At 35.9% G+C, this 68960-nt stretch overlaps 2 protein-coding genes across 2 annotated transcripts; one reads left to right on the top strand and one right to left on the bottom strand.

Moving 5' to 3' along the window:
• Positions 1 to 9409: 9409 nt before the first annotated feature.
• MS3_00010012 (uncharacterized protein) lies at positions 9410 to 27107 on the bottom strand (the record flags this gene model as incomplete). Its single annotated transcript, XM_051218342.1, has 20 exons — positions 9410 to 9426; positions 11413 to 11466; positions 11512 to 11568; positions 12251 to 12319; positions 12718 to 12774; positions 13040 to 13108; positions 13232 to 13273; positions 13701 to 13757; positions 14643 to 14681; positions 15977 to 16039; positions 16770 to 16835; positions 17595 to 17651; positions 18484 to 18552; positions 20027 to 20080; positions 21484 to 21525; positions 22788 to 22844; positions 23598 to 23657; positions 23959 to 24018; positions 25419 to 25466; positions 27059 to 27107. The coding sequence occupies 20 exons, from the start codon at positions 27105 to 27107 to the stop codon at positions 9410 to 9412; spliced, it is 1086 nt and encodes a 361-aa protein (XP_051072927.1).
• Positions 27108 to 37391: 10284 nt separating this feature from the next.
• MS3_00004441 (uncharacterized protein) lies at positions 37392 to 52344 on the top strand. Its single transcript, XM_051212360.1, has 3 exons — positions 37392 to 37442; positions 48269 to 48319; positions 50697 to 52344. Exons 1-3 carry the CDS (start codon positions 37440 to 37442, stop codon positions 51465 to 51467), a joined length of 825 nt encoding a protein of 274 aa, XP_051072926.1. The 5' UTR covers positions 37392 to 37439; the 3' UTR covers positions 51468 to 52344.
• The last annotated feature ends 16616 nt before the right edge of the window (positions 52345 to 68960 follow it).

Genomic DNA, 68960 nt, shown 5'->3' with positions numbered 1-68960 from the left:
AATAACCTATTTTGAATCACTGATTAAACGACAATAAATGACTTCTATCTCATTATGAGCTTACTATCACTGTTAAGGTGTTATAAGGTTTTCAACAAGGAAGTTTCGTTGTTTATATCTGTTATAGATTGAATGAATGCATAAAGTTCGAGATCAACTGATTTAACAAGAACTGAAGCTTTAGTGTTCAGTTTTACAGGCAACTCAGTTAGCCTAGTTTGATCACATTACTTACACTAATGATACTTCAATAAACTCAGCTAATACAATTTCCTGATTAGCCACATCTTTTAAAACAATAACTGCATGCTAACACTAAATACACAAAACAGTACTCACTACAATTGATGGGGAAGCTTTGGAAGATGTAAAAACATTTACATATCTGGGGAGCATCATTATTAAACACGGTGGATCTAATGCATATGTGAAGGTGTGAATCAAGAAAGCGAGAGCAGCACATCTATAACTGAAGAACATCTGGATCTCACAACAACTGCCAATCAGCACGAAAGTCTGAATTTTCAATACAAATGTCGAAATAGTTCAGCTGTTTGGACAGAAACTTGGAGAAATACGACAGCCATCATCTAGAAGGTACAAATGCTTATTAACAGTTGCTTACACAAAATACTTCGGATCCGTCGCACAAACAATAACAGCAACAACCTACTGTGGGGGAGATCAAAGCAGATCCCAACAAAGGAAGAAATCTGGAAGAACTTATGGATGCGGTTCGGACACACACTGAGGCAGGCATCCAAATGCGTCACAAAGCCAACCCTCAATTGGAACCCTCGGAGCTAAGTAAAGAGAGGAAGAACAAAGAACACATGAGTGAAACTCCAGAATGACTGTGCTTATACTCCCTCCATGAAGTGTTTACCTTTAATAATCTTACAGAACAGAGGTATTGACTAGTGACTCAGGAACCCAAAATTTAAGTTGGCCGAATTTCAAAATATACACCGGTGGATACCGGATCAATGGTCTGGAGGTTAGGCGTTGACGCTTGTGGCCGAAGTCACTGCATCAAATCCTCTTTAGTGGAGTTGTGTGTGCCGAAGCGTCCTTTACTAAGAAGAAACAGCTGAGCAGACCTGACTAGTTTTCAATGGTCATTTGATCAAGATCGTTGTGTAATTTAAGTTATGAAACTGAGCTTTAGTACACAATAATTATATATATAATGACCGAAGTAAAGAAATGATCTGAGAATAATCATTTTACATATATTAGTTGCAATCCAATTGTATTATGGTACTATTCATTCGGAAATCGATAATCTACTGTCTCATCTTCCAAGGGTGTCTAGTGGATAAATATCTAGTAGTGAAGTGTTTGCATTTACTATGTTGTTGAAACTCATCACAAATGAGCATTTTGTAGTTAAATTCATGAGTCATTTGAAGCTAGATCTAGATGGAAACCTAGAACCACTGGATGTTTGTTTAAAGTTTACACGTTCCAAGCGAGACTGGTAGGTCTCGGGTTCGAATCTGGATGCACACTACCGGAGAATCTCACAATAAGACGAAACGGCCATCCAATGATTCTGGGATTTTCATAGTGGCCTAGGTAAAATTGACTCACGAATTCAAATACAACAAAAGTAATATCTCCACAAAACACCTTTCTGATAATAAGCATTTCGCAGAAGTCTAACTTAGTGGTTTATTTGAATGTGGTCAAAAGTTTGTTCTATCTTGACTGAATAAGCCACGTTTGAGTACTTAAACCGTAAGACTCATCTACTAATTGGATATGGATTATATTACAGTTATCGTCCTATAAGGAAATCAATCGATCATTAAAATGTATTAGGATAATCTGATTAGTGATTGGTTTGTTTCCATGCCACCATAAGAAGTTATAAAATGATGCTATTTAAAGTGACATTTATAATGTTGAAATGTTTTTTATTATATTCAAAGCCTTAGAATAAAACTAGAGAGGGCCAGATCTTAATTTTACTGAAGTACAAGTGATGTATAATACTAGTAGCATTGTGGTGGACCAAACAGATATGAACGCGAAACGTATAAAACAAGTTATTAAAAATCAACAATAATTAGGGACGTTACTTAAATTGCCCAAACGTTGCGTGTTCTGATTAGGTCCAGTAATGTAAATCCACAATTATAAATGCTTGATGACTCTGAGTAGGTTGGCGAACTCTCTAGCGATGTGATGTATTCCGATTACAGTCTATAAATGTAGATAGTATTTGATTTAGACTTCGGTTAACTCAATCACAAATGAAAATAGAACGAGGAATGCGTGAGTAGTAATGTATTTGTTAACCAGCAAGAATATGTCACGCTATGTAGTAGCTCAACGGAAAGTGTCTTCAAGGTCATTGACTAAAACGACATGTACAGTCATTTAATGATAAATGTACTTACAATGAAAAATTGACAAACAAATACAAATAATATTAAAAAGTATTTACAAAATAAGCTTGTCAGTCATATCTCCACGGCATAAAATAAATCCATAAAATCAATAGCTCTATAAGTTTTCTATGTTTATAGCTGACCTTATAGTTGTAACAGGCTCGTCTGGCTTAAGGTACTTGATCACGTATCCATATCAGATCAAGAGTGAGTAGGTTGTACTCAACTTCTCGTACAACTGCCAACCAGTTGAGATCAGTCACTTCTCGGTATATTAATAACCTATCAAATATATCTTCTAATCTCCTCGCTTTTGATTTTTGATTTCACTGGTTGGGCACGATATAATTATAGGTGCTACTGGTTAAACTTGTGTCAAACTACAAATACCTGTTGCATTTTCAAACATTTTATCATACGATGAATTTCTCATAATATCAGCATATCATTTTCCGAGAGAAAAAACCTACTTCGTTAGTTATTTATGATGACTTTACAAACTGTCACATGAACAAGCTACGGTCCAGAATTAAATCTTGTAAGCAGTTATCGCGCAATTCCGATATCGAACACAGCACACCAAATATGATCATTGTCATAGATTTGCGAACTATTCAACTTAACAATTTAATCACTTCTAAACAAAACATTAAAATGCGAATAAGGCAATGGATAACCTCAAAAATTAAATAATTTGCATCTTCTTCAAGTTTAAATAAACACTGAACAGCAATGTTGATTTAGTTGTTTCGATATCATCAAGTTTATCTCGATAAATTCACTATAGGGCAGATGAACATAATAATTTAGTTGGAATAAAGTAGCTGATACTAGTCCATGGAAATGGAAAATATTTTTATTCCACATCGTGAAATTAAAAGTACTCAGAAGTCGAAAGTCAAGAAATATGATGAAATTTTCATGTGATTGGATTGATCACGAATACAGTGATCTTGAGCGTTGTTAGGGGGATGAAGGTGGTTATCATTTCCGGATTGCCCACACCGTAGAACCGTTCTTCTGGAGGTATCCAAAAGAGAAATCGAGTTGAGGGTGGTCTTAGAGACCTAGGAGTGTGACCAAGCTTCACAAGTGACAACTGCTTGAGGTCGATCACACACGACGTTTTGTGAGTAATTTTCGTGTTAGCACCGTACTTGTTGAAACCTTACTGCCGGAGACTGAAATCCGTGCAATAATGCGAGGTGTGCATTTTTAAGGTCGACATTTTCTAACCACACTCCTTCTTGTGTGAAGGTAGCATCGCTGTTATGCTGGTGGTCTGAAAGAAACATCTTACTGCTGTAACATCCCTGTATAACCAGCAGTACGACTTCGCCTTCGGGACTTGGGTTTGCTGCTTTTAGTCATAGCGTTCTTCAACCGACCTTTCTGGCATTGTAGGACCTTGAGGAATGATTGTTCTAGCCAGTATATCTTGACTGGTTAACATGATAGGCAAGACCGACCACCACGTCAAGCTAGCAGCAACGGTATAACGGTATAATCATAAAATTGTTTTTTTAGAATAACTTAATAAGAAAACCAATAATAATTTGGTTATTTTGTAAACAAGAATACTCTTCTCAAGGTAACGTTTAGGTATTTGACTATATTATAAAATATATCATCAAAGAAATAAACTTACTTACTCTACTTATTTTCTCTGGTTAGCGTTTTTTGGCGAGTTAGTTTTCTATGGGATGCGGTCGCTAACCCTGTGCCCAACCTTGCTCCATTTTCCGTGCTTGGGACCGGCAGCAGAGTCAAAAAAGGGCTTAGGTAGAGTTTTTAAAAAATAATACTGGGCACCCTTAAATGCAGGCAACAGAAATTTGTACTACCTCTAAAATGGTTAAGAGTAATATGGTGGCACCTGTACTATTGTATTTATTTTTAAAACATATTCCTTTTGTTAGACTTTTTAAGGTGTTTAAGTGATGAAGCTGGCTCCGACAACCGTAGCTCTGAAAATGACTACACATTGTACACTAATCGGCGAGGATGATTGGGTTAATACAAATGAGTTAAGATTGTTTAAAGGGAAGTGGTACATCAAAAATATGATGTTAACAGTTAAATTGTTGTGAAGTGTTCCACTATTGAATAAATATACACTCTTATAATTATAAATCTCTAAATAAGGGTTGTCATTTTTATAAATACACAAAGGTGGCAGAACTACAATATCGTGAACGTTTTACCATCATATTTGGTAAATAATTTTAGTGAAAGAGTAGGTAAACTATTTATTCATTGGTGGCACAGAGTGATGTTTCACAGCACTTTTGAATTATGTATTACTTTACTTAATTACATACTTACGCCTATTACTCCCAATGGAGGGTAGGCCGACGACCAACACTCTCTAACCCACTCTGTCCTCAGCCTTCCTTTCCACTTCTATCCAATTGCTGTTCATTATTCTTATGTCGGTCTCGGTTTTTCGGCGTAATGTGTTCTTTGTTCTTCCTCTCTTTACTTAGCTCCGAGGGTTCCAATTGAGGGTTGGCTTTGTGACGCATTTGGATGCCTGCCTCAGTGTGTGTCCGAACCGCATCCATAAGTTCTTCCAGATTTCTTCCTTTGTTGGGATCTGCTTTGATCTCCCCCACAGTAGGTTGTTGCTGTTATTGTTTGTGCGACGGATCCGAAGTATTTTGTGTAAGCAACTGTTAATAAGCATTTGTACCTTCTAGATGATGGCTGTCGTATTTCTCCAAGTTTCTGTCCAAACAGCTGAACTATTTCGACATTTGTATTGAAAATTCAGACTTTCGTGCTGATTGGCAGTTGTTGTGAGATCCAGATGTTCTTCAGTTATAGATGTGCTGCTCTCGCTTTCTTGATTCACACCTTCACATATGCATTAGATCCACCGTGTTTAATAATGATGCTCCCCAGATATGTAAATGTTTTTACATCTTCCAAAGCTTCCCCATCAATTGTAGTGAGTACTGTTTTGTGTATTTAGTGTTAGCATGCAGTTATTGTTTTAAAAGATGTGGCTAATCAGGAAATTGTATTAGCTGAGTTTATTGAAGTATCATTAGTGTAAGTAATGTGATCAAACTAGGCTAACTGAGTTGCCTGTAAAACTGAACACTAAAGCTTCAGTTCTTGTTAAATCAGTTGATCTCGAACTTTATGCATTCATTCAATCTATAACAGATATAAACAACGAAACTTCCTTGTTGAAAACCTTATAACACCTTAACAGTGATAGTAAGCTCATAATGAGATAGAAGTCATTTATTGTCGTTTAATCAGTGATTCAAAATAGGTTATTTTTGATAAGTTGATGAAACTATATATTGTTGTATACATTTCAGCTCTTCACTTGACAGTCGATCATACACACAATGAGAGTAGTATATTTGAGTCGAACAATCTGAAAACAGTTTTTGGTTGATGTTTTTATAAATTTTTGAACTTGGTGAATTTCACTGAGTGTTTATTCCGATCACTGCTGCCATTTTAACATGGTGGTGGGGTTTGCTTATCGTGATAAACCAGTCCAGATATACTGGCTAGAACAATCGTTCCTCAAGGTCCTACAATGCCAGAAAGGTCGGTTGAAGAACGCTATGACTAAAAGCAGCAAACCCAAGTCCCGAAGGCGAAGTCGTACTGCTGGTTATACAGGGATGTTACAGCAGTAAGATGTTTCTTTCAGACCACCAGCATAACAGCGATGCTACCTTCACACAAGAAGGAGTGTGGTTAGAAAATGTCGACCTTAAAAATGCACACCTCGCATTATTGCACGGATTTCAGTCTCCGGCAGTAAGGTTTCAACAAGTACGGTGCTAACACGAAAATTACTCACAAAACGTCGTGTGTGATCGACCTCAAGCAGTTGTCACTTGTGAAGCTTGGTCACACTCCTAGGTCTCTAAGACCACCCTCAACTCGATTTCTCTTTTGGATACCTCCAGAAGAACGGTTCTACGGTGTGGGCAATCCGGAAATGATAACCACCTTCATCCCCCTAACAACGCTCAAGATCACTGTATTCGTGATCAATCCAATCACATGAAAATTTCATCATATTTCTTGACTTTCGACTTCTGAGTACTTTTAATTTCACGATGTGGAATAAAAATATTTTCCATTTCCATGGACTAGTATCAGCTACTTTATTCCAACTAAATTATTATGTTCATCTGCCCTATAGTGAATTTATCGAGATAAACTTGATGATATCGAAACAACTAAATCAATATTGCTGTTCAGTGTTTATTTAAACTTGAAGAAGATGCAAATTATTTAATTTTTGAGGTTATCCATTGCCTTATTCGCATTTTAATGTTTTGTTTAGAAGTGATTAAATTGTTAAGTTGAATAGTTCGCAAATCTATGACAATGATCATATTTGGTGTGCTGTGTTCGATATCGGAATTGCGCGATAACTGCTTACAAGATTTAATTCTGGACCGTAGCTTGTTCATGTGACAGTTTGTAAAGTCATCATAAATAACTAACGAAGTAGGTTTTTCTCTCGGAAAATGATATGCTGATATTATGAGAAATTCATCGTATGATAAAATGTTTGAAAATGCAACAGGTATTTGTAGTTTGACACAAGTTTAACCAGTAGCACCTATAATTATATCGTGCCCAACCAGTGAAATCAAAAATCAAAAGCGAGGAGATTAGAAGATATATTTGATAGGTTATTAATATACCGAGAAGTGACTGATCTCAACTGGTTGGCAGTTGTACGAGAAGTTGAGTACAACCTACTCACTCTTGATCTGATATGGATACGTGATCAAGTACTTTAAGCCAGATGAGCCTATTACAACTATAAGGTCAGCTATAAACATAGAAAACTTATAGAGCTATTGATTTTATGGATTTATTTTATGCTACTAGTTTTATACATCACTTGTACTTCAGTAAAATTAAAATCTGGCCCTCTCTAGTTTTATTCTAAGGCTTTGAATATAATAAAAACATTTCAACATTATAAATGTCACTTTAAATAGCATCATTTTATAACTTCTTATGGTGGCATGGAAACAAACCAATCACTAATCAGATTATCCTAATACATTTTAATGATCGATTGATTTCCTTATAGGACGATAACTGTAATATAATCCATATCCAATTAGTAGATGAGTCTTACGGTTTAAGTACTCAAACGTGGCTTATTCAGTCAAGATAGAACAAACTTTTGACCACATTCAAATAAACCACTAAGTTAGACTTCTGCGAAATGCTTATTATCAGAAAGGTGTTTTGTGGAGATATTACTTTTGTTGTATTTGAATTCGTGAGTCAATTTTACCTAGGCCACTATGAAAATCCCAGAATCATTGGATGGCCGTTTCGTCTTATTGTGAGATTCTCCGGTAGTGTGCATCCAGATTCGAACCCGAGACCTACCAGTCTCGCTTGGAACGTGTAAACTTTAAACAAACATCCAGTGGTTCTAGGTTTCCATCTAGATCTAGCTTCAAATGACTCATGAATTTAACTACAAAATGCTCATTTGTGATGAGTTTCAACAACATAGTAAATGCAAACACTTCACTACTAGATATTTATCCACTAGACACCCTTGGAAGATGAGACAGTAGATTATCGATTTCCGAATGAATAGTACCATAATACAATTGGATTGCAACTAATATATGTAAAATGATTATTCTCAGATCATTTCTTTACTTCGGTCATTATATATATAATTATTGTGTACTAAAGCTCAGTTTCATAACTTAAATTACACAACGATCTTGATCAAATGACCATTGAAAACTAGTCAGGTCTGCTCAGCTGTTTCTTCTTAGTAAAGGACGCTTCGGCACACACAACTCCACTAAAGAGGATTTGATGCAGTGACTTCGGCCACAAGCGTCAACGCCTAACCTCCAGACCATTGATCCGGTATCCACCGGTGTATATTTTGAAATTCGGCCAACTTAAATTTTGGGTTCCTGAGTCACTAGTCAATACCTCTGTTCTGTAAGATTATTAAAGGTAAACACTTCATGGAGGGAGTATAAGCACAGTCATTCTGGAGTTTCACTCATGTATGCTTGCATCAAAGCGATACAAAATCCATGGTGATCACCAACTTTTTCGATAGTAATAGATAACTTTATCGTATTTTGAAATAAGACAGTGATAGCTGAAAATATATCCTGATTTTCTAATCAGTACTCGAGTTAATGGTGTGATGGTATACCCCGAACATTTTCATAGTATAGTGCATACTAAATTATTATCTAATAGTTGAATTCATGAGTCGATTAAATCTAGATAACCATGGAGAACCCTTAAGTATTGGGCAACCGTCTCGTCCTAGCATTGGCCTCCTCAGCAGTGCGAATCCACGATCCCGCCTTGCAAGATTTAAACTCATGACGTTCGGTGTGGCGCGCGAGCGCTTAACCTACAAACCACTGAGCTGGCATACAACGGTGTTAATGTCTAACGTTGGTCAATTCACGAAATTGCGCCACCGTTCATTGTTGTCTTCAGTGAGTTCCCATCTCAAAACAGATCCGGCTAAATTAATTGTTTTGTTCGAAAATTTATTATCATTAGAAAGTAATTTATTGATTATCGCCCAACACAACACAATTATAAGCGATTGTATAACTTCAGAATAAAACTGATGAATAGAAATCTATTGCACAATGAAGTAGCTGTCAGGACTCAGCAGCTTAGTGGATAACGCGATGATGATTAGAGCGAACGATACTGGGATCGAATCTCAGGGTGAAAACCAATCCTGAGATGCAGGTACATCAAGCTGATATGTCCCAATTAGTAAGAAACGCGCTTTAAACAGGATTTCACAGCTAGCCATTGTCCATCTTTGCTAATAATTTGAACTGTTGCAAAATCTGTCAATACAATGCACAACGTTATTTTAACGAAAAGACACTAGATTAAAATGAACATTGATACTGTTTTTCAGTTTTTAAATGAATGAAAACGTTAACAGAATTTTTAATAAAACAGTTTGAGAACAATATTTTGTTTGGTTGAAGTTTCGTTCATTCTTCTGGTTTTTCTAGAAATAAAACAACAAACATATCGACAACGCATATCACACTTGAATTCATGTGTAAACACGTAACCTCTTATGTTATTCAGAACCATCTTAAACAATCAAATTCAAACAACACAATCAACAATTATTTGTCTACAACAACGAATAAACTAGGCAAAGTAATTTAGTAGTTCATTCAAGGGAGAACAATTTGAGCTTCATTAAGGAGCAGCTAATGATATAGATGTTTGTAAACACCTCTAAACAACTATAAATATATCACGGACACCTACAATGAAAGTTAATCAGAAATTCAGTTTAGATCAGATGATTTTTGTGGAATCTACTGAGTTGATAGATACCAGAAACCTTATCCTGAGAGGTCCAGAGAGCGATAAGAAATGATCGAGACACCGTATGATGACAAAATTTTGATGTTGATGGGGAAGACTTGAGAGGTTGGACTGGTTTTAGACTTCAATGTGGATGTATTAACTGAATGCATACTCTTCAGGTTTTTAAATATAAGCAAACTTAATGGTATACAACAAGAGTCCTATTTCTTGACTCTGAGAAATCATTCGTTGTGAAAATGCTGACCATAGCAGCAAACAAATCTTGCGAATACTCTTTTTTTATAGTGAATGTTTGCTTGGGGCGGAGATTGTAGTCAGGTGTAACCAGAATTGTCATGTGATATTCATTAGAGATGGACACCAATCAACGTTCTTAACTAATTTATTTATAAATATTCCATTATGAGTGACGATTTCATCATCTCACTTATCATGAGTGAATATTCGCACAAGTGACGCACTAGTTGACCTACTAAATGTTGACAAAGCCGAGTGAAGACGCTGCACAGGAGACTGGGTAACGGAAGCTATAAGTTGTGATTGATTAGGTTGTTTGGAACATGTACTACCTGTGCCGATTCACCACTTGCTTCGACTGGCTGCTCCTAGTCCAACAGACAGCTTACTCGGATGTTAGCGTTAGTCCATGAAGTCACAGACTGTTGTTCCGATTTCATCAGCAGGTGCAGAACATATGATTTGAACCAATGCGTTAATAACAATCACTATTTGGAGTTGTCAAGGAGTTGACACGGCCCAGAATCTTCCACTCTTTATCTTCCTCTAGATATTGAACTTCAGTAATCCTCCATGCAAACGCTTTTACTCTACCATTTCAAACCATATCAACAACGTGTAATTTTCATGACTATCATCGCTAATATACTATTTCAATGTTCCTTGTTACTTTCATCTTTATATGCTAATATGGTTTGACGATTTGCACCAATACATACCGACACCAGGGTCTAAGCTAGTGATAGTTGAATGATTGACGATTGCAACAGAACATTCATTGTCGTACATTTTCAGGAAGAATTGTCAAGGAGTCTTGACATTTTCGCTCTACAATCATTTGTAATTGTAAGATATGATTTGATAGTTTATTAAGTGAAATGTTGTCATCTGATTTAAGTTGGTGCATTCCCTACTATATTTATTCCATCAATCAAGTAATTTAATGCATTTTTTATCAATCCATTTGCTACTTTGAGTAGTTTATATGCATGATAAATACTCATAGGTAATATTGCATACTATAACAAAGCCGATACAGCATCCAATAATATAAATGAAGTTGAATGATGGCTAGCAGTGGAATCCAGTTGGACGCATGTTTCGTCCTATTTGGCAAATGTACGCCGGATGTACCTGTATCTCAGAGTTGATGTTCACTCTGGGACTCGAACCTAGTACCATACTATGAGATCCAGATACATCCCACTGATGAGTTTTAAATAGAATGAAACACGCAAGTGAAAATCGGAAAACATTTTCTAAGGTAATCACTTACATTTTTAGGTCTTTAAACTGAATTTACTGAAGAAAAAATCAGAATTATTGAAAATGGTTTGTAAATAGGACAATATTATCATACAATTACAAGTTCATTTCTACATTACGTACCAAAATCCCTAGAGAGAGAACTTACTTTCTTCCTGCATTATACTTTCGTAGATTTGCATTCTTTCTTCTAATGAAAGTACTTATTAAGTTAGTCGGTTATTATCAAACAATAAAAGTCACTTACATTCAAGGACATCTATTCTTTGAATTTCCATATTTGTCAATGTTTTAAGATGGTTATCTGTAAATCAAGATAAAAATGAACTAAATTTTGTTGAAATGAACAGTGTACACTATTTGTTAAAGAGATTCAGGAAAAAGCGAAAAACCGCTCTGAAAACAGAGAGAAGCATCTTATCCAATCAGCATTCAACTGAAGGTTTTCCAGAAACATTTAGAATGTGTAAAGTCACACGCCGAGTTTTTGATAGGATGAATACCTACACAGCTACTATGTTTAAGCAATCTTTTAGAATTTTTTGGAAAATCAAGGCCATCTGAAATATTATAAAAAATCTAGATTTTCTGTTCATGAACTGGCCTTTGAATTTATGCATTTCGGAAAGCAGATAGGATGAAACGCGCGTCAAACTGGATTCCACTGCTAGCCATTATCCATCTTTGCTTATAATCTGATAAAACTATTTTACTCAAACATCTTAGAATCACATACTGATTTCATTATCTCGTTGAACATTAAACTGCTTCGTACAGAAAACTAGGCCAAAGGAGGAGGGGAAGACCGAACTCAATACTTCATCGATAAACCGAGTCTGACAGCGTATTGGTCGACTGTCTATTCTCCAATCGGAGTAACAGGCTTATGTAAGTAATTAAGTAACATTCAGATAATTGACCACTATAGAAACTATCGACTTCAAATTATAAATACATTTCATTGGTATTATTTGTACAAAACTTACATGAAGCATCGAAGTACCTAATGGTGGCATCACGGTTCTTGTCTTCTTCAGCTTTAACATCCGGATTTGCTATAAATTATAATCACAGTGAAACATAGCTAGTTAAGGTGCTAGTTATAATACTCTGTGAAACTATGATTTTTAGACAACTGTTTCAGAGTGTTCATCTATCTACTAGGGCCAAATGAGCGTTATAAAGCAGTTTGAATTCTAAGAATTAGGATTCACAGTTTACAGTTATGGTTAGGAATTAGATTTTGTGTTTCCATTAGGAACGGTCATCAGCTATAGTGAGATGATGATTTGTAGCTTAGGTGGATGGTTATGATGGAGTTTTGTTCTATGAGCTTGATGGCATGTTTGTAGAATCCGACACCTGTTATTTTATACGTGATTGGTTCGTCCATAAATTATAATCTCGTCAATGATAAAATTATTTACTTCACAATTCAGTAAATAATACTTACCAAAAAGTAATTTATTAAGAGCATCATCTAAGTTGTTCTTAGACTCCTTCATTCGCTCTAATATGATATTTTGAGATATACAAAAAGTGTACAAAAATGAATTTGTTAGGGTTATGGAGTTAGTTTAGTTTCAATTGATATAAATACTATGAGACTATCGTTTAAAACTTGAAAACACTGAACGGTCGTTTCATCCTAGTATGGAACTCGTCAGTTGTGCAGATATTTGATCCCACACACCGGAATCAAATACTAAGACAAAACGGCTGTTCACTGTTTCCAGTAATGTAATAGTGGATCATCTAGTGAAATTACTATTCACCTTTATAGTCCTTGACTATCTGCCTAAGATCTTCAACTTTACGTTCCAAATTATGTCGTTGGTTTGAATCTAATAAACAAAGAATAACTGGTAACACTGTGTATGATAAGTTTGACATTATTATACAAACACAAAATAGTTTATTTAACGTATGTATTTGTATGAAGTATTTTAGCTTAATTATCAACGTACCTAATGTTTTTTTGGCTTCAGCTTCAGTTGACTTTAAATCCCCTAAAATGATGATAATAGCAGATGGATACTAATTATACTCGTATGTAATATGTTGAATAGTTATCATCAATTCAGATTAAACTAATCTTACTATATATATAAACGATTAGATCAATCGAATATATTTTGGAAACCCACACGATATGTATGAATACCAAGGTGAGACTTGATAGTTCATTATTACATTATATGTGTTATTTACTTCTTTCATATACAAGATAATTATTTCAAGTAATATTTTGTGGGTTCAAGCCTCACGAGGCTGGATCGTGGATAGGCACTGCTGGGGAGTTCCGTTCTAGGACGAAACAACCTTCGAGTGCTTCCAGGTTTTCCATGGTGGTCTAGCTTCAATCCACTCATGAATTCATTTATTACACTATCATAGTATTTAAAAGTGAATATATATGAGGACATATTAACTAACAAGAGTAGTCTTCGAAGAGTTCTGTCATTTCACTAATGTTTTTCTGCATTTCTTTAACTGAAATAAAATTAATGAAAGATTATTATTTCACATTGGTGATTCAATGAATAAGTGGAAAAACGTGACCATGTGATGGCGAGAAAAAATTGGTAGCTCATGGTCAACCTTCACATGGAATCCTCAAGGTCAAAGGACAAGCGAAGGACCAAAGAGCACATTACATCGAGAAACCGAGACAGACATGAGAAGAATAAACAACAATTGGATAGAAGAGGAGAGGAAGGCCGAGGACAGTGTGGGTTGAAGAATGCTAGTCGACGGCCTATGCTCCGTTGGGAGTAACAGACGTAAGTGAGTAAATACTCGTGTTTGAAAATATTATTCATTTCAAATGATGGAACTGATTTATAAAGTGTAAACCTCCGCCAGTTTCTGAAATGCGATCTAACCAAACAAAATTCTAACAGACTTAACATTGAGACAGGATGAAGAACACGTTTAGGCTGTAGATAGAACAATATATTTAATCTGAATAAAATGGATAAGTTACAAAAGAATAAAAATGCCTGCAAGGCCGAGTCATGCTATCCGATGAGTTAAATTTCGAATGAATGTTACGGCGTCCACCATTATTGACGTACTTTTAGTGCTACATGTTGAAAGTCTGTTTTCCCAGTTATCTCATGTTCAGCTTTGAAGATTGTGGTTAGGATTCAATACCACCAAAAATACTAGCAAAGATTTCTGCACACAAATCATACAGCATATATCTTACATCATACTATATATCCGAGTCGGATAGTTCAGTGGTAACGTCTCTAACTGTAGAGCTGAGTGACACGGGATCGAATTCGTCAGGGAACATCAGTTATTAAATTATACAATACGTTCTCATGAATGAATATGTATCGGAAATTAATTAATATGCCACATAAATCTCACGTTGTGGGTTCAATTTCGGTAAATCCTTTTTAACAGCGTCTATTTTTGTATTAAAGAAAACGACGTATTATCAGTAAATATAAATGAAAGATCGATATTGAGGTCAGTAATGCTAAATTTTCATTCGCTTAAATGACGTGTATTTACGAAAATTATAAGCTGTCATTAGGTGGTTAGAATGACTTAGAATTCTGGAAGAACAATTATCTACTTACTTACATACTTACTCCTGTTACTCCTCGTGCACGAAAATATGCCGCCCATCAGAACTGTTTTCACGTTGATATTAGATCACAGTTGTTTTGAATTCCATATGTTCTTCAACTGGTAGAATGCTATCCTTCCTCTATCAATCTTCGCCTTGCTTCATTTTGACCCATAGACTATTATGATACGATTTTTTATGCTTGAGTTATGCTCACTCTATTAATTACAATCTCCCACATTCACAATCACTTTTCGTTAGATCTTGGTACAATTGTGTGTTTTTTATTTTATGGCACGATATGGTCTTTTTGGTTTGTATATAAACACAGTATATTTGAATTAGAGGATTCATATTGTGGAGGTTGAGATTTGTGTTCTGGACTTAACAGGGAGGGCTAGGCAGAATGCAAGACTCTAGACTTCTCGTACTGGTTTTATGCATCATTAGTCTAGTCGATAAATCAATGTTCCGTAATTGACTGCATCGTTACGTGATACATTCATAGGGCACAGTGCCATAAGATACAACAGTATTATATCATAATATATTGGATTAGTTGGATTGATCTTTGCATTCGGTCTAACTATTTACTTGAACGATGTTAAAGGAAACGTCTTTAGTAATCAAATCACTTAGAGAAAAATATTCAAATGACGACAATGGACGGTTTGATTTAAGACAAATAGTAATCTATATTTATATTCACCGAAATTGATGTGTTTAACTTGTTTATTGTGGTTAGCGTCTTTTTTACGAAAATTCGTTGGAAGTGGATAGAACCTACATTACGGATATCATCAAACTGCATCACAAGGCAAGCCCTAACTTGGAATCTTGAAGAGAAACGGAAAAGAAGAAGGCTAAATATAACATTAGGTTGGAGAATAGTAGCATATATGAAAAGGATGAATAACACATGGAAAGGATTGTCCAGGATAGAGTTGAATGGAGAGTGCAGATGGGCTGCCTATTCTCCTCCACGAGGGGTAATGGGCGTAAGACTTTGCCGTTTAAGAAATAAACCACTGACTAGGAAATATTATTTCATGTTAATTCGCTACATTGTTAGTAATTAATGTATTCACTGAAAGATATATGTATAATTGTAACTGACTGTGAAACTCACCGCAGACATTTCTAAAGGCAAGTCCTGTTTCAATCACTTCCTTAAATGTGTTTTTAACGCGTACTTAAGTTGGAAAAAAAAGATCAAGATAAGACAACTATAAAGATCGTAACACAGAATACTGTTTTATTTAAAGACGTTGTTTAAGTTTTACTTCGCGTAATACTGATATAACTGTCTCTATCATAAGATATTTCTCCTCATGATTATTACATAACATATATTAATAGTGCTATCCAGCACATACTTATATTCACTAAACAATTATCATGTTCTAATGCATGTTATTGATGATGGTTGTAGTAGTCCTCCAGGTTTCAGCTCCGTACAGTAGGACCATCCTGATATTTGTATTGACGATTCTGCCTTTGATATTGGTTGATGGCTGTTTTGAGTTCTATATGTTCTTCAACTGTAGGAATGCTGTCATTGCTTTGCCAATGCTTACATTCACGTCTGAATCAGATCTTTTTCGTTCATTGATGATACTACCCAGCTACGTGAAGGATTACACTTCTTCGAAAGTTTAGCCATCAAGTGTGATTAGGTTGGTGTTCTCTGTGTTGAATTTGAGAATGATGTAATAACAGTCTTTGGAATACTCATATTTTTAAGATAATGATCCAGTAGCTCTTATAGCCACTTACCAAATAGTACCATTTACCATCAAGAATGAGATCACTTAATCAACAATCGTATATCTCAGCTTACAGAATTCACTATACAAACTAGATTATAAGTCAGTATTCTTTTATTTTAAAGGTTAACTTATTGGAGACTCTATTAAACCTACATTTAGACTCTTTATATTGTTTTTCAATTTGTTGCAGAGTTGATTTTCTTTCATCAAGTGATTTCCCTTTAATAGAATAAAAATGAAATCCAATGATTAATGCAAATAATCTAATGTTTTCATCATGATGATTCACATTTCAATACATAAGTGATTTGTGTTTTATTTTGTACACATCCACGATCTCATACCGCGGGATTTGAAACCAAGACCTGTCAGTCTGGCGCGGGAACTCCTAAACTCTAGATTATTGAGCTGGTATCCAACGGTGTTAATGTTTAACTTTAATTTATCCACGAAATTGAGTCACAACTTATGGTTTGCAATAATCTTTTAGACTAACAAGATGTATTTTAGTTAATACAATCGACAATTTCTCCGCACGAAATGACTATTCAGCCGAGGGCACTAACTGGTAATTAATAATGCAGTTTTCGATATTATGTGCTTATTAGTAGTAGTAGTAGTAGGCGTTTTCACAAATACTTCAAGATTTCTGATTACGTTATTAAATGAATACAGGTACATTCAACAGATGAGTCACAAATAAAACGAAACGAGCGTCGAACCGAATTGCACTATTTGCCACTATCCATCTTTGCTTATGAAGGTTGTAAATTAGGGCAATGCGCACAGTATGCACACATACGAATGAAGGATTGAAGTCTTGAATAACAATGTGAATATAATAGTGAATTTACTGAATGATTTCACACAGTATTGAAGTAAGCTTCAACAGTTATTGGCCAAAATTGACTTTCACAAATCCTTACTTAAATATTGATTGATAAAACTTTATTCTCAATATGGATATGAAGTACTCACTGTTATTTTCTGTCAAAGAAGAGCTTTTGGAAGAAGGTTTCATGTTCAAGTATGTATCTGCATGAAGTAAAAAACAATAGCAGTCAATGTGAATTTGAAAGTAGTATGTGGAGACTTTAATTCCTCATGAATTTGAAATTTTAATAGTCAAACCCATTCAAAATGTTATTTGCACTGTGTTATTTTGTTGAGGCAGATTCACGAAACTCTTCGTAGAACGCCAAAAAGAAAGGCTCTGAAAACATTGAGAATCATCTTACCTAATGAGCGTCCACGGGAAGTTTTTGCAGAATTCTAGCAAATCATCAACAAATTGACAGGTCATATACGCATTTGTGATTGAATGATTACCTATGCTGCTGCTATGTTCATGAGCCCTCCAGAACTTTTCAGAAATCCAAGGACATCTGAAACTAGATAAAAGCCTCGAATCTTTCCTGTATCAACGGATCTTTGAATTACAAAGTTTCCTGTCTTTACTGTATTTCAATTTTCCTGTGTCGGTTCTGGCTGTCAGTGTATCAAAAATGACAGTTTTTGTTTGACTCCTGTTCTATTGTGAACTTGATGTCATGGAAGACATTGTAGATCATCTTTTAGGTGGAAGCATCGACGATTTTCAATTATCAGTGCATGAAATTCTATTGAAGAATATGTAATCATATATCGTGTTTGAGAAGTCCACTGCATGAAGATTATCAAGTGAGGCTAATACAAACTTATTTCTTGTAGATCAGCACTAATATTCAGTGGAATATATGTAATTATATTACATATGTAGTAAGTATACTCATTCATAGATATAATGGATTGATATAGTTTCTTTATTGGTCAAGTGTATTTCATTACTGATTATGTGATGTTAAAAGGTTTTATATCTAAAACCTACTAGTTGCCAGATCAAAGTTTAATCTCGCATTCCACTTCTTCTCTATTGCAGATTCTAATAATTTATGGGCTACAATAGATGAATGAGAAAAGAGAAAAATTTACCGAATGTAGTACTCTTATTAATTTGTATTATATATAAGCCAACTCCAATTCATTCCATTGAGAACTGGTCAGTCAGTCAGCTACAACGTAGGATCAGGCACATATGTGCATCGATCTAAGTTGTCACACCTCACTCATTAGCAAAACAAGATGAACAGTAAATTCATCGAAGTAGTTAATTCAATAGTAGTAATATATAAAAGATTGTGTATAAGGATATAGTACAGAAACAAAGATATAGTTGATAGAAAGAAAGATATAAAGTGATCTTCATCACATAGATTATGGGAGGAAAAAGAATGTATACACGTCACGCGGACCCTAACCAAGTAGTCCGCATCTACCAACATGGCTCATAGTAGAAGTTAGTGACCTCAAGCACTGATGCCACATTTTGTTTTGGTCGCCACGAACTTTCTTCCAAACACCTCCAACACAAGTCACTCAGTATTGCTCGTCGTGGTGATCGCTGTCCAGGCATACGTAATACGTGACTCAACTATCTCAGTCGAAGAAAATTCACAACCTCATCAACCGATTTTATCATCATTCCCTAATACCCTCCGTCCAACCTGATTATTACTTACCTGATGATCCCAGCAGATGCGAGCAATATTTCTAAGTCATCTGTGGTCAAATACTAGTAGCTTCCGAGTACCTTCCACTCTTGACAGCCATGTTTCGCTGCCGTATATTAAAACAAATCGGACTGTCGCGCAGTACACTCGTCCTTTTATTGATAGGCGGATGTCTCGCATTCGCCATAGGTGACATAAGTTGGCAAAAGCCAAACGAGCTTCCAGTATCCGTGAAGAGATTTCGTCAGACACCATCTCACCAGGGCTGGCCGGACTCCCCATCCTTAGTTCAGTTGTTGATGCAATGCAGTCCAGAAACAACAACACCTTTCAATGACAGACACTTCCTCTAAGTCAAGAAAAACTATCATTTTCGGACGCCGATAAGCAAGTGTGTTCTAGAACCTGACAAATGGTGAATATGTGGTGAATACAGCTACCACAAGGTTTGAAGTCACAGCTATTCCTTTATCTCTCCAAGCAACATATGAGTTAGCCCCGTTTCCATAAAATATTAAGTACGACCTCGGTTGTTCCTTGGGATCTGCTTTCGGCTTAAAATAAGTGCTTGCTAAAAATGAACACGTTTTAATGCCGTAAATTAGAACAGAACGAACTGACGTGCAGTATAACGATACATAATATAGGCAAAAAATATATAAATATGGCTAGTTGTTTATGTCCAATACAACCTCATTATAAAAACTACTAAACGGCTTACATAGATATCAATTTACTTCTGCGATATGCTTAGTTCTTAGAACAGTGACAAGTTACTGTGACAGGTTTCATATAGAACTTATGCACATCATGTATAGTAACCGTCAAATGATAACATAAGTAGATGTGTTTTCAACTTACAATATTCATCAAGATCTGGATTGCTCTTTATATCAGATAGTCGTTCATAATTTTCTGATGAAAAAATGGTAACACAGACTTTTAAGTTAATGAAATGTTCATCATTTTTTACTTTTTCAATGAAGTATAATTAACATCGGAATATTCCATAAATGCAACAAAATGCGATGTGTAATGTGATCCGGTGAGACCTATGCAGTTTTGTGTATGGGTTTATGTGGATTATCGAAACTTCCCCTGATTTTGATTCTTTTCCCAGTTCATGTTCTCTCATGATATCTTCATAAACGTTGTTTCCAATACGTCTTTTGATGTTGAGGTCCGTCATCGAGTCATGCAGTTTTGTGTATGGGTTTATGTAGGAATATTTTGCCACCTATAGTCAATTTGTTGAGTGCACGTGGATTGTCGAAACTCTCCCTGTTTTATTTCTTTTTCCCAGTTCATGTTTACCCATGATTTCTTCATAAACGTTGTTTCTATTCCGTCTTTTGATGTTAAGGTCCGTCATCGAGTCATTTCGTGGGCACTTTACTATGATCGATTGCAGCCTATCATAGAACTGATCATTATCATCGTCATTGCTATCATTGATGGGCGCATAACATTGATTGAAATATCCCCATTTTTTGGTTTTGAAGGTGCTTTTTATGATCATTGATCAATGAGATCCCTTTTGTTTACGTGATTTTTGTGCTTCTTTGAACAGCATAAGAGGAAATGCTTGCCTACGTGGGAAATTTCCTTCTTTGTGAATACAATTCAGAAACATCTCCTCCGAATCTGGTATTTCCTGTCCAGCATGAGTCAAACGAATTCCACATCTTAATTCCTTGGCTGTTTAACTGGTTCTCCCAGTATGACACATTGTCCGGACGTTCAGTGTTTCAATAATAATTGTTGAGCTGATTATTGGAGGAAGAATCGCCTGTGTGACTTCCGAAGAATCTCGCCTTTCATCATGAAGCATCATATTCCTTCCTTCATTCGGAGGGTGGATTTTAAACGGTCTAATCTTTTTTAACCTAGTTAATCTTTTTCGAGCAAGATAATTTTCAACGAGATGGAGTTGCTGACCTCATAACCAACCCTCACCCTTTTACACACTCTTTGGACCGGCAGTGACCATAGAATAGCTACAAACGGAGTTAATCCAAGTGTATTCATAAAATAGTATTGAATGTGGAGTCGTGTGAAAGCAACACCAATCGACGATATTCCACAGTATATTTTGATATGATAAAGTTTTATAAACTGGGCACACATATACCACAGTGAATACAAAATCGTTAAAATTTGTTTCGTTATACTTATCTCGAAATTATTTATTGGGTAACATCGTTAGTAAATCCCAACTGAGTTCATATGAGTGACAGAACTTTTCAAAATGAAATCCAATTTGTCACAGTTATTCATTAGTTATAAATGTGAAATACATACAAAATGAATTGACTTACCTGAGTAGGTCTGCAGTGAATTAGCATCATTGGGATTGATATCTGTATTTAGTAAAAATGTGGTTGTATTTTGTTACTGTGGCAAAACCAGAGCGTTTCTAAATTGCTTACGTAAAACGATAACCTCACTTGAAGCATAGGCCACTGACCAGTGATGTTTAAGCAACACCGTCTTGGTACCTTCTTTACTGTTAACGCTTATTACTATTCATCGTCTTTACATATATGTCCATGCTTGCTTGTTCACAGACACAGTCGACCATTGGTTAAACTATCCCGTCAAAAGAATAAGAGCATATGTATTAAAAACTTTATAGATAACACTATCTAACTGATATTGGTTGCCATAATTTGCAAGTTTCACTGACTTCGTTTCAAAATATACAGTGAAAACTTCGACTTCAATAAGAAGTGACAGTTATTTTGAGCTTCAGATATCCAACAGTCGTTGGAGTGTTGCCCTTCCATTGCCAATTTTCGCATCCACATCGACATCAGAACCTCCTTGCTGCGTGTGTACCTACAGACTATAATCTCATCCAGAGCGTTGTCATCATTTCTAATTCGCATGATATTTACCGCCTTTCACCTCGAAATGTGAAGGGGATTCTCCTCTGTAATTCCATCTATCCAGTCCTCCTGTGACATTGTAGATTCAGTTCCATATTAAGAACAACCAGTTGTTGATCCACAAAGAAACAAGCATCTTCATTACATCAACCTGCTGAACGATTTATTCATGCGAATGTCATAGATCTAGTTCAATGTGTTTCTTTGGTAATATGGATACATCTGTAGCCAATACTTGGAAAACACATACATCTGCAAATTGCACACCAGTTTTGTGCAATTCTCGCAAAACATATTGCCTCATGACATATCATCATGCCTGATGTTTTCCATTTTGAACACTTCAGACTGTAGTTTGTCTTCTCCTGTCCACACTGTGTCCAATCAGATTCACTCATACCAGACAATGCCTGATTGTATGTTCTCATCTACACTGTTAAGCAAATATCATTCAGATTCTCATACCTTGACTGAATATTCCATTCGCGTTTAGTAACCGCTTCTGTGGTTGTTAGAACGAATATCACTATCATGACATCATAAGATATCCGTGTTTCATCATGATCTGTCATAGTCATTCAATAGAGAGTCTCTTCCACACTCATGACACAATTTCAACGGATTCATTGATTGTCTCTGATAAGAGTTATTTCACCGACGTTGTTAGACAATTATCATCAGGTATATTTTACAATATATTTGCAACAAATAAATAAACATACACATCAACCTACTTTTGAACAGATCTAAAATCCATTTAGCTCCATACAATTTTTCTAGCCTCATTACTTCTATGAAACGCAAAAACAGTACAAGAATATCAGCGAAATGTGAAGACAGGAGCTGTTCTGTAAACACCTAATTCGTCTGATCAGTGAATAGCTTTACTGACAAATGTCTAGAAGATTTAGAATCACAGTTACCATGTGTGGGTAACGTTAATGATATCTGTCGCCAACAGATATAAATTGAAGTTAGTTTTCTGGCATATGAATCCCCAGTTGTATTTAATCGTTATCATGTTGAATGAAAGTATGAAAGCTGAAAAGAAACCTTCGTTCATCGCTCAAATATATGATCATGTCTAAATATTAAACACAGAATTAAGTGATGTAGAGCAATAGTATACTGTTTATATTATCAAGCGACAGAATGTTATCAGTATGGGGTTTCAGATATTATTATGTTTTTGATTGAAATCATTAATCGATTGATGTTAAAACACCATTGCAAACCTGGAAGCACTGGAAGCCCTTTTCCTATTATTGTGAGACTCCTCTTTATTGCGCATCCATGATTCTGCTTGCAGGACTTGAACCTAAGGCCGTATGTCTCGCACGTGGACGCCTAATCTCTAGAACACTGAGTAGGCATCCAACGGTGTTAATGTGTAACCTCAATCAATCGGATGAATCGGCTGTTCAGTGCTTCCAGCTGTTCAATGGTGGTCTAAAATCAATCGCTTCATGATCTTGATCAATAACAGAACTTCAGTTGTTTCTGAAAAGATTATTAAAAGCGATGAAATAGGATATTCAACTCACCTTCATGGAATGCTTTTACATCATCTTGAAGCTCGTATGCAAGCTGTTCCTCTGTTTGAACTTATTAACAAAAAATATATCAGAAGGGGCTTTTTGTGGATATTATAGTAATTTTAATAATTGGGATCATGAGTCAATTGAAACAAGATTGCACTGTGCTGAGGAGACTTACAATAGAAAGAAATGGCGGTCCAGTGCCTCCGTGTTTTCCATGATGGTCTGGCCTCAATTGACTCACGATCTCAACTAATATAATAAAACTACGTTGATTTTATGTTATTAGCTTATGTATGCATACTGATATATTGACTTTAATCATCCCCTCTCAATACGACATATCTACTCGTTTTGAATCACTTACTTTTTTGTTGTTGAAGATGTTTGATACTTTCAGTGTACACTTTTAGTTTGAAGTATACATCTATGGGGTATGAAGAACATGTTATGAAATAGATATTGTTCAATTCAAAGGTTTATCTTCACACGTATGTGTACATTTAATCACTGTAACAAGCAACTAAGAGGATTAAATAAATGTCTTTTGCTTTTGTCACTTAGGTGAAAGTAAAGAGTGATTATTTGATACTCTAGAAAGACTAGTAGGTAGTGTGATAGTTAACCAAAGTATGAAGTATGTATATATATTCTCTGCTTGACTACGAAGAAGAAATTGACAGCATGGACACGACAATATTATGGGGGCTTCTTCGGGATATACGACGTGCCCGAGAAGATAGTCAGCGCCCTACAGGATGATTATGATGAACTGAACTGCAAAATTGTGCACGAAGGACTTCTCACAGACTCGTTTGCAGTAAAAACCAGTGTCATTCAAGATTGTTTACTCTTACAATTTTTTCTTTCTACCGGTGATCGACTGAATTCTGAAGATATCGACATCTGAGAGGAAAGCACGGGATACAGTGGACAGATGGGATGCAGCTGTACGATATAGTCTTGACGGATTATTTTGTTCTTCTATCGTACGCGTAACAATAAACGCAGGAGAGAACGACCAGTGTAGCAGCAGTATGTCTCAACAGTTGCTAACACAAAGAATTCGGATCCATCGGTCAAACAATAACGGCCACGAACTACTGTGGGGGCGAACAAACCAGATCCAAAACAAGGAAGAAATCAGGAAGAAGGTGTGGATGCTGTTCGGACACAAACTGAAGAAGGCACCCAACTGCGTCACATGGCCAACCCTAAATTAGAATCCTCAGATCCAAGGAAGGGGAGGAAGAGTAAAGAGCACATTACGTTGAGAAACCGAGAGAGAAATGAGAAGAATGAACTACAGTTTGATAGAGGCGTAAAGGAAGGCTGAGTACGGAGTGGGTTGGATATCGCTGGTCGGTGGTCTATGCTCCATTGGGGGTAACTAGCGTATGTAGGTGAGTAAGTAAGCAATATTCACTGCTCCTTGAGCTTTCCTGGTAAGAGTTTAATGCATTTACTTGTCAGCCTATTCTTATCCTTAATGTTTTCTATGTCAAAACGTCGATGAATAGTTGCGAGGTTGCTCTCTACGAATAAACGATGAAAAGAATTTAAGGAATTTGCTCTGACATTATGGATCGGTTGGTTTATGTTGGCTTAACAGTAGTTTGAAAGTTGTTAGGTAGTTGATGTTTTTTTCTAAAACTCGTCTAATTCTATCCTTCTTTTTGTATTGTCATTCAACTAACAAATACATTTCAACTTTCCATTGATGTAAAACTGCTACTCGAGTATGTTCAAATATCATTGAATAATCAATAAATCATACGTTATGAGTATGCAGTTACAAGAAAAATCCCAGAATACTCATTATCTCACCTTCGAGTTCTCCACTTGCATTATCTGCTGTCACCAGATATTGTACAGCTTGAAAGTAAGAAATAAATCGATATTTATTTTACAACATAACATTATTGATATAAATAGAAAGAAGAACAAGTAAAGTTAGTGCGGAGCAAAGAAAATTCTGATATCTATGGTTTTCCGGTTCAGTTGTAGACAATTTTCAGATATTTGAACAATGCAGTTGCCACTTACTCGTCGTGGTCGTTATTTCAATAAGTAGTTACAATAAGTAGTCATGGTGCTTTATTATGATTCATGTTTGTAGATAGTCTGACGAGGGTCAGATGAGTTATATATTCTCATGTCCTTATCATGACGGATTGTTGTTTCCTGTTTGATTGTGTTGAGTTGTTGTCGGATTTTGTTGTAAAAATATAGTTACATTCTAGTCAAGTTAATCATGTGTTCTTGATCAGAGTTGTGTTGAAGTCCTGTTGAATAATAGACACTGAGAAACAATTTAGTGTAGAGATTTGTCTAAGGCAAATTATCGTCCCATTTGTGTATACAAAGTAAATTGAGCATTATAACAGATTCATTTTTAGTGAGTCATAAAAAATGATTGGGTAGGTTTCCATTCAACTTTCATCTGAAAGTGCAGGCCTCTATCAGTTCAACATTGTAATTACCATGCATGCGGGATCGTAAACGAGCACTGCTGTGGAGTCCCACAACAGGACGAAACGTTCGTTTAGTGAATCCAGGTTTTTAATGATGGTTTAACGTGAATCGATTCATGATCTCAATCAAAAACTTATTAACCTCCACAACCCTATACTGATAAATTCATTCATTTTGATTTCACCACACATGTTCGTATGGACCCGAAAGTAGTTGGGTAATATTCACAGGAACTCAGTATGTTCTATGAGAATATGTGTCTCATAAACTATTTTGAACTAATTATCAATGTTGGAAATGTCAATATTGTGAAATAAAATAGATGTATTCAACAAAAAGCAAAGTTGAAATTCACATAATGTCAATATACATTGATTTTAATCAAAACATTGCCTAATATAAGCAAAGATGAGTAGTGGTTAGCAATAGAATCTAGTTTGACGCACGTTTTGTCCTATTTTGATACTGGTCAAATAGAGTTGATGTTTTTTGTGGAATTTGTACCCAGCACCGTTCATTTCAAACGTTGTCGCGTTATCGTCTTAGTTATAGGTTATATATTATATAAGCATATCATCATTATTGATTATAGTGTAAATAAGTTATTATAGATTTCAATGTTTAAGAACATGAGTCAGTTGAAGCTAGACTATCATGGAAGAACTGGAAGCACTGGATGGCCGTTTCGTCCAATTGTGGGACTCCTCAGTAATGCGCATTCACGACCTCGCCCCCCCCCGCGAGATTCGAACTCAGTACGTACTGGTTTCGCTTTTAACCAGTATATCACTGAGCCGGCATCCAACGGTGTTAATGTACAGTGCTTCCAAGTTTTCCATGATGATCTAGCTTCAAATGACTCATGATCTCAACCATTGAAATAAATATGTGATCCAAAATACCCATCTGATATTACAAATTTATTCGAAAGAGGAAATATTGTCCATATTATACAATCGAATTCATAATAAAAGTAAATGTCGTTTACTTACCAAGATAATATATAAAAATCACTATAGCTTGCATGAAACAGTCTTTCATTTGTTTCATAAAATAATCTTTTCACAATGATGAATGCTTTGTCAGTAATATATCCATATTTATATATGAAGCAAACATGTATCATGAAAAGATGAGAAACGAAATCTGTGTGAACTGTGGAATGGATACTATTCTTATGTTTCTGAAGTAGTTTAGCAGTAAATATTATTTGTGAGAAGAAAAAAAATAAAAACTAGTTACTAAGCAGTAACATATTCAGGTGTATGTTTAAAATAAACCAAGTGAATGGAGGGAGGAGTAGGTTTTGTTAAGGACACTAAGTATATTACTTGTTAAACAATGTAATATGTAATTTGTTAAATATACATAGTACATACTTATTATCAAGAAGGTGTACTTTTGAAGAGAAAAAAGGAGGACATCACATCCTCAGGAAACTTGTGATACAGATGAGAAAACATTTTCTGAAGATACTACATTATTAAGTTTATTGTTCCTCACTTGTTCAGGTCAACCAATATATTATCTTATGAAGAGTTATTTGGTGAGTTGTGAATACTAAACTTTGCAAGTCTTTCATCAATTGTTCATTGTATCCTTCATGACCATTCCACTTCTCTACTTCTTTCGATTTCTCTTTCATTTTTCCTTGGTTCAATCTTCTCAACTTTCCTTTGACAAACTTTCCGCTTCTGATCGTTGTTATATGAAGCAAATATCTGAGAATATAAGTAGCACGTATCACACTCGTTCCTCATTTTATTAAGCTGTTCTCACAGTCGTTCCGATCACCGTGTCGCTGTCTTTGTGTTTAATAGAAGTAATGAGGCTAGAAAAATTGTATGGAGCTAAATGGATTTTAGATCTGTTCAAAAGTAGGTTGATGTGTATATTTATTTACTTAGTGAAAATATGTTGTAAAATATACCTGATGATAATTTTCTAACAATGTTGGTGAAATAACTCTTATCAGAGACAATCAATGAAACCGTTGAAATTGTGTCGTGAGTGAGGTAAGTCAATTCATTTTGTATGAATTTCACATTTATAACTAATGAAACAGATATTTGCATGAGAAATCTCACAGAAATTGAATGAACGAAATCAGTGGAGCCGGTCCAAAGTTATGGTGGGAAGTGTGTTGACGAAATTGGTTGTCTCGGACATTTCTATATGATTTTGACGTGCGGACTTTCCATAGGATGTTTCCGGGTCACATTTTCTTTCATAACTTTTGAACGGATTGATATTTTTGTCAATGGGGCGTGCTTTGTGTTACTTATCGAATTGAGTGCTATTCAACGATGTATAATATAGACATGTACGTGGAGATTTGTACTTGACGATTTACACCTGTTCTTACTCGCCATGTTATATAGGAATACCACCTCTAACTCTCAGTCTGCGAAGTCGGACAAATGGAATTCTCGAAAGTGCAATGAAAATGATCTTGGTGGTGGTGTTGTGATGGTATTCTGAAGGCAGACAATGGGTTTTAAACGTTGTTCAAACTTAAGGCTTCAGGCTGTGCCATTTCTTTTAATATCGTTGATGTTTCTGTTATACTGTATATGCTAAACTTTATAAAGTCAGCTACAATTTGGTATACGTGACTGTCTTTGTAGGCAAGCTGCGCTTTTCTGGAGCCCTGGATGATAGATTAACTTTAGATCGAATTCCTATAGGTATTCTTTTGTATGCATTTTTTGATTTTCCTGGATTTTTATCTCCTATGGCCATTGGAGGACATTATGATTTCTTCGTATTATTAAATATCTGTTTAAAATGTACGGCTTTTAATTATGTATGAAGTTCATGACCACTATTATTTCTTGTCACACAACACAATAATTCCTTTCATTGTGGTCAAACATTTGACTTTCGTACTCAAGGCATGATCTATTCCATCCGGTCCACTCTTAGAGAAATTACCTAAATTCCTGTTTCACTTCTTTTATATTTAAGAATTGATCTACGTGGTCAGGAATGTTCCTTATGACTAGACATTTTTTGGGCTAGTATGTACATTGCTGTGGTGTTCCGACCGTTTAAATTTCATACTTATATGTTAAATACGAAACTAAGTTAGTTATGTCTGCCTTGTTTTATATGAAACGTCAGAAGTATCCCTCCGGTACTAGAGAACTGTGTATTCTAGCAAGAGATGTTTGCATCTGACCAAGCTTAACGGCAGCCATCTTTCTGGGGTCACCGCAAAGAACGTCAGACGTGAACAAATGGCTTAAATGTTTCGTTCAATTATGTCGGAGGTGGTTTATAACATTAGAATCTTTGAGTCTACAGGTGAGGATGTAATGTTTATTTTCTTGTTCGATTCATCAGACAAAAATAAAACATAAAGAGACGAAAGCTGTCAATAGAAGTCTTACGGACGTTTGGTGTTCTGTCCAGTTGTCCAGAACATGTTTCGTTGATCTGATTCTGCCCCTCTAAATTATAATATGAAGCGATTATCTCTTGTCATGCCACTTCTAACTGTGCTTTTCAAATGTTCATTAACCTTGATATGTCTGATGCGTGAAAATCAGCTTTTTTTCTTATTATATATTTATCAGTTCACAAAACCTATTTCAGTTCTAGTTTGGAAGGAATAGGAGGATGGGTAACCTAATTTAGCCTTGAAAACAACGACCTCTCAATCGACTCAAACTTCTAAAAACGTTGACAGATGAAGCTGTGATCACATATTGTGGTCATGAATTCTATTTTTTGACGCCTCGGTAAGTGTTACGTTCAAATTTTTGCTCTCTTCTCTACCGATATATTTGCAACTTATCAACCCAAATTAACGATGGAACCAAGCTCAAATTTAGTTACCAAAGTTTATTGGCAATTTACAAATAGTCGACCAAGATTCCGTTCTAACAATGATCACAAAACAAACCTTCAATACTGTAGGTTTACGGAGCAAAAACTCTCAAATACCAAACCAAAGAAAACCAGAAATCAAAATGCATTGAAACAATAATATAAACAAACAATTTCAGAAGTTGAGTAAAACAAATACATCCAAAAAACAGTGAAATTGTTAATATTTGACATAAACATTTTAACCAGCCAAGTGTCTTCAGTTCTCCTGTAAGAATGAGAAAGTTGTTAGTCAGCTGACAAGTAATCTATTCTAATCATTTGAAAGTTTGCTGCGTATCCCTGTGAATTCCTTGTTAGGGAAGATAAGAAACATGGGGGTATATCAGATACGAAGTTGTCATTGAGTAATTTAACAACTGTCATAAAGCCATCTCTGATTCTTCCATATGACGATGGAACTAGATTAGTTCAGCCAGTCTGTCTACGAGACCTTGACGATTCCACGAAGCAGAATAGCTGCAGTTATTTAAAACCTCTTTCAACTCTGTAATGTCTGTTATTCGACGGAGGCTAACAGCTTGCATGCAACACTGGAGTTAAGGTCATCTACAAGGTATTCATATATATTGGTAATTAATTTGATAATATCTGAGCTTAAACGTGGTTGTATTCAATAGTATTGCAGTACTACAATCTCCCTTTATGCTCGGATTTTACATATTCTCTTAGTCGTTTTTTATGCACGAATATACGTTCTAAGGGCAATTCTAGCGACTTTTTACCAAGCTTTTCTCCAAACAATAAAACTTGCGGAGGGTCAAGGAACAAATATTTTGAGCCTCCAGTTATCAAGATTTTGTCTTGTTGGTGCCCGGCAACGCAAATCTCTTTTATGCTCTTTTGCTCGTACGGAAAAGGGTGAGAATATCCTTACTGAATCATTGTGTAGAATTTCACAAACACCTTTGTGTTGTCCAAGAAATGTGCGATGAAGTGACTTTTGCATACAAATTACTGAACGCCTCTCAATCTGTTTCCGAGTGGAATGCTACCTCTATTGTCTGATCTAATGAAGATACTGAGTGTATAAATTCTTATACTCTTACGTTTCATACGTTTGTTATGGCTTTGGATTGCACACCATTGTTACCAATGAAGGTGAAATCAAACACTAAAACTCCATGACACTCTAGCCAATCGAGTTTCCGTGACACTTATTACATCCGGCATTGCAGAAACTATCTTCACACCTAGCTGCGATCGCTTATCGAATAAGGTTCGAACAGTTGTGCAACAAGTTCAGAGACGAGTTACATGGCTTCGTGTTGCACAAAAAGTGGACTCGGCATCATTCAGTCAAAGCCTCACCATTTGAACATTCACAACTCCGAGGTCCTTTTGACCATCTGACTATATTTTTACTTCATTTTCAACTTTTCTTTATTTCATATGACGCGCAAGCGGCAAGATTTTACAAACAAAATCTCTTGACCTCTTCAGTTTATATCGATTTTGTAATATTGAGCTCCTTTCATTCGGATATAAAATACTACGTTTGACAGCCTGGTTTGATTTCATATCGAGTGCTACATTGTCAATGATTCTTTAGCAGGTTGAGCTCAGAGACATCATTAAGCCGTAGCTAATTAAGTAGGTCTTTTATCGGTCCACTGCCATTATCGATAGAGCAAGCAACAATTGATCCATCGCGATTACGCCAGATTGCATGACTTTTTGTGACATTTACCATTGTGATAGCTACAGACGACAAACAGTTTGTAACCGAAAGCATTGCTCAGACAGCCACATGTATCCATTTTTATCAAACTTTTCGAAGGCTGCAGGCGTTCGATTCGTGGATACTTTATGGTGTCATTCTTTGCACTCACCGTGGTATGTGCTACTTTCCATAAGATATCATGATCTTCAGCGTCGGGAATTTTTAATTTATAACTAGGTATCAATCAGAGTGTGGTGGACCGAAAAAGTGTAATAACCGAATAAACAGCAATAAATTTATAACGTCCAAAAGTCAATGTATCAATAAGCAACCCATAAGATAATAACACTAATAAAAGTTTAGGGACGTTACTCAAACCAGCAGGTTGGTACTTGTTCTGTTGAATTTGGCCGAAAAAGTTTGTCGGGAATAGAAAATTCTCCGATTGGGCTGATAGTGTATTCTTGGATCTTGCTGCGTTGGCACTGTAAGCGGCCACGTGTCCAATGCCTAACCTCCTAATATAGTATATACATGTATGCAAAATAATATTTACAGTAATAACCAACAAAAAGTGTGGAGAGGGGTATGACAAGCACGTTAGTAATGTACAGTTTGTTATGGTGTAAAACATAAGCATTGATGTAGCATAGCATAACAACCACACAATGAAATGAAAATACAGTCAATGTCTCTATTTGCTAACAATGATAATAATGATGTGCAAAGCTGTTCATAAACCCTCAAGAAAAAGTTGAAGTGTTTAGTTCTTTGTGTACAATGAATAAATAATTAAATAGAGTTTACTCGTTTATTATTGTGACAAAAATGAATTTTTTCTATTCTAAAACAAAAACTGTGACAAAACGAGTAATTGTGGGAAAATGTGATTAATTATGTACACTACGAAAAGGAAAAAAATCGGATGAATTTACTGGTGTAGTACATCGAAATTTGTTTGTTTTTATTTTATTTTTCAATGAGCAAAATGTACATAGCGCTTGGGTTTCTCTACAGTTCTGCCTGACCGTGTTAAACAAGTAGGTTTGGTGTTCAGTTTATCATCCCCCCTGCTCTAGTAGTGATTGGTCGGATGGGTTGATCAAGGGTCGTGCTATCTTCTTTATCTAGTTCAGCGTTGTAGAAATCAGGTTTTATTCTATTAGTAGCGATCGTCTACTCTTCTTTCCACTCTTGTTGAATATGAAGTGTTTGTTTGTTCTTTTAATTACTTGATATGGTCCGTCGTAGGGTTGTTTCAGTGGCTTTTTAACAGCATCAACTAGGACGAAGACGAATTTGCATGTTTCTAGATTTTTGTCAAGTTCCGTTCAATTATTATGTTCCCACGGCGGTATGGCTTTGATTATTTGCATGGTTTGCAGTAGCTGACTAGCGAAACGGCTTGGGTCCGTTGGAACTGATGTGTTTGAGTCTACTAATTGACCTATTATTGTAATAGTTGTACCGTAAACTAACTCGGCGGCAGCGCATCCGATGTCTCCCTTAATAATTGAACGAATCCCAAAACGTACGAGCGGTAAAGCCTCGCTCCACTTTGAAGAGTCAGCTTGTGCCTTCAGTGAGCTTTTCAGTTGGTGATGGAATTTTTCAACCATGCCTTTAGTTACTGGGTGATAAGCTGTTTTTTCGATGTGGTTTACCCGGAGACGTCTAGTGAATTCCTGAAATAGAATGGATTGGAATTTGAGACCATGATCTGTGGTGATTATCGAAGGTGCTCCATAGTTCGATATCCAGCGGTCAAGGAGAACGGATGCTACTGTATCAGCAGAAGTGTCTTTGAGAGAGCATGCTGTAGCCCATCTTGTAAACCTGTCCACCGCAGTGAGAATGTGAGTGAAGGAATTTGACGATTGCAGGGGTCCAACTAAGTCCAAATGAATATGTTTAAAAACGTTTGTCGGTAACAGAAAATTCCCCGATTGAGCTGATAGTGTGTTTTTGGATCTTGCTGCATTGGCACTGTAAACAGCCACGTGTCCAATGTTTAACATCCGATTTGATTTTTGGTCAAACAAAAATTTCGGTTATAAGCTTTGTTGTAGCTGTGATGGCTGGATGCGACAGTCCATGTAGCTTTTGAAATATTTTTCGTCGACAAGGTTGTGGGAAAAAAGGGCGATTATTGCCCTTTGAAGTGTCGTAAATGATAGATGCATCTGAGAAAGGAATGGGTACAAGTTTAAGATTCAAGTTATACTTCCCTTTGCAGGCCGCCAAATCTGCGTCTTCATTTGAAGTTTTGCTAAACTTCGAGGCTAATGTTGTGCTCGTGTACCATCATCTTGATATCCTTTCTAGATAGAGCGTCTGTGACAATGTTGGAGGAGCCCATAACGTTCTTGATTTGGCGATAATCGTTCGGAAAAGAACGCTGTTTTAATACTGCTCCTGTTGCTTTCTGAGGTCGGTATTTAGGAGCTGTGGCATAGCAGCATTGGATATCATCAATTTCGCCTTAGAGAAAGGTTCTCTGAACTCGGAGGTTAACGTGAAGGTATTCTATTTTTTGGTCTGAGCTGCGGTTTTATCAGTCTTCAGTAAATCTCTCAAAGGTTGCAAAATGGCCGCGCAGCAAGGGAGAAAACGTCGGTGAAATGCCTATATCAACTTGGGCTCAGGAAAATTGACTAAAACTTCGACTTTTTCTTCAAGAGGTTTGATTCCTTGAGAATCAATTTGATGTCCCAGGAATTACAGAAGTGAGATGCCGAATATAGAGGATTGATTACCACACCATAACTTATGAAACGTTCGAAAAGTGTGTGTAAGTGTTGATCATGTTCTTCAGTGGAAGAACTAGCGACTAAAACATCGTCGACATGGACAAATACAAAATCCAAACCTCTAGTTACTTAGTCCATGAATCTCTGGAAGGTTTGAGCAGCGTATTTTAGTCCAAAAGGAATCCTCAAGAATTCAAACAAGTCAAAATCTGTGATTATAGCTGTTTTCTCACTATCCTCAGGTGCCATTGGTATTTGATGATATGCTCGAACTAGATTTAACTTCGAAAATATCCGTTTTCCAGGTAGCGTCAAAAAGGAGTCGTGTAAGTGAGGGATGGGGTATCGATCCGGAATAGTCAGGTTGTTTAAACGGTGGTAGTCTCCACAGAGGACCACGTCTAGTGGGAAAGCCAATGGGCTGCCAAATAATGTCTAGCTGCAAAATGTGCACGAATTCTCACTTAGCAACTGTTAGCTTAGGTGGTGGCATTCTTCTTGACCTGGCGCACATTGTAGGGCCTGTGGTAGCAGTGTGATGTTGTACATGGTGGGTGATTCATTCGTTTCGATAACCCACCCTGGTGATGCACTCAAATTTCGACAAAACGTCGGTTAAGATGATATCAGCAGGTTTTATCATTCAAACTCCATGAATTTGGTAGCCAGAGGTCATTATACCGATGACCTGTAAAGTCGTGTTCCTGTAAATTAATTTCTTGTTGTCCATATCTACTAGTAGGTTGTGAGCACTGAGGAAGTCGGCTCTGAGAATGGGTTGTTTGACTTCATCTACGATAAACATCCATGTGAATCTTCTGCGGAGACCGAATTCTAAGGTTAATGGCTGTTCTGCATAAGTTCTAATGACAGTGTTGTTGGACGCGACGAGAGATAGTTTAGTACATTCAGAGTGCCGTCGTTGAGAGAGGTGTAGTGGGAAGACGCTGATTTCGGCGCTAGTATCGACTTAAAAGTCTGAGCCAGAAATTTGATCCCTGATGTGAAAAAGACGGCTTGAATAGTGGCCAGAAACAGACGCCGACATCACTGTCTGGCCAGGCCGTTTCACTGATTCACCGTATCAGTTGAAGGAAATGTGCACGGCCGTGTACAACGCCGTGCTTTAGTAACGTATTTGTTATGATACCAGAAGATTCGGAGGTTTGTTTAGGAAAATGTGAACGCTGCCGAGATAACGATCCCCGTCTAGAAGAGGATCTTTGTTGTCTAGCTTGAACGTTTGCTATTGTCGTCTGCAGTGACGCTAGTTGACTCGTTAGTTGTGTTAACTGCCTTTGGAAAGAAGCTAAGCAACTGATATCCGCTGCTCCAGGTGGTCGCACAGAATTCGCGTAGTGACTATCATGATAAGCTTCCATCATTTTGTCCGTAATGTCGGCTAAATCATCTAGGGTGACTGATTTCCCCAAGATACTAAGGATTTGTCTAACGTTATGTGGTAATCCTTGAAACCAGGTTTGTTTTAGGAATGCTTCATCCGAATTGTATGGGCCCGCAATTTGTTTCATGTGTCGAAGAAATTGGGAGGGTTTCTTGTCTTCCAGGTCGCAAGACGTTAACAATTGTTGAAGTCTTTCTTCTTCTAAGAGTGAAGCATGTTGAATTACCACCGCTTTTATCTTATCGTATGGTTCCGACTCAAGCACGTGGTCAATTAAGTCCCCAACCTCAGCAGTAACCTCAATGGGTAGTGAAGTGACAACATACGCGTACTTTGTTGCTTGTAAGCGTATGCCTCTGGCCATGAATAAAGCTTTTATTTGTGCAAACCAGACTCCGGGATTATTAGTTACCTATGTTGGGAGTCTGAATTCAGAGATAGTACTAACTGGGCTTAGAATCTTTTTAGTACGGTTTGACACTGCACTTGAAGTGGTTACTGGAGGAGGGTCCATATCAATAAGTCTGGTTGGGGAGCACATTGCATGAAAAATGAACCAGCGTGTCGTGTAAAATAAAACAATACAACAGTCAGAATAAATACGAGGCTCACCAAATAATTGTGGCGGACCAAAAAAGTATAATAACCGAAAAACAGCAATAAAGTTATAACGTCCAAAAGTTAATGTATCAATAAACAACTCATAAGATAATAACACTAATAAAAGTTTAGGGACGTTACTTAAACCAGCAGGTTGGTACGTGTTCTGTTGAATTTGGTACCAGAATCCACAATTATAAGTAAATAATAATTACAATGAGACGATATGTCCCAATAGTATATCCGAACGTAGAATGTAACGTGAATGTTACAAAAGTCTATAAATATAGATGATAGCTAATTAATCCTTCCGTTATCATATCCACAAACATGATAAAACGAGAGACGTATGTATAAGAATGTATCTAATTATGAGCAGTTAACAATGTCATGCTACGTGAGATTAAAAAAACGGAAGGATGTAAGTGTTCAAGGTCACATACTTAAACAAGTACAATCGAATAATGATAAATGTACAGATTGTGAGAATTGGCGAAATAAATGCGAAAGATATCAAAAACTATTTACAAAATAGGTTTATTAAGTTTATATCCACAACAGGTTTTCAGAAAATTTAGACACAGGAAAACACAAAGAGACGAAATTTGACGACAAAAGATGAAAGCTAAAACGTTGGATCACAAAGTGCGACAAACAAACCACGTGCTGGATGCTCATATGCCAAAAAACCGGTCGATTGCATTTCTAAATATAAGTGAGAGGTCTCAATCAGTGCAAAAATGAATTGAAATAACAAATGCACTGAAAAAGTACTAGTGACAAAGTAGTCCTTTATGAACAATGATATTCCAGGTGCCATTTTTAGTGAATCAAAATAGGCTGAAAAATTTAGTCTTGATGCGTAATAAACAATTGGGATTTTCAAATAGCGCTCAAGAGTTCTTCAATGACAAAGCATCTTATGAGCGAACAAAACGTACACAAAACATGTCACTAGTTTAGTTTCACCAATATTTACTTAAGTTACTTGTGTTTTTCTCGACATAGTGTTTCTCTTCACTAACACTGCCACAACTCAAGGTTGTTGGTTTGCAGTTGTTCAAATGGTAAGACACAAGGTGTTTGTTTATGGTACAAATATAGTTGCCATTAAGATGTCTGTTTTTTCGTGAATTCAAAGTAATCAATCTTGACAAACAATTCATCAGATAATTTTTCACTGTTCCTTAGTTATGGATTATCGATTCAAGTGTGGTTCGTTTGTGTTTATGTTAAAGTCCCTACTGTAAATTGATTCTTCCCGTTAAAACGTTAAGGTTCATGTATCTAAGCTTTGTAGTAACAGTATCAGCTTATAAAGCTATAAATGCCGGGAGGTTTGGATAAATCCATTGAATACTTCGCGCTTCGTATGCAGTGTCATCATAGACGGTAGTAGTCTGTTTGGTTTGAAAGCAATCAAAATGTCTCGAAGCTCGGCAACACTAGATTATTTATTTTAGCGGAATTTAGTAATTACTTGCCAACAAGATACATATAACCCTAGTTTATTCGTTTTGAAAAGTGCAGTAGTAAGGTCTCACAACGATCAATAGAAATGTACAGTCAATTTGATAGGTTCTTAACAGCACCTCACTTTCTACATTACTTTGAAACGAGTTTTAACTTCATGTAGTCCGTGTAAGGCAAGTCAGCTTCCAGCTAGCGTAAGAGATTATCAGTATGTTCTAAAATAAACCATGTTAATCCATTTAAGGCTTATGTGGTACAAAGTAAAGTTGGTTTCGGTTTTCTTTTTGTTCAGATGAGAAAACCTGAATATTGTTTTAGTTAAATAAAATACAAGCGCTGAGTGAATCTAGTCAGGAGCTATGCTTATAGTATTAAGGGTGAAGAATAAACATTTTTTTCTTTTCAATTCCATTTTTAACACATTTTATATGGGTGGGATTACATATAGTCAAAAACTTAACGTATATGAAAGGAGGTCCAAGGATTCATTTGATTGTACACAGAAATAGTACCGTTTAGTTAGTTTTTCTTTCACTTGATCATTTTTACTACTACCACTACCACTAATAAAAACGCTAATGTTATTGATACTTATATTACCATGATATTTATCGTGATCATTATGTTTCTGTACTAATGAGGTGTGACAGCCCAAACTTATGATTATGCTAATTTCTTCATCGCCTATGATTGATGAATGAAAGGATGTTTAGCTATTGTTTGACAACTGACCAACATTAGTGGTAATTTTTCTATCAGTCGTACGACTTCGGTGATTTCAAAGTTATCATTGCGATAGAAATCGCGACAGGTTACTATTCTCTTCCTGTAAAGATACTATTCATTTTATGTAAGGTTTCAGTCGAAATGCCTGTGTAAATGGATTAGTATTATTCAATTGTTGTGCCATCTTGAGGAAAGGTTTAATTTATTACAAAATAATTTTGGAAAAATTATAATAGCTAATGTAATCTCCATGGTTCGAAAGTTAATTGTCATTCAATAATTGTGAAACGTTGAACGCCTTCAGAAAAATCAGGTTATGTAAGGTTTGGTTCGACTTGAAGTATTCTTAACCTGTATTTAATTTGGCAACACGAATTAAGTAGATTGTATGATCTTGTTTCCTCGGATATGTAAATAAAGTAACACTGATATATTGACGGCCATTTATAGCGTAAATACAATTAACGTTTATCAATTAAGAATATTCTTAGTACAAAATATAACCTTGTCTAATGTAAATATTAGCGATTGAGATTTACTGTTATGGTGCTGTAAACCATCTAACGACAATTGGTCCTCGGTAGATATTGTTTATGAAAATGGCTAAATTAGTATTTCATGCGTTCTTAATTCTTAAAACTGGTGCGTCACTTGTAAAAAACTAGACCAGAATATCACATAACATTATTCTGCTAGCACGAAACTGGTATTAAATGTTCTACGTCGGAGGACATGGTGTATATCAGACGTGTAAATGCTCAGAATGGACTGGTTCATAGAAAGTCTGTAGCCAATACAAATTAATCTGTTGTTTGAAGGTTATAATGAGCAAAACTAGGCTTATTTATTTATTTCTATCTGTTTCATTTCATACACTAACATAACCTGAGCACTGTAAAATATTACAATAGTTGATGATATTACTTTTAAAGAAGATGGGCGCACAAAGACTTTCGGAACAAGCTAGTAGAGTGAAAGGTAAACAACCATATGGATTAGTTTGACTGCTTTTCAGTCATTTATTATTCACCTGGTATGTAACCACATGATCTATAGTAAAGGAATCCAATCCACCTACTCGACTAACCAGATTGGAAAAGATGCATTAGATCAGTGGGTCACTTGGTCATTATAATTGTATGGGATAGGACAAATGTACCTCATCTCAAATGTCATACCGTGCTAGCGCAATGACATAAAATTAGCAAGATAAATTACAAAAAAGTTAATATTATAGTGTTATCAATTATGTTAAAGAAGATTAAAAATCGGGAATTCAGCTCAAAAAGAACGAATGAAATGGCACGTATGATGGTGCATTGAAGTTCAAAGTCTACAGATAAAATAAAAAGTGAATACATTTGAGTCACTACTAACTATTTCGAGCCATGTCGCCGAACCTCACCAAATCTCGTATTCCTCAACTACCAACGCGTCTCAGTCTAATAGTAATTAAAAGAACGGTCTATCGTCGAAAACGACTCCAAGAATAGAATTCAGAATTACTGCAAGGCTAATTAATCCAAGATTTTGGTCTTTTACTACGCCAGGTTTCTCAGCACAGTGCTTATGGAAGAATCTGACTGATTTCAGTTTCAATTGGAATCTTTTACACACACTTTGATCCTACTGTATACAAACATTTCGAAACTATCTTGTATCAATTCCCTAAACAACAATAAGGAGTTAATGCAATTCAGTCAGTGATGACCTCACAAACCTCACTTATTGATATCCTAATTCTAATGAACTGAAATTAGCCTAAAAAGGACACAAAAAATAACAGTAGTAGGTTCTGACAGACATCATATAAAATCTTTAGTAACTGATTTTTAACTCGAGAAATCTAAATCATAACTTAACGCTGCTCAAACCATTTTCATGAACTATCAATTCTTGAAACGGATTTACTAAGGTTGTTTCGAACTTATTGATATTCTAGTCTATGTTATACGTCGAAATATCCTCTGTTTTAGGATTGACGGCACGTCTCCAAGTCAAAATAAGGTTGAGATTTATAGTCTGATGAGCTCATATGCTATGCTAATATTTCACAACTCCAACTTTAATGCAGCGAACGAGCCTTTTGTCCTCTTCTCCCCTTCTCGTCTAACTACAGTAAAAAGTTTAGTTGAATACTAGAAGGTTTATTGATGATAACCACAGTATGAATAAAAATTAATTTCAGTTAGCCAATCATATATCAGGTGTAATGCTTAGATTGTATGAAATGGATATTTGTCAATAACCACAAATAATGGTAAAAATATGTTAAAAGTCCATAAGTAGTTTTATTTATTTATTTTAACACATAGATATTGGTACAAGGAGGCACCAAATAGGTATGCGCCACACAATCTTATTTGATATGTGCGAGGGCTGTAATACTTCCCTGGTGCCCAAACCGAACCAGGTGGTTTTCTTAAGGAGCCACACCTGGAAACTTCGACCTGAGGGTCTGATCCACAAGGCAGTCCCATAGTAGCCGGTGTCCAACAATTGGTTCATACACCATTTGTTCCTTCAGGATACTGGAGCCATCCCATGTGCACCATTGGTTTGGAATCGGGGTTTTCCAACACTCCTAGGTGGACTCACGGTGTCCACCGGCCTCATAAGTAGAGTTCACGCAGAATAGTTTTGTGTAACAGAAATTCATTATAATCGATGGTGATTTCTTTTTTTCATGAGATATATTTCTGGTCGGGTTTTCCTCAATACAGCAACACTGATTTTTCACATTTACAATAGAATATTTATGTTTGCAATGGTTGGGATAAAGTGTTTGAAAGGTCTCCTTACTCTTCCTTGTCATTGTAATAACTTGAATTTTATTCACTGAATTCAGATTTCTTCAATCTTATTGTATTGGTACCTTTTAAACATATTTAGTTTAATTGACGGCTTTTAATTTCAATCGAAAATCAGTTTGCAATTGATTACCTATGTGCAGATTCATATATGAGATTGCCACTTATTACATTCTAGCTATCGATACTATTTAACTACTGTTCACAATAAACAAAGCAGATTGATTGCATAAATACATTGTGTGATAACCTGAAGTTCGTAACTGTATTTTAAGCTGTTTGAGGCATAGTATCTCATTTGGGATCCGAAGGATAACTTTAATTGTTATTTCGAGGATATAAGTGTACGATTCAAAGTCATTTGCAGTAAGATATACATTTATTCTGACTTCTTGTGAACTTTAAGTATCTAAACATTTTTTCTACCTTAACTTTGTTCTTCTAATATGATTATTACTGTTATTGTCGTTAATTTTTCTGGATTTTTATCATGTGGTTTATTTCTCTTAGTTATTGTAATGAGTACTGCAATTTCTTTCTATCTATATGTATACCTGTTTATGTTTGTCAGAAGAATTTTTCAAGCAGCGATAAGATAGTGAAAATTCAAGTGTCTAAACCGTACAAGTATACATAGGAAACACAACCCACCTAATTAGTACAGGGGTTTGTGAAGACTTTTATTTATTACTAAGAACATGAATCGACCCAAGTCTGAAAACTATTAAAAACCTGAAAACAATAAATAACTGTATTTTTCTAGTACGGGATTCTTCAGGAGTGCCCATTCACATCCACAGCGGAGAAAAAAAAAACTCATTTCTTTCAGTATCACATACCGAGAAGTCCTATACTGGAGTGTAACAAATATCCATTGTTTTAATATTTTCAATAGTTGTCTAATTTTGATCAGTTCCTTTATATCGGTAACAAGACAAATTGCTCTTATTGAATAGTAATAATTAATTTCTTTTATAGTTTAAATACAACATCTGTAACAGTAAAAGTGTACAGGTCATTAGTTTAATAGCACAAAGTTACAGTTTTCTATCGATATAATAAGAGTAAAGTTAACAATTAACAATAACTGACTGAATAGATAATTTTCTAGTGTCATGTATATACACTGCATACAAGTATATTAATTATTGAAGTATATTTATTCATTATTCTATCTGACCTTAAACAAAGTGACTAGAATCATTGTTATTGTTATTATCATCAGTTTATATTTGCTTTTGTTTTTTTGTGTGTGTTTTGTCAATGAGTTTAAATAGTTTCTATGTTGTTTTCTATAACTCTACTCATAGATTTTATTGTGATTACTTTCATAAAGTAGTCGGGAATCTGGTGTTGTTAAGTTGGAATGATATATATATATAGTGTCTGACAAATGAAACGTGTTTAGTGTTCATTTCCTAATTACTGGTAACATGTTAAGTAATAATTAATGTATATTGAATATTAAATGGTATGTGATAGGAACTGTAGAGTTAAATTTTACTATTATTTTTTGTTATGTAACCTCCAAAGGTCCTGGTATGGCCGAGAGTGGTGAGAGTCAACTCTCCCTCTCGAAATGCCAACACATGGTTACGTGTATACAACCACTGTCAGGGAAGTCTTATCCAATGCCTTCTCGCGGCATTACTGTTGTTTACGAAATTGAGAGGACGAAAAGCGAATACCCGGCGTTTTAACCGGGTGAGTGGACATAGAGGATCCATCTAGGGTAGGGGAGTTGGAAAACCCTGATTTTAAACCAATAGTGCACATGGGCTCCAGAATTGTGAGGGAACAAATGGAGTGTGAACCAATTGTTGGTCACCGGCTACCATGGAACTGCATTTCCTAACATTGCTCCACTGCTTTGTGGATTAAACCTTTAGGTCGAACACTTGAGGTGTGGTCCCCTAAGAAAACCACCTGTTTTGGTTTGGGCACCCGGGAAGTATCCCAATCCTTACGTAAATCGAATGGTTTATGTGGCGCATATCTATTTGGTGCCTCCTTGTACCGATGTTTATGTGTTTGAATAAATAAATTTTCTTATGTAATTAAACATGGCTCTTTGAAGTTATATGAATGTTTCACTTATATAAATACTACTCTGTATGTTTAAAATAAAAATAGGTGTTTCATGCCAAATGCTGGGTAATAAATGGTTGTATTGTGATTTTACAAACATCATTGACTAATGTAAATTTATTTGAACTAGAAAGTTAGGAGTGGTTAAACTAAGATTTGTCATCAGTTCATTAGGTAATCGACTGCTGTATTAAGTTTATGTTGTTAGATACTATCTATCTGGTTATGATTCTCACAGTAATTATGACTAGTGACTAAATACGTTGGTTGACTTGACTAAGAAATAGATAGTAGTGGTGTAGGTTTATTCACTTTTTCACTTAATCTAAGTTATGAGTTTTAGTATTCTTTCTCGTATACCTTTTTGTTCCACCTTTTTTTATTAAACCATATCGTAAATATTTAGTCTTGTTCTCGTCTCTATTACAAGATTTTGGTGTTGTTATATTAATATGGTTTAGTTCTTTGGGCCAATGTAGATTTGTTTCAGTCTCTATGTTAATTATAGCTAACTTACATTAACTCATTTATTGTTTTCATTTACTACTGTTATTATGATACACTATGAGAATAGTTCATTTACTGCAATAATGATTTAATAGGATTATTGATTGTTTTACGATTGGTAGTTTCGTCATAGTATGAAGCTCCTCAGCAGTGCACATCCACGATCACACTCGAGGGATTCAGACCCCGGAGGCTTCAGTCTCGCGCGTGAACATTTAACCTCTAGACCACTAAGCCGGCCGGCATCCAACAATGTTAATGTCTAACTTCAACCAGTCCACGAAATTGCGCGACCATCTCCTGTTGTGCTGAAGCACATACCAATCTCTATCCGACACGGATTAGCTCCACTGGTCACGAATGATGAATTTCAACTTCTCATTGAAAGCCGGAGAGCACTGAGTTGGTGTCTTATCCTACTATGCTATTCGTCAGTATTGGGCACTTATGATCCTGTCAGGGACTTAGCCCAAAACCCTTAGGTTTTTCAGAGCATCGCTGAGGAGCCTCACACTAGGGTGAAACGACTGTTCATTGCTCTGTCGTTTTCAATGGTACCCCATCTGAGATCAATCTGTGGCAAATACAACCTACAATTTAAACCAATCTCCACAAAAATTCAACTAAATCTTATTTTAGTCGAAAGACAGAACCGAAGCTATATGTGTACACAATCATCTCGTAACGTATTATGCATTTTTTAGGTATGTAGCGTAATTGAACATGATTTTTATGGCTAAAGTCGTTGAAAGCCGATCTGATTCTACATATCACATAATGTCACTGATAATTGAAGCCAATGGAAACTATTTTTAAATTTTTCTGAAGCTGTGATAACCAGTATTTCATTTATAAATCTGACTGGCAGTAATTTTTAGGTCGGAATAGAATTTCATCTGAATAGTATCAAACGGTATATCACGAGTTGATTTCACTTAGACTACCATTAAAACTTGGAAGTACTAGAAAGCTATTTTTTCATAGTATGGGATTCATTAGCAATGCTCATCCACAGCTCTACGTCTGAGAATCGACTCAAAAACCTTCAGTCTCTATCTCGGATGCTTACACTCTGGACCGTTGAGACGACATCCAGCGGTGTCATTGTCTAATTTACATCAAACCAAATAACATGAAAGTATTATATATAGGTAATAATCGGTCACGTAGTCACAGATATATTGATTCCTTGTCTTCTCTTTGATCCTAGACCTTGAAATTACAACTTATATGATGAGAATTCATTCCTTTTTTCAAATTATATTGTCTATGCTTAGTGTTTCCTATCATCTTTGATACTGTTACTACTTTTAATACTCTGAGATTTTTCCTGATAATTCGAACTGTGTGTGCTGATATGACGTGATACTTTGAACCATTGCACAAATATAAAAGGTTACACGTTGCTTATAACTAACTGAGTGATACTTCGTAGGCTGTAGTTCATTTTATAGACAATTTTTAGTGAATAGAATTGTCAAATCTATCGACCACCTTATAAATGTAAAATATAAGACTCGATTGTAATGATGATGTTCAACATTTTTCTTGATTAATGAAATCTTTTGTTGTATTCTCATGCATAGCTTTTTATCCATTTGTCGTTTCTTTTATTTATAAATGGTTGAATTTGTTTAACTAAAGACTTTAGTAAGTATACTACTCATAATGAGAACAAAAGTTTAGATAATTTAACTCTGTATGGACAAACGAATTAGTACATTTAGGAAATAGTTATGTAATGAATATCGCAGTTGATAACATCTGTGAGTAAAATCCAAACAAATTCAAACATTCATACTCACCGAGTTCATAGATGATCATTGACCTTGTTAATAAAGCACAAATTGTAGATTATATGACGTGTTCTTTTATCAACTTCCTGTCATTATCCATTCTTCATTTCAGCACAGTTAATAGCTTAACATAATAATGGCGTAGGTGTATACACTCTTTGTCTTCCCTTAAACCGTGAGATTAAAATTACTTTATAACTTTCTTTCTACGAACCAATTCTTTCTCTCTGTATCATATCCTTATATGCAATCCCTTTTTTAAAAAAGAAACATATTACTACCATTGAAGTAACTCCTTCCATGAATTCGGTCCTCATCTTATTGTGCTAATGAGGTATGGCAACTTGGACCGATGCATATATGTACCTGGTTCTACGTTGTAGCTGACTGACTAACATAGTAATCATAGTTTAGTATTACTGATCAATAAAATTCGTCTAACATTGATCTATTTAACAAATCAAAGCTTGCCTAGGTGACTTTGATATTTAATGGCACCATTCGGGTATTTTTAGAGGATTAATTTTTTCATATGTTAGTCTTATCAGATAACTTCTAATAACCTCAAAATTTATTATCAAACTGAATTCATTATTAACCGAAATATTCCAGTGACAATGTTTCTAACTGATAATAAGTAACATTGACTTGAGTCAACTGCAAGGATTAGTTCTTTCAATATTATTGACAGTGTATAAGTGGTTCAATGATCATATCATTTAACTTTCAACAATCTTTTGTTGTGATTTCAATTCCTGCTTTATTTACTTCAGTTATACAATATCACTATCCTTATTTGTGATTTAAATTCCAGTAGATTAGTACATACTCAGAATCTACTTACTTACTTACTTACGCCTGTTACTCCTCGTCGAGGAGCATAGCCCACCCACCAGTACTCTCTACCCAACTCTGTCCTGGACAATCCTTTCCAGTTCTTTCCATTCGTTATTCATCCTTTTCATATCTGCTTCTATTTTCCGATGCAGTACGCTCTTTAACCTTACTCTCTTCCGCTCCCCTTTAGGATTCCAGGTTAGGGCTTGCCTCGTGATGCAGTTTGCTAATTTCTGTAATGTATGTCCTGTCCATTTCCACAGTCTTTTCCTAATTTCCTCTTCAGTTGGAGCCTGGTTTGTTCTCTCTCAAGTTACATTCATTAATATTGCTGAATTTATCCTCAACGTTTTCAATATCCAATAAATGTATCATACTCAACACTTTCGGTTATCTTTCAGTGAGTGAATGAGTGACATATATTTAAATGTAGTTTTCATGAACTGTTTCATTTCAAGTTATCTGAACATATCTGTTATCAACACATCTAATATTATATTACCCAATATACCGAATGATAAACAAACGTAATGAAATTAAAATCTTCATTGAAAATTAGGCTCCAGTATACAACATTCATCTCCTAAATGAACAATGAAAATGACTAAAAGTACTGGATACGACACATAAACACACATATAGACACATTTGAATATTAAAAACTTTCTAAATAACTTCAGGTTATTAACATTCACTAATCATTCTATTGTGGGACTCCTCAGCAGTGCACATCAACGACCTCGTCCCCTGCGAGATTCGAACCCAGGACCTAGTGGTTCCGCGCGCGAGCACTTAATCACTAGACCACTGAGCTGCAAACCAGTAGGTCCTGGGTTCGAATCTCGCAGGGGGTGAGGTCGTGGATGCGCACTGTTGAGAAGTCCCACAATAGGACGAAACGGCCGTCCAGTGCTTCCAGGTTTTCCATGGTGGTCTAGCTTCAACTGACTCATGATCTTAACTGTTGAAATTACTACAATCTCCACAAAACCCATCTGATACTAATCACTCTGTTATATCCCGATGAGCATAATGAATAGGGACTGTTGGGATCTATTTTTGGACTAATATTTTAAGTATATTTTTATTGTATAATTGTTAAGTAGTTGAACTATTCATATTCATGTTCCTCTATTATAGGCTTTATTTTGACTTATGAACTATTACTATACGATTCACCATTCTTGAGTTATATCTGGTCTATCAATTATTACCTTCCACATTCACAGCCACTTTTGTCCAAATCTTGTACAAGTGTTATTTTCTATTTTATGGTACAATGTGATCTATTTAGCTGGTGTATGTAAACCCAGTATGTTTGAAATAAATGATTCATATCTCAGAGGCTGAGATTGGTGTTCTAGACTTAGCAGGCAGGGCTAGGCAGGAAGAAGGACCGATAACGACTTTAGACTGCTCGTACTTGTTTTATACGTCATTGGTATGGTCGATAATTCACTGTTCTCTAATTGACGGTATCGTTACATCATACATTAATTGGAAACAGAGCACAAGTTATAACATTCGTTCACTACCAACTGTTCAAAATAGTATTGTATATTGAAAGTATTTAATAGTCAAGTTACATTTCATATATTTGTTTAAACACAGAAACATGTTTTTTCAATAATTACCCCCCCTTTTTTTACATTCCAGGATAAAAAGTTGGTTGATAATTATGTTAAGCATGCTACTACACATAATCGAGTAAGTATTGCCCGACTAATCATGAATTTAATACAGATTTTTGAATTTAACATTTGTATATATCAGAAGGGTTTTGTGGATACTATAATAATTTCAATGGTTGAGATCATGAGTCAATTGAAGCTAAACCACCATGAAAAACCTAGTAGCACTGGACGGCCGTTTCGTTCTATTGTAGATCTGTTGTGAGATAGTAACTCACTGATGACAATGGTGGATGTGTCGCTAAATTTTGTGAATTGGTTGAAGTGTTAGATATTAACACCGTTGGATACCGGCTTATTGGTCTAGAAGTTAAGCGCTCGCGCGCGAGACTGATAGGTCCTGGGTTCGAATCTTGCGAGCAGGATCGTAGTAGTGCACTACTGAGGAGTCCCACAATAGGACGAAAAGGCCGTCCAGTGCTTCCGAGTTTTTGATGGTGATCTAGCTTCAATTGACTCATGATCTCAGCCATTGAAATTTGCATAATAGAAAAACAAACAACAGCAACAATTCAATTATCAACAGTGTTTAGTATTTGTTTATAGCTTTTTGTTCTCCCAAATTCTAATCTTCTGAATTCTTTATGTCCCCTTTTTTTCACTTTCCAAATTTATTTCATTGGATTATACTCCTTAAAACCCGAATCTTTCCAATTACTGCTTATCTTTTTACTACCCCGACCACTATGGCATTTGAATCGACATTTGTATCTTTGTGCTAATGTGGTACGACAACTTTAACTAATGTACGTAGGTACGAAGTTCTATATTGTTGCTGACTGACTGATTGAATTGTTTAAAGCACAAATTATTGGTCACATGACATAAATATATTGATCAACTCAATAATCACTAACTATTTCTGTAGTTGTAGTTTCGAATTTCAACTAGAATCTATTGATATGTAGTATTCACGTAAAAAGGATTAATTCATCGGCTTTTTTAAAGAGGGGTTTTGATACTACTTGGCTGTTCAATAGTTTGAGATTGCATCTTTTGCGAATCGCTTCGATATTGCCTTAATTCGCAAGCTTTATAAACAAAGATGGTTGATGGCTAGTAACGGATTCCAGTTTGATGCGCGTTTCGTACTATTTGGGTCTCATTAGCTGGATACCAATAAGAGACCGACCAATTGCAGTGCTAAACATCAATGGGAAGATTAAAACAAACAATACCAGGTGGATTTAAACTTCACCCCATCGCAGAAGCAATTGGCTATCAAAATTCAGTAGCTAAAAGGATAATGTGTTGGTATTTGGAGCGAACGGTACTGAGTTCGAGTTCCTGAGTGAACATCAGCTCTGGGGTGCAGGTACATCTATCTGACGTGTCTCAAGCAGGACGAATCGCGCGTCCCGTATTCCGCTGTTAGCCACAAGTTGTCTTCAAACGTATTGTTCATAGGATTGATAGTTTGGTATAAAAGTTACAACCATAGTTGCATAGAAGTCGTTTAATGTTTGGAATGATTTCGTTCGTACGATATTTGTAAAAGAAAGTGTTCATACGGTTCCAAACTATATGATTTAAAATATTGTCCACTGTTGGCGAATTTTAATTCCTTGCTTTTCACTGAAGTGAATTTTCGAATACTTGCATTGTGCATTGGAATGTAACTGTTTACTGACCAATTTATGCACGAAACTCACTTTGGAATATAATGGTTTTACCTGGAATAACTTAGAATTACCTTCACGAGAGGGTTTAACAGCTAGTTATGGGTGATCAAACCAAGACGTGGCATCAGTCTTTGAAGTCACAAACTTCTGTTCTGAGCCATGTTGGTAGATGCAGAGTACTTGGTTTAGGTCCTCGTAACTATCGTAGCTAAATGGTTGAGGACTCTGGGTGACGTGGCCTAAAATCGATGTACTTGGTTCTACGTTGTAGCTGATTGATTGACTTAACAGCTAGAAAATACCTTTGTGGTATAGAGTGGTATTACACTTAGATATACAGCTTTCCTCCGTAACATTTCTTAATGTTCAACTTAAGGGGACGTTGAAGCGTATGAGTTGAAAGCTATTAAGCTTCATAACAATTGGGAAACTATAGTTAAGTTTATTTTTCAAGATATAAATAAAATGTGACAAGCGAAACTTGACTTCTTAGACAATAGTTAAATGTCAGGTTCATGGAACAACGGGCTGTGGAAACAAATGGAGAGTGATAGATTCAAGTTTGAGGAAGTGAGAATGCTCAGTAACACACAATGTTAAGAATTATTTTAGCGTAATTATGTAACTCTTCTACATATATTACTTTGTGCTTGCTATCTAGCTTGGATCAACAGAACAGAAAGTGAGTTTTTGATTTCTCAAGTTAATAATATGTATTTACATGTTATTCCATGGACTCTGACTAGTTTCCACTTGGTTAATCTTCTATAGGTCTTGGAAGAAGAACAATGTTGGAGAGAAATAAAACGCCGTCATAAAAGATCAAATGAATCTCGTGATCGATCACCTGAATCAAACTGTGCTCAATCAGAACAAGCACTAGATGCTTATGAGCGTGCACTTCGTTCAGAAGCTAAACGCAGTGTAGAATTACTTTCTGCTCGTACATTACCAAGCGCTGCTGGTGGACAAAATGCTAAAGAGTTTTGGCGAACACTTGCTCGTCGACACTGTGACACTGGTCGTTGGGGTCATGATGGTTGGGATGAATTACAAAATGAAGGTCCTATCCCATTTAAACGTTCTGAAAGTATCGATGATGTAAAATCAAAATCAGTCACATCAAGTATAACACCTAAACTACCATATCAACATACTGTTGACAAATTAAAAGAACAAGAAGCATTGACAAAATCAAAAAAGAAAACTAAACATAAATTATCCGAATCAAAATCGAAGAAAAAACATGCTAAAAAACGTAAAACTAAATTGAAAAAAGTTAAAAAGCATAAGAAAACTGACAAGAAAAAGAAACATAAGAAAAAAACCAAAGTGTCTAAACGACGATCACCTACTCCGTCGTCGTCGTCCTCCTCCTCTTCTTCATCTTCTTGTTCAACATCCTCTTCTTCATCTTCATGTTCGTCACCACCTCCGTCACCAGCTCCTTCATCGTCCAGTTCTTCATCATCTTCCTCCCATTCAGCAAGTTCCATTGGAACAGATGATGAAATAGAATGGCAAGAATTAAAAGTGAAATAATAATGATTGTAATAAAGAAAATGTAATACTTTTTTTTCTTTTTATTACAATGCATTTTGTAAATTAACTGATAGGAATCAATTATCTAACTTGAATCTGCAGAATTTCTTCAATATCCTTTCCCATTTCTTGATATTTTGTCATTGTGTTTTATCCTTTCTCTTCTCTTTCTTATTCATAACCGATGATGTAATGTAAAAAAATAAATCACATAGTTTCCAACTAGAGATGGGCTGAGGTTACGATTCCATCGTACCTAGTTCGGTTTGAATAGCTATGTAAGTAACTTTATGCCTTACATGAACAATATAACTCTAAGCTGAATATATATATGAGGCTGTACTGTATGTAGGTCCTTAATTCTTAATAATTATGGTTTCTGTTTGGTTGATGGAATGAAATTTCCCCTCTTCCTATTTGTGTATTTTGTTATACTTCTGTTTGTATGTTGAATAGGGTATATTTCTTAAGAAAAAGAATGTGCTCTTTCTACTGTTCTTATTTTATATAGAATGTTATTATAATAAAATGGTGTATATAATAATGGTTAATGTTTTATTGATAAATTATATACTTGAATGGTTGAGATCATAAGTCAATTGAAGTTAGATCACTATGGAAAACCTGGAAGCACTGAACGTCCGTTTCGTCCTATTGTGTGACTTCTCAGCAGTTAGCATCCATGTTCCCGCCCCATGAGATTCGAACCTAGGACCTATAGATCTCTCGTGATAACGCTTAACCTCTAGATCACTAAGCCGGTATCTAACGGTGTTAATGTCTAACTTCAACCAGTACTTCTAGGTTTTCCATGGTGATCTAGATTCAATTGACACATGTTCCCAACTATTGAAATTACTATAGTATTCACAAAAACCCTATTCTTATTTTAATTAGTGAACAGCTTTGTTAATAGGTTTGAGCTTTGCAGATTTCCTTCTTCTAACAAAGGTGTTACTGTAATCAGCTACCTCGAATGAATATGCCTTATTGATGAGTGATATTGCGCACAAAACCGAGATTCAAGGATTTGTTTTCGAATAATTTTAAGCAAATAATATCAAACATAATGCTCTTAAGTTATCAGCTCCTTGCCATTATTTGAGAAATGAAGGCTCCCTTCCAAATAATTATGTCATGCGCGCCTAGCCTGCTACTTGTGTGGGGAAATCAAGGGTGAGTGGAATGATTCTGTTGGCTAACCAAACCAAATATCTGCACAAACACATTGATATTTTATGTCCCTCAGATAACAATAGTGTATTTCTGCTCCGTTTGATAGTTAATTCAAATCTTGACTGATATCATCCACCCATCAGGATCTCTCCCTTGCCATTCGGCCTTTAGATATTGTCTAATTTCCTCAGCTTATCACAAGTCTGGTGTTGTCCGTTCTTATTGTTACACTGTTATCACCGAATATTATTCGTTGATCTGTCTACCGATCTTTGATAAAGTGTTGTATTGGAAGCATCCCTTTATGACTCTATTAGCTACTTGCACTCATACAAATCACAGTACCTTAACAGACAGCTCAATAATCTACTCATAATTTCAGGAAGTGTTTTTCAGGTTAATGTTTTGTTTTCTCAGTTAACGTTATTATCTTCTTCGAGGACTTCAGGATTTCTTGTGTGAGGTAGGTTTGTTTTAGTTAGAAACGTGAACGAATAGAAGTCAACTCTATGGTCTGAAGGCATAAGTGCGGTGCTAAATCTGATGGTCCTGTGTTTGACCAGTGTATTCTGTTAAGGGGTTTTATACGACGATGAAACATGCTTAATAATTTCCTATTCTTACCGGTTATGTAATTAAAGTCAGTCTGTAATGTGAACTATATAGTGAGCAGCCTCCAAAACTCATTCTGAGAAACGTGTCAGTCCATTTCTAAAGTCAATTTTAGCATGAAATCAGTTGACTATTTACTGAATTTCAAACGGCATATAATGATTGTTTATTTAGTGCTCTAATTCTGTCATTTGATAGTTATATACAAATACAAAACTCTGTTAAGTCCTTGTTTGTATCAACACCCTGATTTTGTGGTGTGAAATCTAACCCATAGTCGTGTATATTATGTACAATGTGAAATTAAAAGAGAAAGTTTGGAACAAACCAACTAAAGACAGACAAAATCAATAATCAATTAATTATCAGTATGGAGTTGTGGCGATTGTTAAGTTTTTTGATTAAGATCATGAGTCGATTGATGCTGGACCACTATTAAGAACATGGAAGCACTGAATGGCCGTTTCGTCCTAGTATGGGACTCCTCAACAGTGCACATCCACGGTCACACACGGTTGATTCCGACCCAGTACCTTCGGACTCGCGCTCCAACGCTTAATCTCTAGACCACTGAGCTGGTATCCAACGATGTTAATGTCTAACTTCAACCAATTCACTAAATTGCGCGACCATCTTCCATTGTACTGAGGAAGTTACCTGCATTAGCTCCACTGGTCACAGCTTCTCACTAGGACCCCGAGAATTCCCTTACGAAGCTAGTCACTGCTGAGGAATCCTATGCTAGGACGAAACGATCATCCAGTGCTTCTGGGTTCTCAATAGTAGTGCTGGTCTAACATCACTCGATTCATGACCTCAACCAAAAACCAATTAATTGTATATAGTTGTACATTGTATCGTTAACTAATGCGTATTTCTAAAGTACATTCTCGGATTACATAAGTAACACATTTAAGGACAAATCATGAAATTGTTGGTAAATCTATTCTCTACATTTTTCTCTAATATATCTAATATCTAATGAAGTGAACTGTGTAGAGATTATACGAGATAGGTTATAACGGTAGCATTCAACTATATTGTTCATGTAATAATATTAGTAAGATCGAAACAAATACACGTAGTCAATGGGAGTAATCAGAATAGGATTGAATGAATGAAATTCGATAGAATGATAAAAAGAACTCCTATAATGGATCAGTTTGATTCGTGATAATCAGTCTAATCAGAGGATAAACAGTTTTACAAAGATTCTTTTGTATAATTTAGTCAAGTTGGAAACATTTCATAACGATTGGCTCTGAAATCAAGATGCATCTTATAATCACATTGAATGCGTTGGAGATGCTTATTTGTCAACATTATCCATTAATCGCTAGTTCATATTTGTTAAGATACTTCTACTTAAGGCTTCGAGAAATATTCATAGAAAACCTGATAAATCTCTCGATAATTCTTATGTAACTACTAATATAAATATATAAACATCCTTGAATAAAACAAAAGTTTACCTTAAAGGCTTAGTGAACCTATTTTAATTGTTGTGATGGAAATATTATTATATTCTAAATTCATTTAAGCTCTAAAAAAACATAACTCATATCAGCAAAGATTGATAGTGGTTAGCAGTGGAATCCAGTTTGATGCACGTTTCGTCCTATTTGGGGCTCTTCAGCTGGATGCACCTGCATCTCAATGTAGATGTTCACTCCAGGACTCGAACCCCATACAGTCCGCTACAAACACCATCGCGTTATCCACTTAGCTATAGAGTCCTGAGAGCCACCTGCTTCTGCAGTGGGGTGAAGTTTTTAAATTCACTTGATGTTGTTTAGGACTGTAACTCATCAGTCTGTCTCTTATTGACATATGTTCATTCTGTGCGTATTGCATGGTTTGCACATATGCCAGTCTTAAATAACAATGGGAAGATACAAGTAAACAATATCAAGTGAATTTAATAAATCATATCAGTTAACTTCATATGAAAATCTTTATCATTCGTTTATTGTAATATTTATCGTTTGCTAACTAGGAACTAATTTAAAGATAGATTCTCCAAGTTTTAGTTAGACATTTGCCGATTGTAGAATTCAGTAGTCTCAGGAATGGGATGGATATCATCGACATCTTTGGATACAAAACAAGTATTATCATTAAATAAAATGAAAGGTAATAACCAATAGATTCTGGCTTAATGAAGTAAAACCATCATTCAAAACTTAAAATTCTCGATCTGTTTTGTGTGGAGGGTCATGAGTTTCCACTATTAATTAGTTAGTTCTAAAATATGATGAAATAGTTGTTCACTACTCATTGATTTTTAATGTTTATATAGCTGCTATTAGTCTACTGTGAAAACTATTAGCTTATTATTAGTAGAAATTATGTAACAGTCTCTATGGACCCCGAATGCCCTAGTACGGCCCAGGGTGGGGAGAGTCCGCCCTTGCTCTCAAAATGCTCTCACATGACCACGCGTATAAAGCCACTGGCAGGGAAGTCCTACTCACTGCCTTCTCGTGGTATTATTGTTTACAAAATTGAGAAGACGAAAACCTTATGTCCGGCGCTTTAACCGGGTTGGCGGGCATTGAGAGTCCACCTAAGGGAGTTGGAAAACCCTGATTCCAAATCAATGGTGTACATGGGCTCCAGTATTCTGAGGAAACAAATGGCGTATGAACCAATTATTAATGACTGGTTACCATGGGACAGCACCTCCTTACGTTGGTCCATCGCCTTGTGGATTAAACCTTTAGATCGAACGCTCGAGTTATGGCCCTCTAAGAAAACCACCTGCTTCTGTTTACGCACCCAGGAAGTATCATAGCCCACACATGAATCACGTGACTTGTGTGGCGCTTATGTATTCATTGTCCCTTAGTACCAATATTTATGTGTTCAAATAAAAATAAACAGTCACTATGATCTCTTGACACTAGTAACAACCATGTGCTCACTAGTGTTTTTTTATGAGGACTGATCCTCGAGGTTCTAATAAAAAGCTGTGGTTAGTTGAGTTCAATCATTTCGAGTGTGAAGCAGTTACCCACCAATAGCATTAGAAGACAGTCATTTTATACTGTGAAACAATTAAAGTCAGACATATAAACCATTGAATAATGACTCAGTTACTTAAACGTCAGACACACGCTGTGAGACCTGAATTTTCTCTGCGAGATCATGTATTTGCACTATTGAATAGTCTTGTACTACCACAAAACACCTAGTTGATGCTTTCTTCTTAATTTTTCAATGGTTGTATAGCTAAGGTCAGTTCATGAGACAAGCTAAAGAAAATTCAATAGTCTTATTTGGTGTTTGCCACTTATATCAACATTAGGAATATATAACACTAGTCAGGAATAGAATATCTGGCAGCAGAAGGTGGAGAAGATCAACGAAGAGAGAATGGGAACAGATAGCAGTCAGTATGGAAATACAAGATTTAGTTACTGTATGGTTCTCAGATTTCATTAAGACATTCTGTAATTTTCTATTCAAATACCTTCGATTGTCCTTGTTTGGGTGATCCAGCAAATTTCTTGCAAAAGACGAGCAAGGATTAGGAAACACTAAGAAGCGTTTCATCTAATCATCGTTCACTTGAAGTTTTAGCCAGAAATATCAAGGAAGTGAAACGTCACATATAGAGGTTCTGATTGACTGATTGCTATACTGCTACTATGTTTAGTAGCATTCCAGAATCTTCGAGCAACCTAAGGACATTTAAAAATATTATAAAAACCCTATATTATCTGTGTTAAAATGAACCTTGGAGTAAAGTACTTCTCGCATACTTTGCGTCTTCTCTCTCGTGGTTCAGGTCTCTGTATAGTTCTAGCTTGGGGGTTACAGAATAGCTTAAGAAACGAATATAGCGTTCAATTTGCAAGACATCAGTTCTCACTTGTTTGTTCTCATTCACTACAGTACTAAAATAATACTGTCGTTCATAATGTAATATTACACTCTATTGATGATATCAGAAGTAATTCAACTCATTACTTGTTTATTATTGTAAAAGGAGATGATCTAATACAGTTTGATTGATTTATAGTATTTTCTAACATAAAACAAGATTATCAGAAGGGGTTTGTGGAATTTTCACAGATTGAAATCATGAGTCAGTTGAAGCTAGACCACCATTGAAAACCTGGAAGCACTGGACGGCCGTTTCGTCCTAGTATGGGACTCCTCAGCAGTGCGCATCCACGACCCCGCACCACGCGGGGCTCGAACCCAGGACCTACTGACTTCGCGCGCGAGCACTTTACCATTAGACCACTGAGCCGGCATCCAACGGTGTTAATGTCTAACTTCAACCAATCCACGAAGTTGCGCCACCATATACCATTGACTCATGATTTCAATCTGTGAAAATTTCTAAAAATCTCCACAAACCCCTTCTGATAATAATCATCTGCTCACTAGTGACTGACTTCAAGAGATACTCCTGGAGTTCTAGTGGGAAGCCGTTACCAGTGGAGTACAACCAGGTCTGTTGTGAGATATCAGCTCACTGAAGACAATGGTATATGGTGGCGCAACTTCGTGGATTGGTTGAAGTTAGACATTAACACCGTTGGATGCCGGCTCAGTGGTCTAATGGTAAAGTGCTCGCGCGCGAAGTCAGTAGGTCCTGGGTTCGAGCCCCGCGTGGTGCGGGGTCGTGGATGCGCACTGCTGAGGAGTCCCATACTAGGACGAAACGGCCGTCCAGTGCTTCCAGGTTTTCAATGGTGGTCTAGCTTCAACTGACTCATGATTTCAATCTGTGATAAAACAAGATTGATAAAAATCAATGCACAAACAAGACAAATTAGTTGTTTTGGATGTATTATGTTTCATAGGAATGTTGTGAAAGAGACAAGAGATGGGGACAGTTGTTTGGTAAAATATTATAACTATACACTAAATATTTGAAGTGATCAGAGTCAGATAAGGCTGCTTACTCTCACCATTTTTCTTTCTTCTATTAGTTGACTGAATTATGAAGGCCACGACATCTGAGATGGAAGATGAAATACAATGAACAGCTTGGAATCAATTAGAAGATTTGGACTTTGAAGATGAGCTAACCCTTTATATCCTATACACATGAATGAATGCAGATTAAGACAATTAGTGTAACAGCAACCTATGCATTAGTAGGTCTCAACATACACAGAGGAAAAAGCAAGATCCTCAGATACAACAAGGACAAGACCAAATCAGTCACACTTGATAAATAAACTCTGGAAGATGTGGAATCTTTCACGCTCCTGGGAAGCATCGTCGATGAATAAGGAGGATCGGATGCAGACGTGAAAGGGAGGATTGGCAAAGCCAGGATAGCATTCCTACATTTGAAGAACATATGGAACTCAAAACAACTGTTTTTAAGTCAATATCAAAGTCATAATCTTCAATACGAACGTTAAGACAGTTGGAGCTGAAACGTGGTGAACTACTACAACCATCATCAAGAAGGTACAAGTGTTTATAAATAGCTGTCTACGCAACATACTCAACATCCACTGGTCGGATACCATCAGCTTCAGCCTTCTGTGGAAGTGAACAAACAGCTTCCAGCTGAAGAAGAAAAGACGTTCGAAGTGGATAGGACATACATTACGGAAATCATCAAACTGCATCACGAGGCAAGCCCTAACTTGGAATCGTGAAGGGAAGCGGAAAAGAGGAAGGCTATAGGACACATTACGTTGGGAAATAGAAGCAGGTATAAATAACAACTGGAAAGAGCTGGAGAGGATTGCCCAGGACAGGATTGGATGGGGAAGGTTGGTGAGTGACCTATGTTCCTCCATGAGGAGTAACAGGCATATGAAAAACAATACTTTAATTACAAATTACCTTCATTTATCTTTCACATTCTGTATGATTCTTACAATTTACAATTCTTCTCTGATTCCATTTCTATTTCCTTCAAATCAACCCTCATAGATTTATGCTGTTATACATTCCTTCTCTGATTAATGTTACATACTACTTATGTCTGTAGACATAAGTAGCATACACCTCAGTAACAGTATAATAAAGAAATTCCTCACCTAATCACATATACACATAGATGCATACACGAAAGCCAAGTTATACAGTTAAATATCAGAAAAAATATATATCTACTCAAGGGTTTCAAGATACATTAGATACTACTAATAATAGTAATCATCATTAGTTTTGTATTCATTATAATTAGACAGAAGTATTCATTATATTAACAGACTATGTGTTATGTTTATCAATAGCATACAAATATAGGTCATTTACTTTAATGTGTATAATGATAGAGCATTCAATGAAGATCATAACACTTTTGTGTAAACTACAAGAACTGTAAAAACCAAACAAACAATGAAATCATACTCTTTTAATGTTAAATTATTCATTCTATTGTTCTTTTGTTTCTATTCTGTTTTGATAGTCAATGTAAGACTTTAACATAAGAAAGTTTATCATGGATAAATAGTTGAATTCATGAGTCGATTAAAGCTGAACACCATCATGAAAAACCTGGATGATCGTTTTATCCTAGTATGGGACTCCTCATCAGCACTATTCATTCACGATCCCACTCACGGTATTCGAACCCAGGAAATTCGGTTTCATGCACGAACGCTTAACCTCTAGGCCACTGAGCCAACATCGGACGATGTTAATGTCTTGTAGTGTAGGTTATTATGTTAAACCCATATACCTTATTCTAGCTTTCGGACAGCCCATTCTATTCATTCTACTTGAGTCATATTTTGACCTTGTCAATTATTCGCTTATCAGTCTTGACTGTTTTTATATGAGCACGTAGGTGTGTGTACAATTCTTATCCCATTACTCATCACATGTCTATAACTTATTTTTGTGTGCCTATAAATATTGATTAACGCCTAACTGAAGGGGAGTTGGCTTACCCGCCATATCCACCCCGCGTTGTTTCTCTTCTCTTTATTCCATTCGTTTCATATACAAAATATATGTATTCAAAAGTCCATTCTCGTTGTTTGACTTAACTAAATCCGTTATTGACTAACTTGATTAAAGTCGATGATTATATAGGAGGATAGGTGACATATATATTTCAACAACAATCATCATTACGATCACCTTGGTGTCAGATCCACGGGTCACTAAAGTGGAGAGCCCTTTCGACTACACCATCCAATCTAAATGACGACAAAATTAAAGGGTTCCACAAAAGTCTAACCCCTTTCTGATTATAATCAACAATCATCTGTGCACGAAAACATAAAACAATCAAGAATATATACATAAATAAAATCATTGCTGGAAATCATAGAATTACATCATAAAAATACGTTTTGTCATGAATGAAATTAAACTAGGATCAATTGTAGTGAACAAGAACATACAGTGGAGATAATCGAATGTATTTAAACACAAAATTACAGAATCTCTTAGTAAAATCTGTGAACCATGTAGTAAATTCTTCATTTGCAAAATTTCAATCAATTGTCTCAGACTTTATTGTTCCCTTGTTTCCATATCAATCATTTTCTGTCCTCGTTCTCTTCTCTTCCATCTTCTTAACTTTCTGTTGTCAGGTATTTCACTTTTGATTGATGATACATGCTACTTATATCTATCGATATTAGTAGTACACACCAAAGAATATTTGAAAATAAAACTTTTATAGCAATTCACGTGCAATTGAGTTTGTTGACGTTTAATTTGGTTAAGCCCTTTTATTAACTTATTTAACAGATAGAGTCATTCGTACAGTAACAACTTATCTATACCATTGTATCTTTATTGTTGTTACACTTGTATGAATATGTATACTTCAGTATTGCTTACTGCCTACTCATATTCATTCTGCTAGCCTTACTATTAGTCGCTTAATTGATTCCATGATTCATTCATTTCTCTATGTATATATATTCCTCTTTTAATCCTATTCATTCGACTCACACGCTTGCTTTTCGTCACTAGCCTTTCCATTCTTGCTTCGTGTGCCTGTTGGTTTGGTGACCTATGTGTGGTGCAATAATAAATGTGATCAGCACTTCGTATTCGTCATCTGATTTATACACCGTTAAGGACGTTATCTAGTGAAGGTTATCACGACGAAGTATATATGAAGTTTAAAGATAGTATCGAATATCGACCACAACATTCTCTCTTCCTTAGTCTGAAGGAGACTAATACTTCAGAATCCTGACAAAAATGTCATTGATGATTTTCATTAGTAGAATATTTTATGTTCTACTAGCTGATATGTGAAGATACTATTCATTCCTTTAATAAATAGTGTTATAACTTGTGGCCATGTGCCTTAATAATATATAACGTAATAACACCGCCAATTACAGAATAGTGATTTATCGACCGCACCAATTAAGCGTAAACCCGTACGAGTAGTCTAGAGTCGTTTTTCAGTTCTTCTTACACATAGTCTTGCCCGTTGACTCCAGAACACTAGTCCTAGATACCACGACATCGTGTATTTCAAACATACTAGGTTTATATACAGACCACAGCGCATTATGAAATAGAAAATCACATTTGTACAAGATCTAGCCAAAAAGTGGCTGTGAGTATGGGAGATTGTAATTAACAGACTGGGCATAACGCAAGAACCGTATATCGTACAATACTAGTCTATAGATCAAAATAAAGCTTATAATAAGAGAAATATGAATATACATAGTTCAGTTACTTAACAATTACACAGTAGAAATATATGTATGGTATTAATCCATAAATAGTTCCTAACAGTTATCATTCATTATTCTCATCGGGATACAACAAATAGGATTTATGAAGCAAAGATGGATAGTGATTAACATTGAAATCCATTATGACACACGTTACATCCTATTTGAGACTTGTCAACTGAATGTACCTCCATCTTAGTGTTAATGTTCACTTCATGGACTCGAACCCAGTATCATTCATTTCAAATGCTATCGGATTTATTACTTTTACAACAAACAAACAAATCAAACTTTAGATCTAATATTAACCTTAAAATGACTTGAATGAATGAGTCTTTAGACATTAATATCACATCATTCAGATTAACTTACATCATCTAATATAATGATTAGATATACACCTTAATTTCTAAGGTAATTCAACTCAATCACACCTTATATTGGTCTCATTTTTGTCTTTTCAATTCTAATATAAACAAAACATGTTGAAACTTGAACGTTTTACAAATTCCTTTTTTCTAAAAATCTTCTATTCAATAATTATTGATCTTTTGTGAAATAATCCATAGTATCGATTTTTTGTTTGTTTGTTTGATTGACTCAAAACAAAGTAATGACAGTGAACATGTCTTTCAAGAAGTAATTCTTTGAAACTAACCCTCGTAAAGAGGGGGGTAGGGGTGATTGATTCAATATTGTCAATGAACCCTAGATTTTGTAACTATGGTAATAAAAGAAAATTAATCAGATACAAATATGTAGTTTGGACAATTTATTTATACAAATAATAGATTTTAAGACTATACTGGTGGATTACGTACTTACTTACACCTGTTACTCCTTGAGAAGGAGCATAGGCAGCTCTCACCAGCATTCTCCATTCAACACTGTCTCGAACAATCCTTTCTAGCTACTTCTAGTTGTTATTCATCCTTTTCATATCTGCTTCTATTTACCGACTTAATGTGTTCTTTGGCCTTCTACTTTTCCGCTATCCTTCAGGATTTCAAGTTAGAGCTTGCCTCGTGATGTAGTTGTATGATTTGCGTCTTGTCCTATCCATTTCCATCGTCTTTTCCTAATTTGATATTTAGCCGGAAGCTGGTTTGTTCTCTCCCAGAGAGAATACATGTCAATAATACAAAAAGAAGAAGATATAATGTGGAAACTCCACTTGCTAAACAGCATTGAGATGCTTCATATATATATATATATATAATGTGCCCAAAACGTCACCAACTTTCAGTCACAAGCAAGTGAAGCAGCCGTTCTCAGCAAACCACCCTTTATGACTTCTCACCCGACAAATGACATTAAACCTACATTCGGAATGATGCTTTAATGTAGTTTTTATTACAGCCGCCAAATAAATTACTCTCATAAATGAATATTTTCTATATCGTAAAAATATTTTGACGTCAGTAGAATTTTCTTCCCTGTAAATCGTTCAACAAACAGTGTAGGACGACCTATGTATATAGTGACTTCAATCGGAATGAACGAGAATAGTGTGGAATCCTTGTTCATATTAAAGTCACATCTTGCACTTACAACATAATATTGATTAATGCGATTATAATTTATGAACAGCCTTTGAGCGACGCTAGAGTGACCTTGAAATTGTTCACCTAATAACTAGGACCAAATGATGGTTATGAAACAGTATGAACAGTAAAGATTATGATTTACAGTTAGGGTTAGAAATTAGATTTAGAATTTTCATCATGAACTGATAACAGCTAAAATATCAAGAAGTTATTTAAACAAGTGGGTGAAGGAATTTCGCGCCAAAATCTGAGACCTCTTATTTTATACCTGATTGGTTCTTCTATAAATTATAGTCTCACCATAATATTGATTAGTTAAACTTTGTTTTAACATAATTGGCATTACCTTTATTCTCTGTTTATCTTCATTGTAACCTATAAATATTTCTGAAATAGTTACAATACAAAGGAATGTGTTCATCTTATTTATCTAATGATTGGTCAAGATTTCATAAACTTTTATTACAATCAACTTATAAGTACTATTCATATTGTTGAAATGTTCAATTGACAAGATCCAATATACATATCACATTTATTCAAGGATGAGTTTTCAGTTGAAATTGATGATGTTTTGCTTCATGATACTTAATATGATCAACATATCGATTCAATTAGTTGATTCTGATAATGAAAGTGATACATTAGAATGTGAGTGAATGTTGTTATTTTTACAAAACATCTTTAATCAAATATTATTTAGATATTCAACAAATGCTTGGACAGGAACGATATGATTGAAAATCTACAATGAACTATACTATATACTAAGTGTATTTGATACTTAGAAATTCATCTTACTATTCAATTCACTTTGGATCTCTTTAATGATGTAAACATTTTAAATATATAACTAAAAGAAAACAGTCTGATTCTGGTTTATAGTCTGTTATGTTTAAAGCTTAGATTCTCGAGAGACCGCGTATAACTTGAGCGACTCGTATGCTAGTCGCAAATGAAAAGACAGAAGATAAGTGAAAGAAAAGCTGTTGCTAAACAATGTCAATTATGGTACAAAATTGTCAACTGTACAAAGGCACTTAGAGGCTTGCTTATGATTAGAGTGTTATCATTTCTAAGCATATATATATATATGAGAGTGGGGAGAGTCAGCTCTTCCACTCCGAATGCTCTCACATGGCCACGTGCATACAACCACTGACAGGAAAGCCCTACTCACTGCCTTCTCGTGACGGGGTTATTGTTTCCAAAATTGAGAGGACGAAAGCGAATATCCGGTACTTTAACTGGGTTGGTGGATATGAAGGATTCAACTAGGGAAGTTGGAAAACCATGATTCCAAACCATTCATGCATATGGGATAAATTGTCTTGGTGAAACAAATGGCTTATAAACCTAATGTTGATCAGCTACTACCATGTGATTAGATCTTCAGGTCAAAGGCATAAAGGTATGGTCCCACCTACGATCTTCTTCACCTTCTGCCACCAGATATTTCGCTCTCAGTTGATGATACATACAACTTATATCACTCGATATTAGTAGCATACATCACAGTATTACTTCTGATTATTCAGGAGAATATTGTATAACTTGAGTGTTATTGATAATATTCAATGTAACATACATTAAAGATCATCATAACTATAAAGATAACTATTAAAATCAAATATCTTTATGTTATTTTAATTCAATTTAGTTGAACTTTGTTTTAAGTTTTGCCAAAAAAATATCTGACACATTACGTAATAATACAGAATATATTGAAAAATCTTTAATATACCAATCAATTATACGGTAAATCAAAATAACAACTAAAAACATGAATAGATTTTATTGGAATCATTGAATTTATGAGTTGACTATAGCTAGATCACTATGGAAAACTTGGAAGGACTGTATGGCTGTTTCGTTATAGTATGAGACTCTTCAGTAGTGTGTGTTCACGATCCCGCCTTGTGTGATTCGAACCCAGGACCTGACAATCTCGCGAGTGAGCGCTTTACCACTGAGCCGGCATCCAGTGCTTTCAGGTTTTCCGTGGTGGTCTAGCTGTAAATGACTCAAAGAAACCCCTATAGATAGTATGTATTATCGTTCGAAAGTGAAATGTCTGCAGATAGAAAGTTAAGAAGATCGATGAAAAGAGGATGAGAACAAAGAATGATTAGTGTGGAAATGAAGGAATAGTCGAGTTTGACACAATTGATTAACATTTTACAAATGAAGTATTTACTATATGGTTCACAGATTTTCCTAAGAAGTTCTGTAAGTGGTATGTTTAAATACATTCAACTGTCTCCATTTATGTTCTGATTCACTATATCATGAGTGAAAGCTTCATATAATCAATATGACATTGATGAACGTACATTTCTTCTCTTTAGTTTTTACTTTATCTACAGTTATATCCATTAAAATTTAATGCATTTGTAAATCCATAATTAGATTAGTGTTTTACATTTTACCATATGTTCGACATTCTCAATGTTGAAATTACAAAGTGATCTTGGCTTAAGTGTTATTGAAAACATTAAAGCACTAGACGTCCATTTGTTTAAGTATGAGACACTTCAGCAGTACAAATCCACAACCCTGCACACAGGAATTGAACCCAGGACGTTCGGTCTCGCACGTGAACACATAATCTCTAGAATACTCAGCTGACATTCAACGGTGTTTATGTCTAACTGCAATAAATCCATGATCTTGCTCAGCTCTTAATTCATAACCTGAGATAGGTTACTGCTTCTCACCTGACATGGTTGAACTCTATTAGTTATGGTTTATCACTAGAACTCGTGGAGTTACATCTTGATGCCAGGCACTTATATGAATGAATATGTTGGAAGAATAAGTGAGATTCTTTGTTTTGCATTAAATTGCATATGTGTACTAAAAGTATAAATCAGTAGTATCTCAAAATATTCTGACTTTTATTGAAAACTCTCAATGATTACAAGCATAAAAGTTTTCATACTGGATGCACAGTGCTGAGGAGTCCCTTACTAGGACGAAACGACCGTCCAGTGCTTCCAGGCTTTTCATGATGGTCTAGCTTTAATTAACCCATGATCTTTACTATTATATTACCATAAATCTATTTTTAAAAATACTATTCATACACTCAGATCATCTATTTCATGTAATACATCATTTTTCAAATCCTGCTTCTGAGCCACAAGTCTTTCCATTATTTCAAAAGCTTGTAAGAGGATAATTCTCGTCTTTCTTCAAACTTGGAGTGACACATTTTAACAACAATATGATTAATGTCAATGTTAGCCCTTTCTATAAATAAGCCTTAAAAATCAGATCAATGATTGAATATCCGGTGGGATGAAAAGTAGGTGAACAAATTAAGGAGCGGTTGATATGAATAATGCTCACTGATTTTCATTTCAGGGCTTGAATACTATTATGTTGTAGATATTTAAGAGATAAAGCTATAAGGAATGCTCATATCGAAATATTTTATAACCATAACAACTGTTAAGAGCTATGTGTGCTCAATATCTCAGTGGATAATACGTTTCGTACTAAGAGCGAATAGTACTGGGTTAGTGTCTCAGATTGGACATAACACTAGCTTAGGAATTTAGCACTAGTCATAATCCACTTGCTCTGTGTAGAACTTGTGAAAATGGCTATGCTGAGGCAATCCCATTATCAGAATACGCGATTCTACCTAACTTGGTCTGTCACTATGAAATACTAAAAGATGAAAGGATAATTCCTGTTAATTAGGGTATTGTAGTGAACGCGAACACAAGAGGGGACAACTAAATAGTTATTTATTTGAACACATGAATATTGGTACAAGAGAGCGCCAACATATATGCGCCACACAAAACAATGAGAATTCGAAGAGAAATAGAAAAAAAAGCTAAGGAGCGCCTGAGGTGTTAGTATATAGGGCTTTGAGGATGTTGATAAACTTCTCAGGCACACCCTTCTTCAATAGACAATCCCAGAGGGTGAAGTTATGATCAATACATCCTCGACCAGAACGAAACCCAGCCTGCTCCCCGCGAGTCAATCTTTCTCGGGTTTTGAACAACATACGAAGTATGACGGAAGCCAATAGCTTGGACGCAATCGAAGTAGACTTATCCCCCGATAGTTGTTACAGGAACGACGTGAATCGTTTTCAAAGATAGGGACAACTATCGACTCATTCCATGACGTTGGTACACTCTCTAGCTCCCAAACCTTTGCAAACAACGTCGTCAATTCCTTAGTCAGAAAGTCACCACCATCTTTAAAAAGAGGCGGAGGTAAGTCAACTGGGCCAGGTGATTTGTAGCGTTTCAAGAGTTGGAGTTTCTTGCGGACTCCCGCCTCATTTGGTTGATCAGTCGCCACCGGCCATGGAGGGCAGGACAGTCTGACCGATGTTGCCGGAGAAGCAGACCAGTTGAACTGCCCTTCGAAAAAGTCTGCCCATCGTCCAAGACGTCGATGGATGTTAGTGATTGGCATCTCATAATCCTCGCAGATTGTTTCGCTCACACCAGACTTCTTGCTGCCAGTGGCTTGGATATGTTGGAAGAGCTTCCGGTAGTTACCAGATGCAACTGCTGCTTCCAACTCATTAGCGCGCTTCGACCACCAGGCTTCTCGGTCCTTACGCAAGCTTTGTCCAATTTCACTACGTAACATCCTTCGTTTGCGGTCAAACTCACGGTCACCCGGAGTAGACCGACGGGCTTCAATGAGTTGTAAGGAACCAGAAGAAACCCAGTGCTTATAAGCGGGACGTTTCGCGAACCCACAACTGACTGTACCCGCCATTTTCATGGCGTCATGCAATTGTAACCAATGCTCATCTATACTTTTCGGTGGAATGGTAGCTAGCCTAGAAACTAGCTCGGTTCGATACTTACTTGCAACAGAAGTTGCAACCAGCTTCCTAACATCAATCCGTTGATGGCGGTCACTTCGTTGTCCACTGAAAAGTAAGGCAAGATTGGCGCAGACCAAGGCATGGTCAGAGTCCAGATAGGTACTCCAAAAGGAGCGGCAGTCTTGTACACAACCACGCCAGCGGTAGCTGATCACGATGTGATCAATCTGAGTCGAGGCTTGAGATGCAGAGGGAGGACGCCAGGTGGCACATCGGCGATGACTGTGCCGAAAGTTAGTGCTAGCCAGAAACAGGTTGTGGTCTGTGCACAGTTGCAGTAGACGGTCCCCGTTATCTGACCTGCGACCAACGAGTCCCCATCGGCCACCTAAACGACTCTCTTCTGTGCCTAGACGCCCGACCTGAGCATTCAAGTCTCCGGCTAGTCCTACAATATCTGTCGAACGCACTTTGTGGAGAAAAACAGGTAACTGGTAGTAAAACTCATCCTTGATTGCATCCGGGCTGCAATCTCACGCCGATTTCTTCTCACTCTGATGGAACTCTATAATCTAACAGCACATAACCGACTGTTAATGGGGATCCAATCGATTGGCGCTGCCTCAGCTCTAGCGCTTAGTGCGACACCAACGCCAGCAAGACCAGCCGAAGTTGCCACAGGGTCCCCGGATAAGCGCACGTAAAACAAGCT

This window comes from Schistosoma haematobium, chromosome 1 (genome assembly GCF_000699445.3).
Source record: "Schistosoma haematobium chromosome 1, whole genome shotgun sequence".
In the NCBI taxonomy this organism is placed as follows: domain Eukaryota; kingdom Metazoa; phylum Platyhelminthes; class Trematoda; order Strigeidida; family Schistosomatidae; genus Schistosoma; species Schistosoma haematobium.
Note: the sequence above shows the minus strand (reverse complement) of the source record. Positions and strands in the feature narration are given on the sequence as shown.

Bases quoted from the DNA above. Each gene is read 5' to 3' on its own strand.
- MS3_00004441 (XM_051212360.1), top strand. The intron at 48,320-50,696 runs GTAAGTATTGCC...AATCTTCTATAG, and splicing joins ATGCTACTACACATAATCGA to GTCTTGGAAGAAGAACAATG.